This window comes from Leptopilina heterotoma, unplaced genomic scaffold (assembly GCF_015476425.1).
Source record: "Leptopilina heterotoma isolate Lh14 unplaced genomic scaffold, ASM1547642v1 Lhet_278, whole genome shotgun sequence".
In the NCBI taxonomy this organism is placed as follows: domain Eukaryota; kingdom Metazoa; phylum Arthropoda; class Insecta; order Hymenoptera; family Figitidae; genus Leptopilina; species Leptopilina heterotoma.
The window spans coordinates 267042-339130 of NW_025110986.1; the positions used below are offsets into that span (position 1 = coordinate 267042).

Consider the following 72089-nt stretch of genomic DNA (forward strand, 5'->3'; position numbering starts at 1 on the left):
ATGAAAAATTAATTCGAACTCTTTAAATATTTCTTCTAATACAAAGAATTAAATAAAAATTATGTCAATAAGCGAAAATTTTATTTTATATACCAAAAATAGGTTTATTTTTCAAGTCTATGAATGCTAGTTGAAATGAGGATTCGCACTCGTTAATTAATTTTTAAAAAAGTAGCTTTAAGACTATTTAATTGTTTAAGTAAAAAAAAATAAAATTCCTGAAAATATAAAATTTATTTCAACGTAATTAAACAAAATTTTTCAATTTTTCAATTGCTTAAAATTATTTATGGAATTCAACTATTTTTTAAATTTCCAATTTTTACATAAAATTATTTAAAACTTTATTTATTATAAATATTCCGGCTGTTTGCTTATAGTTTAAAGTTACTTGTATATTTGTTCTCTTTTTTGTTCACCTATTTTTTTTGATAATTTTTTATTTTTTGAAATTTAAAATTAATTAAATTATCCTGAAACAACGGATTTTATTAATTTTTATTTCTTGTTCTGTGCCGAATTAAAAAATTAATTTTTACAAATTTCATGACAGTTTTGTTTCTATTTTTGCTTCAAATTTGTTTTTAATGCAGATTTAGACAATAAATTTTGTGAGACTATTTTTGCAAGAAAAATTTACAAATTATTTTATTTTTCAGTCTTGCGTTAATAAATGAATTCAGTTTTTTATTTTAAAAAATAATATATTCATTAAAAAAATATTATGATTTTTGTAACATTTATCATTTTAAATCAGAAATAATTAAATTGTCCAAACAAAATTTCATCAAAATTTTATTAAAAATAATATTCAATTCACGCGAAGGATTGTAATATTTATGATAGTAATTTAAGTTTCATGTGATGAAATGATTTTAATGAAAAATAATTGAATTCTTCTATTCTTATTTTATTTTAAGAATTTTATTGTTTATGAAAATAATTAAATTCTTACGACGAATTTTGTTATTTATATATACAAATATTTGAAATCTTGTAAAGAATTTTATTATGGATAAAGATAATTGAATTCTTGGGAAAAAATGTGTTTTATTTGAAAATAATTGAATTTTTTCGAAGAATTTCATTAAAAGTTTAATATTGAAAATAATTATATTTCTGCGAATGCCTAATTTTGTCATTTATGAAAATAATTAAGTTCCTGCGAAGGATTTTATTATTTATAAAAATAATTTAAATCTTGAGAAGAATTTTATGCAAATTTTTTTAAATAATTAAAACCTTGCGAAGAATTTTATTATTTAAGAAAATAATTGAATTCTTGCCGAAAAGTTTATTATTTTTAAAAATAACTGAAATCCTAAGAAGAATTTTATTAAAATTTTTGAAAAATAATTGAATTTGATTATTTGTAAGAATAAATAAAATCTTGAGAAGAATTTTATAAAAAATTTTTAAAAACAATTACATTTTTTTGAGAAATTTAATTACAATTCTTGAAAATAATTAAAATCCGTTAACAATTGTTTGGTTTTTCAAAAAGCAAGCGAAAAAAAATGGCGAAAAATTTTGTTATTTATGAAAGTAATTTTATTCTTTCAAAGAATTTTACTAAATTTTTATTGAAAATAATTGAATTTTTGCAAAGAATTTTAATATTTATGTAAATAGTTAAATTTGTATGAGGAATTTAATAAAAATTACATTAAAAATAATCAAATCCCTGTAAAGAATTTTAATATTTATAAAAATAATTGAATTCCTGCGAAAAAAGTTGTTATTTATGAAATTATTTGAATTTCTATGGAGGATTTTACTATTTATGAAAATAATTAAATCCTTGTGAAGAATTTTCTTATTTGTAAAAATAATTAAATTGTAGCGAAACATTTTTTATTTTCGAAAATAATTGGAATCCTGCAAAGAATTTAATTAATTATAAAAAGAGTTGAATTCTTGCGAAAAATTTTATTTGTAAATTTAAAAAAAATGGTGAATTGTAGCTTTTAGTACCTAGATGAGTGCGAAACCTGTGAAACCAAAGGAAGAAGTTGTTTAATTTGAAGTAATTTAATAAACAAGATTGATTTATTTATAATTACTTTAATTATTTATAAACATTATTCTATAGACATTTTTTGTTTCTTATTGTAAAGATTGCAATAAATAAGAAATTGAAGAAAATAAATCTTAAATCTGAAGAAATAATTTAACAATTTTATTTACCTACGTACCTAGTTGAAGACATCCAATATCAAAGGAATCACCCTTAAATTTATTAATTTGCCTCAATAAATGTAATTTTGATTGTTTGCTGTGTGTCGTGTGTAATTCATATAATGTACAGAGATTTAAAATTATCGATTCCTGAAGACATTTTATGGGATTTCTTGTCATTGCATTTTCCATTAGAAGAACAGCCGCTTCCAATTTTCCGGTGTACAATAAACAAACGGCAATATTATTACGTAACATAACATTCGAAGGATCTAGTGCCGATGCACTTTGAAAGCAATTTAAGGCCTCTTGAAATGCATTTTGTGCCACTGCCATTAATCCTCGATCGACAAGTTCCCTGATATTCTTCGACGACGGCGGTGTGTCTCTTGTTATTAAAAATTGCTTCTCAGCTGCTGAGACATCACCCAATATAAGATGCACTCGTCCAATTGCTGATGTGAGTGTTTCACCTTCCGCTTTCTTCCATTCCATTGAACTGTACAAATTTTCTAAAATCTCACTCGCCAATATATAATTTTTCATTCCCATTGCGCAATTAATAATTGAAATTAAAGTTCGACATTTCCGTCCATTCCATAAGCGTAAAACATCCTCCTGTTTATTTGTTTCATTTTTTATTTGACTCCCATCGCCACTGAGACCGGCTGCTAAGTTCTTCACTATTTTCTTAATAATTGCTAGAATTTGATAAAGATTGTCTATTGCTTGTTTCGATTTTCCCAAATAGGTGGGTATTTCAGCTAGTAATAGACGAAAGGAGAATGATGCCATTGAGCCGGGTCGAGTGCCATAAAGTTCAGGATAATAAATAAAATACATATCGGGTTTATCGAGATTTCCAAAGGGTCGTGATTCAGTCTCGAGAATTTCGATTTGTCGTAATTTGGTTAATAGTGAGAGTCGTGTGAACCATAGTTGAAGAGAATGCGGCGTATGTTTACTGGGAAGATTTATTTTACCAAATCCTTGACCATAGACGGCGAGTAAACGGCCGGTGAGATTTATTGCCGCTCGATAACAACCGGCTTGAATTAAATTTCTCAAGCCACGTTCGTCTTGCGTTACATCGGATGCTGTTAATACATTTCTACTGGAAAATTCGTCCTCACCTAAAATATGCAAAACTGCACCTTTCGTCGGGTCAATCATATCGTCCTGCATTGCTAGTCCTGGCATTGTCAATAATTCCCTGTTGAAAATTAAGAAATTAACATTTTTACTGAAGAAGTAAACTTATTATTTAAAAACAAATAATAATTGAAATATCTCTTAGAAATCAAGAATAAACATCAATATTTGAATGATTACAAATTCAAAATTTAATGATTTCACTTATTAAGTACATAATAAGAAAAATTCTAGTTTATTATTATTCCAAAATTTTAATAACATTTTTCGCAAGAATTTCATTATTCTCATAAATAATAATATTTTTTAGAGCAATTCAATTATTTTCAATACAATTTTAATAAAATTTCTCGAAGAATTCAATTATTTCTAAAAATATATTAATTAAATTCAATTATTTTCATGAATTTCAATATAAATTCAATTATATTTGACAACTTTGATAAAAGTCTTTTAAAAACATCATTTTCAAAATTATTATTAAAATTCCTTCAAAAAATTCAATTATTTTTTCAAACATTCAGATAAAATTCTTCGAAACAATTATATTATTTTTATGAATTGTAAAATCCTCCGCAAGAATTCAATTAGTTTTCAAAATTGTAATAAAATTTTTCTAAGCAATTCAATTGCTATCAAAAGTTTTTAATAAAATTCTTTGTAAATTTAAATTATTTTCAAAATTTTCAATTAAAGTTATTTCAAAAAATTATATTATTTTTACGAAATTTAATGAAATTCTTTAAAAAAATGTAATTATTAACAAAAACTCTAATAAAATTGTTTTGAAGAATTTAATTTTCTATGAAAATTTTTAAAATTATTTTCGGGAATTCAATTATATTTAAAAAAAAATGCTTAATTACAATTTCTCAAAAGACTAATTAAATTTCTCTAAATTAAATTGTTCCAAACTTCAATAATTTTTGTTAAACAAATGGTCATTTCCATGAAAAACGTCCGTGCGTTACTATTCTTAAATAGGCTGTATCTTGTTTTTAATTATTATTAAAATAAATTTTTTTTAATTATGATGCATTAAGAAATATAGGAAATTATTAAAATTTCAAAAAATTCCAATGTAAAAACATTTGAAATTTAATTATTTCTAAAAATTAAAAATGCAATTTTTCTAAAAGTCAATTATCTTTTTAGAATCTTTTAAAAAACTATATTCAAAACTTTAATAATTTTTAAAGCCAAATAAAATATTAATAATTTGTTAAAATAAACATTTAAATATTTTTATACTTATACGGCGATTAAAATTCTAAAAAATTTCATTTAGAAAATCTTTTAAAATATAATTATTTCTTAAAATTACTGTTATAGCACTTCTGATATTCAATTATTTTCGAAATATTGAGTTACATTTCTTCAAAAAATACAATAATATTTAAAAATAATTGTTTAAATTTAAGAAAATAAAATTCTTTGAAATATAAAATTTATTTTAATGAAATTTTAATTTTCCTATTTTTTCAATTTTTAAGAATTATTTTTTAGAATAAAACTATTTTCAACAAATTTAAATTACAATTTTTTAAAAATTTCTTTTTTCACAATTTTTAAATAAAATGTTTCAAATTTCATTCATTTTTGTTTAATAAAATATTTGAATACTTATTGCTATTTACTTATCGACCGGGAATTAAAATTTCAAAATATTTTAAATGTAGGTAAAACCTGCTTTTGAAATTTAATTAAAATTAGAACTGCAATTTTTTTTAAATACAATTAAATAAGTGATAAAATAATTTATCACTTCTCATAAATTGTAACTACTTATGAATTTTTTTAATTTGATAAAGAAAGTTCTTTAGATTTTTGAATTAAACTTATTCAAAATTCAAATTTTCTACAATAATTCTTCTAATATTTAATTACTAGCCAAACTATCCGCGCGCAAGCGCGCGGGAATGTTGTATGGAAATGCTTATTTTAAACCATTTAAATTTTAAAGAAAAATAATTATTATTACGTAAGAAAAATATTTAACTAACTTAAATTCAAATAATTTCACTCAATGGTCTCAATTTAAATAGAATTTACATTACTAGACCTAAACTATAGCTAGAACAATTCCAATTAATATCTGGGTCATAAAAATTAATTTAATTTACAATTAATAAAAAATAGCCACCGTCAGTATTCAGCAGGAGGTGAAAAATTATTTTTTGAGCGAATTTTATCTTAATTTAAATACTTTTAAAAGAAATAATAATTATTACACACTGAAAAAAGTTTTACTTGAAATAGCGATTAGTTTCTCTAGAATAGCGAAAGTATTAATCAAAGCACTGCAAAATTTCGCTACTAAAGTGAAATATGTATATCCAGCTAAATATTTTTTGCCGTGCATAACGAAAAATGAATTAAATTAACATATCAGATTTTCTAAATTTAAAATAACGAATTCAAATAGAAATTAATCATTTTAAAACTTAACCAAATTCACCCCAGAAATCACTGAATTCGATAAATTAGAAGAAAGTCAGACAAAAGAAAGTTTTATTAATTTTGAATTTCTAAAATTTAATGTCAAATTTAACGCATTAGAAACGAATTACAAGTGAATCCGATAAATTTTTGTTAAAATGCTGTTACTGCTGTTAAACTTTCTTGTTGTACGAAGAAAATTAAATATTGCAAAAATTGTTACATATTTTATACTTTTATTTTCAAAACAATTTTAAAATTAAAAAAATAATTTTGATTACGAAAATTTTAATTATTCTAAAAATTAAAAAAATTATTCATTTAGCTTTTTAAACAAAGAATTCCGTATCATAACTGCAAAAAATTAAATTAATTAAAAATGATAAAGTTAAACAACTTTTAATTCTAATTTCTTGGGAAAACAAAAAATCTGTAGTAAAAAATTAAAAATACTAAATATAACTTGGATTAATTATTTAATTACAAGATGTAATATAATATAATAAAGCATCAAATTAAAAAAAATTATAAATGCGTTTTTAGAAATAAAGAAAAAAAATGTCAGGTAAATTTTAGGCGTACGATAGCCCCAAAATTTTATTTCTATACATTGGTTGTTTAATTGAATTTTTAACTTTATAATTATCATTTACTCGTCAGGTATGTGTCCATAATTTAATGTTAACATTATTTAAATAAATATAGAGAAAAGATATTTGATGTAATATATTTTAAATTGAAAAAATTTTCAACATATTTTCATTAATTAGTTGAATATTCCTCGGAATATTCTATGAATCACGTATTAATTTAAAACATAAAACAAAAAAATGTTAAAAGTTTATGAAATAAACATCATATTAAACAATATTTTAATGTAATAAAAATTATAAGAAATAAAAATTGTATTAAATTACTATTTTGTAAAATAGACTTTGATAATTTAAATTTATATAGTCTTTAATAATATTCAAATAATTATTTGTAATCAAATAACTTTTTTCAATAATATTGAAATAATGTCAACATTAAATTATGTACATTAAATTAAATTATAAAAAAGTATTTACCTTTAGAATGAATGCGATAGTTGAAGAGTTAAAAATTGAATTAAACACATGATAATATAGAACATAACCGTTGAAACGATTGAAACACATCAAAACACATTGCAAAATTTGACATTTAAAAATATAAAAAATGCCAATACTTAACCCACAAAAATTAATTTTCAAAACAAACAAATGAATGCAGCTAATTTGCTAACGGAAAGGAAACTTACGATTATTATAATAACTTTATAACTTAAAATATTCACTAAATTTTTATTAATTAGCGATAAATTTTACTTAAAAATAAAAAAAAAATTGAATTTTAAAAGATTTCAAATAGAAATTTTAGAAAATTTGAATTTTAAATCATTTTAATTAAAAATTAATGAAAAAACCGCTGCCAAGTTGTACATTTTTATAATTTTAATGTTCATTTCATGAACACTTTGCTTCCTCATAGAAATAATAATAATTGAAATATAAGAATTAATTTTTATAAAAAAGTTAAAAATCATTAAATCTTGGTCCAAAAAATATGTTTTTATATATTCTATAAGATGGTTATAATAGTTTAATAATTACACATAAGTTAATAAACAAGAATGTTGACAAAATTATATTTTCCACAATTTTTGATTTTTCAAATACCAATAATTTGATAATTTTTGACCGAATCAGGTTCAATATTAGGTCAATCGAAGCCTTTTTTAATGCTCTACAAGTTGGTAATGAAAGTTTGAAAGTTTCTTTTATATTTTTCAACAAAATTTTCAAAAAAGTGTTATTTTCGAAAAATTTAGATTTTTAAAACTTTAATATCTCTGGTTAATATAGACGAAAAATGTTCAATGAAGGCTCAAAAGATGCGTCTCAAAAAACTCTACAAAACTAAAGAAAAACATTTATAGGTGCCCTAACATTTTTTTTAAGTTATGGCCAAAAAACGTTTTTTTACAAAATGAAAAATGCAAAAAAAGAAAATAGTTAAACTTTATGAATCGGGCTGAAAATACTCTCATTTGAGGGGCTGGATCTTAAAACAACACATAAAATTTCTACAGCGGTATTCGTTAACCCCTGACACCTCGAAAAATAATTTTTTTAAATAAAGTTTTTCACTATCTTATAGGAAATTTCCTTGCGCATCTTTTTTCTTCTCGTGATTTTGTTGTATTTATAACAGTTTTTGAAAAAAAAACTGTTATAAATACCACTGTTAAAATGTTATGTGTTGTTTTAAGATCCAGCCCCTCATTTTATGTCCCCCGGGGAGACCTACAATTTAAAAAAAATTGAGGCCTTTAGCTCTTTCTCGTTCTGAGATATTGAGGTAAATGTAATGTTAGTACACACACATCGAAACAAATTTTTAAAATCCGTTTTTTGGACTTCGGAGGTCAAAATACGTCGAAATTTTTTTTATTTATTTAGAACATTTATACGGGCAGTGCCCATTCGTACATAAAGTACTAAAAGATTAGGTATAATGAAAAAAAATTTATAAATATGTCAAAAAATCACAATCGAAAATTTTGCTAATACAATCCTTCCTCTATAAGGAAGCAATAATAATTTTTTAATTTAAATGACAAATATAAGTATAGTCAAATCTTTCAAAACTTAATTTTGAATAATTTTCTTAAGATTTTAAAATGTTTTTAAATAATTACATAAAATTTTGTAAAAATTTTTCAAAATAATTGATTTTGCTTCCTCATGAGGAAGCTTTGCATTGGTGACGATTTTCAATTTTTCAAAAGAAGGTTATATGGACTCATTTTCATCTAAAACATATGTATATTCAATTATGAGCAAATGTCCAGATGTATGTGTGTGTGTGTGTGTGTATGTCACAAAAATTGTGTACAAATTATCTCAGACAAATTTTGATGGATTGTCCTGAAATTTTGCAGGTTTATTGCAGTCATTAATACCTAAAATCTGACACAAGGATTTTCGAAAATATCTACAAAAATTTTTTTTATACAATTTTTTTAAAATTCAGAAAAAATTTTTTTTTGTATTTTTTGAAATAATTTTTTTATTTGTTAATATTTTCATTAATTTTTCTCAAAATTACATTCCTGACAAGAAAACGAATCGATTGATGTATGCCAAGTATCTATATATTTTATCAAAATTTATCAAATTAATAAATATTTTTCTTTTTAAAAAAAAATTCAAATTTTGTATTTTTTTCATAATTTATTTAATATTAATATTATTATTTTGAAATGATTATTCTATCATAAAAAAGAAGCAATTGGCAAATGAAAGTGTAAATTTCACCAAATATTTATATAACAACTTATAAATTATAAATGATTTATATAATTTTATTTTTAACAAATCTTCTGGACGAACCCTTTTGTACATAGTTTTTCAAAAGTTTGCAAAACCGCAATTTTTATACATTGAGGAAGCTAAATGGTCATGAAATGAACAACTTGTTTTAAGGGTACCTATTTTATTAAAATTTTGAAATTAATTGAATTCTCAAAAATTTTAATGAAAATCAGTAAAATATCTTCTTCACAAAATTATATTAAAATATTTTTTAGAAAAATAATTCAAGTAATTCAACATTAATTAGATATTTCCAAAATTTTAAATATCTAAAAAAAATTACATTAGATTTTTTCAAAACATCCAACTTTTAATAATTAATAGGGAGAAACGAATTTTTTTTTAAATTAATTAAAATTCTTCAAAAAATTAATTAGTTTATTAAGCTGCTTATGAATTCTTTTTGGAAATTCAATTACTTTCGAAAATTCACATTACAATACTTAAAAAAATACAAATTTTTAGAATTATTTTCCCAAACTTTCGAACGTTCAAATGAACGAAATTTTAACTTGAGGAAATTAACAATTTACTTTATTTAAAACTAGCCAAATTATCCGCGCGCAAGCGCGCGGAAATGTTATATTACACTGTTTATTGTAAACAATTTCAAGTAATTTTAATTTAAGTAATAATTAAATAATTAATTTTCACTAATAATAAAATTTTTGATTAAATTCTAAACATGAATCTAATTATTTTCATAAATAATAAAACTTATCGAATGATTTCAATTATTTTTAATACTATTTTAAATTAATAATAATCGAAAAATTCAGTTATTTTCACAAATAAAGTTTTCCACTAGAATTCAATTATTTAAACTAATAAAATTTTCATAATATTTATTATATTTCGAAAAAATTAATTATTTAAAACAATGTTCATAAAATTCTTATGAAAAATTCAATTACTTTAAAAAATAATAAATTTTTTTTACAGAACTTCAATTCTTTTTAAACATTTTAATAAACTTTTCCGCAATAATTAAATTATTTTCAAAAATAATAAAATTCTTCTATGAAATTCAATTATTTTTAAGAATTATAATAAAATTCTTAGCAACTATTCAATTATTTTCATAAATAATAAAATTCATAGCAGGATTTCAATTATTTTTAATACAATTTTACAGTAATTATTTTTAAAAACTTAATTTCAATTCCACGAAAAAATCAATTATTTAAAAAAATGTTTTTTTAATATTTTTTGGAAGGATTGAATAATTATTTTCAAAAATTTAATAAAATTATTCGAAAGAAATTAATTGTTTTAAATACAATTTTAATTAAATAATTCAATTATTCTTAACAATTTTAACAATATTTTTTCTAAGAATTCAATTATGTCGATAAATAAGAACATTACTCCCGAAAATTCAATTATTTTGAGGTATTTTAATAAAATTCTTTTCAGAATTCAATTATTTTCATAAATAAGAATATTCATCACAATAATTCAATTATTTTTAAAAATAATAATTTTCTTCTTGGAATTACATTATTTTAAAAAAATTCTAATAAATCGTTCACAAGAATTCAATTATTTTCAAAAAAGTTTAATAAAATTTCCAAACATTCAATTATTGACAAATTTTTTAATATAATTCTTTGTAAAATTTAATTATCATTAAAAACTTTTCGCAATTCAATGATTTTCAATATCTACTATTATCATAAAATTTCCAAACAGAATTCAATTATTTAAAAAATGGTTTGTAAAAATTTTCGTAAGAATTCAATTCAATTTTTATAAATATTAAAATTCTTTGATGAATAATAAAATTCGTTGCAGGAATTCAATTTATTGAAAGGGTGAGAAAAAAGTAAATATTTTTGATGAAAATTAGGAAAAAGTCAGGAAAATAAAAAATATGGAATGGAATTTTTTTCAATTTTGTGAAGTGAATAAAACGAGTTTTTTTTTGACATTGAAAAAAAAATTAAAATAACCCACAAAATTAATTTTCAAAACAAACAAATGAATGCAGATAATTTGCTAACGAAAAGGAAACTTACGATTATTATAATGTGTAATGCGTATATATGTATTGTCTAAATTTTACCTGTTAATAGAATTTGTTCCATTAGTTGATGTAGCAATAGTTCGAAGAATTTTTGTTGTACTTTCTGAAGCAATCCAGACATCTCTTTGTAAATCATTTGCTAGTGAAGGTTCATTCAATGATTCTGTTTCATTATCAAAAAATCCACTTGGCGACGTTGTGGGAATTTCAAATACTGGATTTTTAACTGTTGCAAATGCATCAGGTTTTTCTGACGAGACTAATTCATCAAAAATAGTGTGTGTTGTGTTATTAAAATAACGACCTAAACTTGCATTATCAACAGTTTCAATAGACACCTCAGCGTCGGGATCATCTAAATTATTCCCTTGATCACTCATTTTTTTCAAAAATTTATTAATACATGGAAAATTTTCTATTGTACTGCACGATAATTATTTGTTTCTTCTGATTGAGAAGAGCTGTATTTTTGTCACTCAAGAAACAAAGTTTGACAGGTTTGACAGTTCACTGATAAGAGCGATGCGACCGATGAAAACCTTGAGTAACATAACCTATAAATTTAAAACTTGCTTACGTCGATAATTTTTTTACACAGCATGTATTTATATCATTTAAATATTTATAACTAAGTTGAATCTTGAATATTTAATCATTTCCAGATGATTTTACTCATTTTTTTACTAAAAAACTATTTAATTTTTCTCGGAAAGTGTCCAGGGATGGGTTTTGACGCGTCACTCGATGTTTTATACGTATAATACATTTTCGACGTATTATACGTATAAAACTAGGTGAAATACATAATCATGATAGCAGACATTTTGACATGTTACCCTCTTTACCATAACCTCAAATGTTTGTTATTTATTATCTTTATTATTCATATTCCCATTATTCCTATATTTAAATTTAAAACAAATTTTTATTTGATAAAAAAAGTTTTGCACAAATAAAAGAAATTAAATATGTAAAATTTTAATTAATAAACATTTTGTTTTACTATTAAAAAAAAGATAAAAATTTTGTTAATTTAAAAACTAAAGGTGCTTTTATACCTCCGGTGGATTGGTCAAGCAATCGGCTCGATGAATTTTCACGGTCGGAAAATGTACTTTCATGGCGGGTATTTTTGAATAAGTACATGTTGAAAAGGTTTTTACTTGAAAATTTATTTAAAAAAATGATTTTATCATAGAAATTCTTTTGAAATTTATGTTAAAAAAAATGTTTTATTTTAAAAGTTATCAAATTTTAATTCAAAATGTTTTAATTTTCCAAAGAAGTGTAAAAAGCCTAATGTTTTTGAAATGCTAGTACAGACGGTACAGACTGTTTGTTATGAATGTACATAACCTAGCGTTGTGTTGTCTGTTCATTATTATTTAATATAATAATAATAAAATCATTAAATTTAGAATATAATATCACAAGCACGACAACACAACGCTAGGTTATGTACATTCATAACAAACAGTCTGTACCGTCTGTACTAGCATTTCAAAAACATTAGGCTTTTTACACTTCTTTGGAAAATTAAAACATTTTGAATTAAAATTTGATAACTTTTAAAATAAAACATGTTTTTTAACATAAATTTCAAAAGAATTTCTATGATAAAATCATTTTTTTAAATAAATTTTCAAGTAAAAACCTTTTCAACATTTACTTATTCAAAAATACCCGCCATGAAAGTACATTTTCCGACCGTGAAAATTCATCGAGCCGATTGCTTGACCAATCCACCGGAGGTATAGAAGCACCTTAAGAAATTTCAAAATACTATCTTTCAGTTACCGAATTACGTCATCACATGTAATATACATAATGTAGAAAACCTAGGACGTAATAAACGTAGTATTATACATGTATACTGCAGGCTGCCTGCCTGCGCAGGCAGAAGCAACGAGAGTAAGGGAGAAGTTTGAAGTCACTGACTCTCTTACTCTTGTACGTTACCATGACAACCTGCAGGCAGGCAGGCTGCCTGCAGAGGTGTAACCGCAGCCTAAGCGTAAGAATGAGTTAGAGAAGGATAAACAATATACCTATCCTTCTTTAACTCATTCTTACGGTTACGATTGCGGTTCCGGTTACAGATCTATTCTGCGTTGGCCTTTATACATCATGTATTATACGCACTCATCCCTGCCCAGCCCTGGTCAGAGAAAACATACATTCATAACCTTAAAAAACAATTGAAAACGTCAAAAATATAGGATCATAATATCAATATATAATTTATTTAAACAATTTAACAATATATTGTAAATATGTCAAATGCATATGAAACTTATTACAACGATTATCATAAAAATGCAGAATTACAACAAAACTTGAAATACAAGAAGAAGTACAAAAGATTAAAAAGAATTGTAAAAGACACAGTTTTTGTAAGTAATCTTCAAATTAAATTTACAATTTTTAGTTTTTTTTAGTTTTATTTTTGTAATTATTAACCGAAAATAATTTCCAGTCGAATTTTGTTCTCTTCTTTGTTTTTTATTTAGTAAGTAGGTAATCAACGTTTTTTTGAAACATTCGAAATTTGAAAAATTTAGTATAAAAGTTAATATAAAATTAATATTTCTAAATACCTATAGAAAGCTAATGTAAATTAATTTTGATATTCGAATAGAGAAAAAAGTAAAAATAAAATTATTTTTCTTAAATTTTGTTTTAAGGAAAATGCAGCGTTATGCGATCAAGTCGCGCAAATGCAGGAAAATCTAATACTTGTCAAAGATGAAAGATTATTTTTGTTAAGAAAATTGTGTCAACAACAGGGTGAAGTTGATGCGAATTCAGTTTTATCGAAACAAAGTAATTTTAATTCATCGGCTGTGAATATTGACGGTGTAACTCCAAAAAAGAATTCTAAAAAAAGAAATTCAACTGATGTCTCAGGTAAAATATCAAAATTAATCTTTTTTTTTGCTTTTTCAATATATATATAAAATTCTCTCCTCAAGATTTTAATTATTATTTTTAAATAATAAAATCATTCACAGAAACTCAATTATATTCATAAATAACAAAATTATTCGCAGGAATATAATAGGGTCATTCCATTGACTTTCGTCTGGGGGTTGTTGCGGCTATATTTTGAAAAAATCTGGTTTCAAAATATGTAAAACTAGAAGACTTCCTGATTCCATTAACCACAATATTATTCCGAAAATTTTATTTTTTTAAATTTTATTATTAATCAAAAGTTGGCCTCTCAGAGTGTTATTTTGTAACCTTAAATTTTGCACTTTTTTAAAATCGTTTTTATTCAATAATTATTTTATGTCATATAACAGAACTTACCAAAAGCATAAATCATTTGATGGTGAATCAGGAATCGAAGCAATTACTTATATTATTTTTAATTAATACAGCGAAATCGAAAATTTTTTTCACAAAAAAATTTTTCGATTTTCTGAAGACTATAACTTTTTTCTCAGCAATGCTCCTAAAATTTCAATTTTCTCCGTGTAGCTTGAAAGTAATATAATTTACTCAATACTTAAATTTGACGTATGTGTTTTGCTTCCTTTTTGAAAAATTAATTTTTTAAATTATTCCCTTAAAAAAGTTAATTTTAGGACTTGAAGTTAACCGACCAATTTCACATCACTCTATTTACACGTTGAAATTCGATGAGAATTGTATGAAATTAACCTTTTTAAGAAAAAAAATTAAAAAATTAATTTTTCAAAAACGAAGCAAAACACATACGTCAAATTTTAGTATTGAGTAAATTATATTACTTTCAAGCTACACGGAGAAAATTGAAATTTTAGGAGCATTGCTGAGAAAAAAGTTATAGTCTTCAGAAAATCGAAAAATTTTTTTGTGAAAAAAATTTTCGATTTCGCTTTATTAATTAAAAATAATATATTTTCATAGTAATTGCTTCGATTCCTGATTCACCATCAAATAATTTATGCTTTTGGTAAGTTCTGTTATATGACATAAAATAATTATTGAATAAAAACGATTTTAAAAAAGTGCAAAATTTAAGGTTACAAAATAACACTCTGAGAGGCCAACTTTTGATTAATAATAAAATTTAAAAAATAAAATTTTCGGAATAATATTGTGGTTAATGGAATCAGGAAGTCTTCTAGTTTTACATATTTTGAAACCAGATTTTTTCAAAATATAGCCGCAACAACCCCCAGACGAAAGTCAGTGGAGTGACCCAATAATTATTTTCAATAAAAATTTAATAAAAGAAAGAATTAAATTATTTTTCAAACATCTTAATAAAATTCTTCCCAGGATTTTTGTTTTACTTTTTAAAATAATAAAATTTTTGACAAGAATACAATTCAATTATTTTCAATACAATTTTAATAAACTTCAATAATCAAATATTTAATTATAATTATTGACAGACACGATTATTTTAATAAGTTAAAAAAACATTCTTTGTTAAATCAATTATTTTTAAAATGTTCAATTAAAATTATTCAAAAAACTACATTATTTTCAAAGAAATTTACAGAAATTCTTCAAAAGAATTTAATTATTTACAAAAACTCTAATAAAATTGTTTAAAAGAGTTTAATTTTCTATCAATAATTTTAATAAAATTTTAATAGTAAAATTGTTACAATTATTAGGTAACAAAATCAATTATATTCTATAAATTAAAGAAATTTTTTGAAATAATTCAATTATTATCAAAACCTGTAATAATTCTTCGAAAGAATTAATTTATTTTTTATGTTTTAAATAATTCCTTGGCTGAAAAAAATAATATCCAGAATGTGCGTTTTACTCAGGCAATTTTTGCCTAAGGCAAAAATTGCCTGAGTAAAAAGCACATTCTGTCCAATTTTCTTTGTCAGTGTTGAATGAATTAAATTATTTTCTAAATTTTAATAAAATTCCTTGTATGACTAAATTGTTTTAGAAAATTGTAATAAAATTCTGAGAATAATTTAATTATTTTCTAAAAATTTTAATAAAATTCAATAATTAAATTTTTAGTTTCAATAATTAAGAAACACGATTATTATTTTAAAAACTTGAAAGAAATTGTTCATAAAATTAAATTAATTTCAAAATTTTCAATTAAAATTATTAAAGAAACTCCATTATTTAAAATAAAATTCAAAGAAATTCTTCAAAAAGAATTTTCGAAAATTTTAAGAAAATTCTTTGCGAGAATTAGAATTCAATTATTTTCCCTAAATAATAAAATTCATCGAAGGAATTCTATTATTATCAAATTGTTTGATAAAATTCTTTGCAACAATTCGATAATTTTCAATACATTAATTTTTAAATTGAAAATATGTAAATATTTAAAAAGAAATATTATTAAAAAGTTAGGAAACAAAAAAGCAAATAAGAACTAACTTCAAACTGCGAACAGATTACCGGAATACAACAATTATTAATATCAAAGATTTTTAAAAATTAAAAGAAATTATAAAAAAAATGAATTGTTGTTTCTTTTTTCGATAATTAATATTTACTAGTGATAATAGTTGTCAAGATAAATGTATGCAGTTTAAAAAAATGTAAATTAAGTTTTTATTTTAAAAGAATAAAATACATTTATATTTTATTTTTTTCTATATGAAAATTGCTAATTCTTTAAATTTAAAAAACATGACGTATCTAAATAAATAATTAAAATATAAAAAAATTTGAAAACACGAGGTTTTGGTTACTGAAACGTCAATTGTTATATTTTATATACTTATATTATTGCCGTTAATAATTTAATGTCTATTATACTTTTGTAATAAAGCTGTTTATACAGTTGTTTTCGTCTTTACACTAATAATCATTTTTATTTTTTTTTTAAATATTTTTATTTTATTTCTTTAAAAGATAAATAAAGATATTATAATACATCTGATTATCTATTATTTATATTAAATTAATTTAAATTTTAATAATAAATAAATATAGGTATTTGTATGAAAAATTAATTCGAACTCTTTAAATATTTCTTCTAATAAAAAGAATTAAATAAAAATTATGTCAAGCGAAAATTTTAATTTATTTACCAAAAATAGGTTTGTTTTTCAAGTCTATGAATGCTAGTTGAAACCAGAATTCGCACTCGTTAATTAATTTTTTAAAAAAGTAGCATTAAGACTATTTAATTGTTTAAAAGTAAAAAAAATAAAATTCCTGAAAATATAAAATTTTTTTTATTTTTGAAAATAATTTTAATCTTTCAAAGAATTTTACTAAATTTTTATTGAAAATAATTGAATTTTTGCAAAGAATTCTAATATTTATGTAAATAGTTAAATTCTTATAAGGAATTTAAAAAAAATAACATTAAAAATAACGAAATCCCTGTGAAGAATTTTAATATTTATGAAAATTGTTGAATTCTTGAAAATACAGTTTGTTAAAACTGTATTTAAAATAATTGATTTCTTGAAAAGAATTTTATTTATTAAAATAATTGAATTCCTGCGAGGATAGTTGTTATTTACGAAATTATTTGAATTTCCATGGAGGATTTTATTATTTATATTTATATATAATGTATATAATTTTATCTAATTTATTTAAAATTGAAAATATTTAAAAAGAAAAATTATTAAAAAAAAATAAGGAAACAAAAAAGCAAACAATAGATAGTGAATTTTAATTTATATTTAATTTTTATCAAACTTAAAGTAAGAAATTGAATAAACAGATACTTTAAGAAAAAAGCTTTTTAGTAATATTTGGATATCATTCGTTCTTTTAGAATCGAAACCAAAACCGAAACGCACTAGTAAAGCAACAAGAAAGGTCGTTCAAATAATTCCATTGGACGTCCATGGACGACCTATATTTCCAATAAGTTTGGGAGATCTCACCGTATACTCTTTAGGCGAAGTTATTTCCGATCGATTAACTTATCATACGGAAGATCTTATTTATCCAGTTGGTTATTGCAGCACTCGAGCTTATGCCAGTTTGAGAGATGCACGAATCAAGAGTTTATATACTTGTAAAATTTTAGACGGTGGTCCAAAACCAAGGTAAAGATATTTCTTTCAAGAAAAATACATCAATTTCTATGTGAATTATTAAAGAAAATTGTTCTTCTTTTTTCCCCTAGATTTGAAATAGTTGCTGACAATGATCTCGATCAACCGTTAGTTGGCTCAAGTCCAGACGAATGTCATTCTTTATTATTATCAGCAATTTCTTCCGCATTGTGCGCAATTCCACCGAAAGGCGCTGATTTCTTTGGAATTTCACATCCGACAATTCAAAATCTCATTCAGAGCTCGCCGGGAACGCGAAAACTCGCCATGTACAAATCACAACGTTTCGAGGTATTTTTAATTTTATTTCTTTTTTCATAAAAATATAATTCTTTTCTCTATATAAACGAAGTTTAAAAGGAAAATATAAATTTTTACTTTTTACTAAGTGAAATAAAAGAATATGAAGAGAAATAAAGTTTTTCACAAAATTACAGGTGAGCAAAAATCAAACCAATGAAATGGGATCAAATTCGATGATGGAAGAGGAAACAGATCCAAGTCTTGGATTCGCAGCTCTACATAGACATTTTGCTCTCACTAGTGGCTATAGAATCAAGGAAGAGCCCAATGAACAAGATTTATTATCATTACAAAAACTTATCGCCTGATCTAGTCACTATTTTGTATGTTGAATCGTAAATAAATTTTTTATCATACTTCTTTCCTCTGATATTTTTGAAAAAGAAAGAATGAGAAATTTTATATTATTTAATTCATTTATTCAGTAATAGACTGAATTATAGTATAAAAGTTCACAAAAAGCAACAGTTTTCAAAAGTAAGAACTTTATTTTAGATTAAGATGAAATATTTATACTGCGCTAAAAAATATTTCGTTTTCCAAAGACAGATCTTCGCATATCAATCAGGCAAAAAACATCTTTTAAGACACTAAAATATTTACTTGTCTTAAAGTTTAACTTTAAGGATTACATTCTCATCAAATATTTCTTGCTATGCAGTTTAGCGTGATATTAATTTCACTTATACCATAAGAAAATAATTATATTTAAGAAATCATCAAATTCAAAATCCGCTTAGAGAGAAAAATGAAGCATTTATAATAAGAAACTGAATTCTCCATTTATATAGAATGAACATTCTCCTATAAATATCAGCGATTTAGAAACGATTAGTGACTGCAAATGAGTACAAAATATTTGCTCAAGGTAAATCGATATTTTTTAAATAAAAAAAAAATTACTCTCAAAACTTTTTCAATAATGTAAATGTTAAAAAACATCATTATTCAGTAATGTTAAATAAAAAGTAAAAAAAAAAACTTACAGAAAAATAAATTGTAAATTGTTGCCATTGTTACTTAACAGTTTTTCTTTAAATTTAATTATTTGAATAACTCGTATAGAAATCGCAAAGATATTTTTAACATGAACTTGAATGTAAGATATTTTTTATTAAATAATTCAATTTTCCAGTGGTACTCGAGTATTATATTTCAAAATAATTTTTAAAAGTAAACAAATAAAATTCATAAAAATATTAAATTTTTATTTCAATGAAATTTTGCCAAAATTATCAATTGTTTCAATTTTTAAAAATTATTTTCGGAAATACATTTATTTTTAAAAGATTTTAATTATTTTTTTTTTCAAGAAACAATTTTTCGGAATTTCTTATTCATAATTTCAATACTTTTTGTTAATCAAAAATTTATTCTTATTTATTTTTTCACAGGAATTAAAATTTCAAATAATTTTAATGAAAAAACTCATGAAATTTAGTTATTTCTAAAACATGACACTTTTAATTTTTCTAAAATTCAATTACTTTTTTAGAATTTTTGAATAAAATTATTCAAAAACTTTAAGAATTTTGAAAGAAAAATAATGAAGTTAATAATTTTTTAAAACTTAAATTTAAATATTTTTATACTTTTGCTTACCTTAAATTTTCAAAGAATTTATTTTAAAAATCTTTTAAAATTTAATTAATTTCTAAAATCTCCATTATAACGCTTTAAATATTCAATTATTTTTTAAAATCAATTCCTATCAAAATTCAACGACGAGAATTGAATTATTTAAATAGAATAATTTTTGTAAATTCATAAAATGTTTTTTAAAAAAAAACAATAATTATATTTACAGATAATTTTTAAAGATGAAAATAAATATTTAAAAACTTAATGTTCTTTATTTGCTTAAAATTTCGAAATACTTTTAATGAAAAACCATTGGAAAAATTTTTTATGGAAATTTGAACTGAAAGTTTTCCAAAATTTAATTATTTGTTTAGAATTTTTGAATATATAATATTATTGAAAACTTAATTTTTAAGAAAGCTATAACAAATTAATAATTTTTTATATTTAAATATTATTTGACTTTTGCAGCAATTAGTATTTCAAAGATTGAAATTTAATTATTTCTAAAGAATCCTACTTTAACACTTTTAATTATTTTCTAAAGTTTTAACTAAAATTCTTTTTTAAATCAATTCTTAACAGAATTCAATTATTTAAATACCTACAAAAATAAATAATTTATAGAATAATTAATTATTTTTAAAAATTGGAATTTTACCTCTTTATTGAGTTTTTGTAATTTTTGGGTTAAATTTTCTTACTGCACTTATTTTATTATTTTTTGCAAATTAACTGTCAAACTTTTGAGATATAACAATTCGAACTATAAATAAACAAAAAATTGGAGTAAAACAACACTAACTTCAGGTGAGGACAGATTATTATTATTATTATTATTATATAATAATAATAATAATAATAATAATAATATAATAACAATTTACAAAAAGATAAACTTACCGGTTTTAATAATAGCAGGAGAAGCAGGATAGCTCGAATATAAGTAGAAAAGTAGTCAAAATTTTCTTATGATGAATAATAAATCAATATTTTAGTTCGTTTGCAAAATAACTATGCGTTATGCCGGTTATGCCCTAAAAACATTGTGTACTTCTGAATAATAACCATGACAACATTTTACTTGTTGAATTTTAACTTTTTTCTGCAATGTCTTCGACCATTTTAACAAAAGATATACATATAGAAATTCCGAAAAGTTTATTACACTCGAATACTATATGAACACTCCCGTTGAAAATGACATTACACAAATAAATCAGAATAAAGAAATAAAATGACTGCTTTCATAGAGTACTTGTGACAGTGGTAACTTGGAGGGGTTAATGAAAGGCAGGGTTGGGTAAGTAACTACTTCATGAAAGTCGTTTACTACAATCGCCCTCTGTTGAAAATTGCCGGTAACTATCGAAAGTCGGTAATTTGTCCTATTTGTACCAATCAGAGTAGCTTTTAAATAGCAGTGGTGAAAAATGGTACTATTCAAAGTAGAATTCAAGTTGCGTCTACATAACTACAACTACACAACTGTGAACTGTCTTCAGTTTTCTCATTTTCTCATTTTTGCAAAGTCGCAAACAAAGGAAACAAAACAAACAAATTGTTGACTCCGTGTTTTCTTATTTACTGTCTTACACTCTCTTATTTATTTTATACAGCTGGCTAGAATAGAAAATGTTTAATTAACGCAGGCAAATAATAGTAGGTATTTATCTATAAGTAAATCTTTATGTTAAAGTCGTTAAAGTCGTACAAAATTGAGGTTATGTTTACATTACATTTTGTCTATATTTTGTCAATTGCTAAATTTGAAACTTCTAACTATACATGAAAGAATATTTTTTTCATAATTATATAATATTTTATTATTAATTTTCATGTTATAATTAACCCTAGAACGGAAATATGATTTTTTATACGCTGCGGACAACTGGGGTGGTTTGGGAACCCCATATTTATTAAAACATTTGTAAAGGGTTTCCGTTTTATGGAAAAACAATGTGAATTTTTTTTCGTTTTTCAATAGGGTAAGTGTGTCAATTGTGGCGGGTGCTCCAATTATGGCGACTTTGTAAAAAATAGAATTATTTACTATTTTAGAATAATATAGTTATTTGAAAATGATAGAAAAAGTTATTTTCGACCTTACTCGATATAATTGTACGAAAAAAAAAACACATTTGAACTATTATTGGTTTAATTATTTAAGTACAAAAATTGTGCCCCGCCATAATTGGCACATTTTCATTGAATGTGCGTGCTCCAGTTATGGCGCGCAACACAACCTCTAAATACACGTTATTTTCCCCGCCGTAATTGGCGCGCCGAAATTGACTCAACCGCGCCATAATTGACGTTTTTAATCCTAATTCTTATTGCTTTAATTTTGTTTAAATAATTAATTTTTATAAAGTTTTTATAAAAGTTTTATTATCTATATGACACGGGCTTTTAGTTTAATAAGACATAAATTTACTTCTTTCATTATAATTTTTGAATTTTCTATTTCAAAGACGGCTAAACCAGAACCGCGCCATAATTGGCACACTTACCCTACGGAAATATTTTTAATATAGGGTAAGTGTGCCAATTATGGCGCGGTTCTGGTTTAGCCGTCTTTGAAATAGAAAATTCAAAAATTATAATGAAAGAAGTAAATTTATGCCTTATTAAACTAAAAGCCCGTGTCATATAGATAATAAAACTTTTATAAAAACTTTATAAAAATTAATTATTTAAACAAAATTAAAGCAATAAGAATTAGGATTAAAAACGTCAATTATGGCGCGGTTGAGTCAATTTCGGCGCGCCAATTACGGCGGGGAAAATAACGTGTATTTAGAGGTTGTGTTGCGCGCCATAACTGGAGCACGCACATTCAATGAAAATGTGCCAATTATGGCGGGGCACAATTTTTGTACTTAAATAATTAAACCAATAATAGTTCAAATGTGTTTTTTTTTCGTACAATTATATCGAGTAAGGTCGAAAATAACTTTTTCTATCATTTTCAAATAACTATATTATTCTAAAATAGTAAATAATTCTATTTTTTACAAAGTCGCCATAATTGGAGCACCCGCCACAATTGACACACTTACCCTAATCAATTTTTATTCGTTTACAACCAAAAAGTATTGACTGCAATAAATATTTTTTTTATCAATTTATAATTAGAATTATCATTATAATAAAACATTTTTTGATATAATATATAAATATTTATTTTACTTTACGAAAAATATTATAGCAGGCTTCACACTCACCTGCTAAAACCTACTATTTACTACATTTTTTTACGATTTGCTACTATTTGGATACTTTTTTAGATTTGTGACATGAAAGCTGCTTTTTTCTTTTTCTTTTTTTTGAGAATTTGCACAACTTTAAATTCGCTAACAGTTGAAATAAACAAATTATTCCCAAAAATTTTAATAAAACTCTTAGAAACGATTCAATTATTTTCAAAATTTTGAAATTCAATAATTTTCTATTTCAATATACTTTCATAAAACTATTTTAATATGATTTTTAAATAGAATTTAATTATTTTCATAAATAATGAAATTTTTACGGCAATTTAATTATTTAAAATACAATTTTTATTACATTTTTTCGAAAAAAATCAATTATTAATAGAATTTGAATAAAATTCTTAACAAAAATTCGATTATTTCCAAAAATTGTAATGCAATTCTTCGCAGAAATTCAATTATATTCAAAAATTTTAATAAAATTTTATGTAAAAATTATAAATAACCTTCTATAAAATTTTAATTAAAATCATCGAAAAAAATTATAAAAATTCAATTATTCTCATAAATATTAAAATTTTTTGCTGTAATTTAATTATTTTTATAAATAATAAAATACTTTATAAATTTAATTATTTTGAATATAATTTTTTCAAATTCTTCGCAGAAATTTAATTATTTTCATAAATAAAAAAATTTTGATAGGAATTCAATCATTCAAAATACAATTTTCATAAATTTTTTCGAAAAAAATCAATTATTTAAAAGAATTTTAATAACATTCCTAGAAAAAATTTAATTATTTTCAAACATTTTTCAAAGTCTACTATTTTAATAAAATTTTCCAAAAGAATTCAATTATTTAAAAAAAATTGATAAAATTCTACGCAAAACATTCAATTATTTTCATAAATAATTAAAATTCAACTTTTTAAAATAGAATTTGCATAAATTTTCTGGAGAAATTCAATTATTTAAAAAATTTTAATATACATAATTAAATTAAATTAAAAATTAAAATTATCAAATTAAAATTAAATTAAATTATTAAAAAATAAAAAAGAAAATTAAATTTTTTTTTATATAAAATTTTTCTCACGGATTCAATATTACTTTCATAAATAATAAATCTCATTAGCAGAGATTTAATTATTTTCAAAAATTTTAATAAAATTCTTAGAAACGATTAAATTATTTTTAAAAAACTTTTTCGAAATTCAATTATTTTCAATATCTACTATTTTAATGAAATTTCTCAATAGAATTTAATTATCTTCATAAATAATAAAATTTTTACAATAATTTAATTACATATTTAAAATACAATATTCATTACATTTTTTTGAAAAATATCAATTATTTAAATGAATTTCAATAAAATTTTTTACGGGAATTCATAAATAATAAAATTTGCGTTAGAATTTAATTATTTTCATAAATAATAAAAAAAAATTTCACAGAAATTCAATGATTTAAAATACAATTTTATTTTCATTAAATTTTTCGAAACAAAATCAATTATTTAAACAAATTTTAAAAAAAATTCTTCATGAGAATTCAATTATTTAAAAAAATGTAATGTAATTCTTTGCTAAAATTCAATTATTTTCATAAATTTTAATAAAATTCTATATAAGAATTGAATTGTAATTATTCTTAAAAATTTTATTAAAATTCTTCGATAGAATTGAAGTTTAAGAAATGTTAATGAAATTTCTATAATGAGAATTTAATTTTAAGAAAAAAAAACATTAATATTTTTGATGAAAATTAGAGAAAAATCAGGTTAATAAAATGCAGAATAAAATTTTTGTTATTTTTCTAAATCAATTAAAACGAGTTTCTTAGTCGTCAAATTTGATTCTTCGATAGCTACTTTTTTACTACTTTTCTCGGTCTTAAAGCTACTTTTTGAAAATTATTTATCGATTGCGAAGTCTGTTATAGTAAAAAATGAACAAATTTTGAAAAAAAAATTAATTTGTTATAAAGAAATGATGATCTGAAAGTTTTATCGGTTTTTTTCTCTTTTTATTTTCAGTAAATAATTACAGGAGAATTTTCCATGGAACGGAAACACGAATCAGACTTTCCTTCTTGTTACTGATCGTCTGTCAAGCTTTACACGAGGGCTGGCACAAGCAGAAGCGCTAATGAGCTGGGCATCTCTTGCTCTAGAGCACATTGACGAGAGTGTCCTGTTGAATTCGAGCTTCTATAGATGAAGGCTCAACCCGCACCAACGTTGCATTCATGTCTTCTCTCTATGCCTAGAATATATATTATATGCAAATATGAAAAGTATTTCGTCCCGCAAAGAATTTCAGTCTACTCAACAAATTCAAATTCATTAATCACAAAGAACGAAATTATATAGATTTCATAACTTGGTAATATTTTTACATTACTAATTTTATTTTATTAAATAATTAATTTAATGCTTTTTAAATAATTCAGCTCTAAATAAGTATATAAGATAATAATTAAAAATAAAATAGTATTAAAAATATCAATTTACTAATTATTATTTTCATTATATGAACAAAATAAAAAAAAACTAGCAAATGTTACGAGCGTAGTATTCCATTTATAATAATTATTACACAATGTACAACATTTTTTATTTAAAAATATCAACTTAATTAACTAATTCATTATTATTATTTATTGTTTTCAAAAATTTTAATAAAATTCTTCCCAGAAATTCAATTATCAATATAATTTTAATTAAATTCCTCAAAAAAAAATTCAATTACTTTCGAAACAATTTTAATAAAATTTTTGAAAAGATTTTAATTATTTAAAAATTTTTTATTAAAATTCTTGACAAAATTTCGATTATTTTAATAAAATTTTAATTTTTTTTTATATAACGAATTAAATTGTTAGAATTTTTAATAAAATTCTGAGTAAAAATTCAATTATTAGTTTCAATATAATTTGAATCAAATTTCTGGAAAGAATTTAATTATTTTCAGCACAATTTTAATAAAATTTCTGAAAATATTTTAATTATTTAAAAAAGATTTATTGAAATTCTTGGCAAGATTTTCATTATTTTTAATTGAAATCAATTTTAATTTTTTTTTTTGCAAAGAATCCAATTATCAGAATTTTTAATAAAATTCTGTGAAGAAATTCAATTGGGGGCGCATGATTATTGCCCAAAATTCAATTTCATAATATTCAAAACATCGAAATTCTTATTATCGAAACGTCATTTCACATAATTTTCATATTTCTAAATACCATTCAACATAATTTTCATTTTGTCGAATAATCATTGATTCTAATTTTTAAATAATCGAATTGTTTTTTAACATAATTTTTATTCTGACTAATGTCTATTGGTTAGAAGTATTAAATGTTCGAATTATTAATTCGTCGAATGCTCAAATCATCGAATTTTCAATTCGTCGAATGTTTAAAACGTCGAATTGTATATTCGTCGAATGCTGAAAACATCGAATTGTCAAATCGTCGAATGCTCAGAACCAAGATTCGACGAATTAATAATTCGAACATTTAATACTTCTAACCAATAGACATTAGTCAGAATAAAAATTATGTTAAAAAGCAATTCGATTATTTAAAAATTAGAATCAATGATTATTCGACAAAATGAAAATTATGTTGAATGGTATTTAGAAATATGAAAATTATGTGAATTGCCGTTTCGATAATAAGAATTTCGATGTTTTGAATATTATGAAATTGAATTTTGGGCAATAATCATGCGCCCCCTGGAAAGAATTTAATTATTTTTAAAATTTGAATAAAATTTCTCGAAACAATTCAATGGATTTATACAAATTTTTAAAAAAAATTAGGAAAGAAAACAACTAACTTCATAACGATTATTAATAGATAGTGGCGAATTTTGTATGGAGATAACTTCAAAATAATCAGTGAAGAAAAATTTTATTAACCTTATATTTATTTGCATTTTACCTAGAGGATAATGAATAAGAATTTTCATTAAATATTTTTGCAATGCCATTTTTCGAAAATATTGTAGGTGACTCGTTTATGAGATATGGCGGTTTATCAATAAGACAGGTAGAAAATAAGTCATATTCGTTTTATTTTTAAACTATTGACACTTGAGTGTAATCATAAAAATTGAGCAAATAATTTTTGTTTTAAAAAATAATTAACTTAAATATTCATTACAAAAGATTAAGAAATCGTTAATAATTTAATTAACAGTTATTTTAGGTAAATTGAATTTTAATTAATAATATTAATTTATACTTAATTAATTAAATAAATCACATTAATAAAAAAATGTAAACAAATATTTTTGATGATATTACTTACTATTATCAACAATAATAATAATAATTAGGTATTTAATTTTAATAATATTAATAACAAATTAATTATTAAAATATTAGTTACTAACAAGTGTTGTCAGTATTAATTATAGATTTATCAGGGAAATGTCAGGGATTTTTAGTAAAAGTGCTGTAAAAAATTGAATTTTTAAAATTCATGAGAAAACTCTGAATTTTTATGTTTTTTTTTGTTTGTCTCGTAAACTACCTATGAAATTACAACGAATTTTAATACAAAACCTTCAATTTTTTCTATAACTTACAAATAATTTATTTTCAAATAACTTAATTTTTCAAGAACTACTTATCATAAAATTATGACTTATAAATTATTTAATGAATAATTTTTACAATTTTCATAAATACTAGATTGATAGAAGAATTTCAGTTAAAAGTAATAAAAAAATTGAATTTTGAAAAGGTTACAAATGATTCCAGAAATTCAATTATTTTCAAAAGTTATAGAAATTCTTCGCAAAATTTCAATTATGTTCTAAAATTTAAAAATAAATCTCGTCAAATTTTCAATTATCTTTATAAATAATAAAATTCTTCTACGAAATTCTATTATTTTTAAAAAATTTAATAAAATTCTTGTCAAAATTTCACAGGAATTCAATTATTTACAAAATTTTTAATAAACTTCTTCGAAATAATTCAATTATTTTCATAAGTAATAAAATTTTCACAGGAATTTAATTATTTAAACAAAGTTCTTTTTAAGAATTCAATTATTTTTATAAATAATAAAATCCTGCACAGAAATTCAGTAATTTTTATAAACTTGAATAAAATTCGTTGGAAGAATTAAATTATTTTCAAAACTAATAAAATTCTTCGCAGAAATTCAATTACCTATGTTTAAAAATTTTTTTAAAATTCTTATCAAAATTTCAAGTATTTTTATAAATAATAAAATTTTTCTTCGAAATTTAATTATTTTAGAAAAATATTAATAAAAATCTTGGGAAAATTTGAATTATTTTCATAAATAATAAAACTCATATCAGGATTTTAATTATTTTTGATTCAATTATTTAAAAATTTGTTGATAAAATTCTTTATGAGAATTCAATTTTAACAAACATTCAATTATTTTTTAATTTAAATAATTGAATTCTTCTAGAGTTTTCTAATAAAAGTTGATTTAAAAATGAATTACCGAATAATCAATTTATTATTTATGAAAATAATTGAATTCTTGCAACGAATTTTATTACATTTTTTTTTAAATAATTGAATTTTTTTGAGAAATTTTACTACTTGTAAAAATAATTGTATTCTGGCGAAGGATTTTTGTAAATAATTAGTTATCTTTTTTGAAAAATTTTATGGTAATTTAAATTTTTTTGCCTTTTTCATGTTTTATAATAATATTCTTATAAATTGTTGAATTTCAAAAAGGTTTGAATTTGAATGTTTTGAAGAATTTCAATTCCTACGGAAAAATAATAATGATTAAATGTGACGCGATCTGAAGAAAGGGACCTTAAAAGCAAAAAATTATAGGTTATGTTTGCAATTTTTTAAATAAAAATACAAAAAAAGGATCAACTGTCAATATAAATCATTGAAGTTTAAGTCTTCATTAAAACTAAAATATTTAATAAACACTGATTTTAATTCGAAATAAGTAAAAAGAAACTTTCAAACAAGAAAAAAGTAACTCTAACCCAACCTCAAAATGATTTGCTTCTAAGGTCCCTTTCTTCAGATCGCGTCACAAATACTTTTAAAAAAAGAAGTTATTGATGTTTTTGAATAATTTTACAATTAAAGAAATTTGTAAATAAATGTAATAGAACATTTTTTTGAGTATCTAATTTTTAGAGTGAATCAGAGTATTCTTTGGGGTCAGGGAAAAAGTGAAAATGTTGTTTGGAAATCAGGGAAAAGTCAGGGAAAAATAAACTAAAAATTTTTGTGGCAACCCTGTTTATATTAAACTAGGTATTGATTATTATTTTTTCGGCTTTTTAATTAATTCTTATAAATTATGCATTAGCTTTTGTTAAAAATATTTTGATGCATAAAAATTGAAAGATAAATCGTAAATTACAGGACGATTGTTCGTACGTCTGGCAAATACCAGCAAAAGAACGCTGCGAATGGGTGAAGAAGACTCCTGATTGTGATGCTAATTACGGACTTTCTTATACGCAAATACTGTTTTGCACATTCACCACCGAAAATCCACCTTTATTTATTCTGGGCTGCATTTTACTGATACTCTGGCTACTTTACCTTTTTCTAATTCTCGCAACAACTTCTGATAATTTGTAAGTAAAATTATTCAAACATTATATACAAATATTTTATTATTAGGTATTATATATTAGCCTGAAGTCCGTAACGTTTTTAAAAAATAATGCAACGATTTTTTTTTTGATTTTTTATTCTAAATCATGATATTTTTTAACAATTCTTCCAAAGTTGAATTATTTTTTAGAATTTTTGAATAATGTACAAAAGTTTTAATTTTTAAGGGCACTAACAAATTAATAATTTTTTGTACCTATTTAAATATTATTACTTACACTTTCATAATTTTTGAAATTTCAAAGATTTTAATTTAAAAACATTTTGAAAATGAATTATTTCGATAAAAAATTCTGATTTAACACTTATTCTAATTATTTTCTGAAACTTTAACTAAAATTCATTTTTAAATCAATTCTTATCATAATTCAACGATTAGAATTCAAGTATTTAAGTACAAAAATAAATAATTAAGATATAATTAAGGATAGGAAAATAAAAGACAATTTAAGGTTTTCAATAATTTGAACTTCACGCGAGGACAGAATATCTCGATACTATTATATTATACATAATATAATAATTTATCAAATTTTTGATTTATTTTTATTTTTTTTTAAAGTTGAACAATAGAATGTATGTAGCTTCTGAAATAGCCATACAAATCAGTCCTCTGCTGCAACCCAGCGTACACGAAAGTCAAAGTAAAACTACAGATAAGGGCATTGCCCCTGTTAGAGGGTTTTATCTCAACTTTAGTGTGCAGCAGGTGTTTGTGTGTAATAAAGTTTAATTATAAAATATCAACAAAAACGAATTAAACCATAATCAACAAATGGCATAGAATTTGAAATTTAATCATTTCTAAAAAATCCTAATTTAACGCTTTTAATTGTTGCTTACAATTTTCAATTAGATGAACTTCAAAAGATTTCAATTTAAAATTTTAGGAAATTTCAATTTTTAATTAATTTAATTAGAAATTTTTAACAACTTATTTTTTTAATTTTAATAATTCAAATTCTCCTGAAATTAGTTAAATTTTTTAAATATATTTAATTAATTCAATTATCTTGATAAATATCAAAATTCAAAAATTTCAAAAAAATTTTTCGCAAGAATTTCATTATTTTTATAAATAATATTTTTTAAATCAATTCAATAAATTATTTTCAATACAATTTTGATGAAATTCTTTTAAATAACATTATTTTCACAATTTTAAATAAAATTCCTTCAAAAAATTCAAATAAAGTTCTTCGACACAATTCAATTATTTTATGAATTGTAAAATCCTCATCAAGAATTCAATTATTTTCATAAATAAGAAAATTCTTCGCAAGATTAAAGTATTTTCATAAATAATAAAATTCTTTAAAGGAATTCTATTATTTTTATAAATTGTAAAATACTTGGCAAGAATTCAATTATTTTTGTAAATAATAAAATTCTTTTGAGAAATTCAATTATTTTCAATACAATTTCAATTAAATTTCTACGGAAAAATTCAAAATTCAACATAATTTTAATTAAATTTCTCTAACAAGTTCAATTAATTTTAAAAATTAAAAAAAATTTTTCTAAACAATTCAATTGCCCTCAAAAGTTTTTAATAAAATTCTTTGTAAATTTCAATTATTTTTAAAATTTTCAATTAAAAATTATTTTTAAAAATTACCATATTTTTACGAAATTTAATGAAATTCTTCAAAAAAATGTGATTATTTACAAAAACTCTAATAAAATTGTTTAAAAGAAATTAATTTTCTATGAATAATTTTAATATAATTTAGTAGGAAAATTATTAATTACAATAATTAATAATAAACACGATAATTTATAGACTTGAAAGAAAATCTTCATAAAATTTAATTAGTTTCAAAATTTTCAGTAAAAATTATTAAAAAAACTCCATTATTTTCAAGAAAATTAATATCAATTTTTCAAATCAATTCAATTATTTTAAAGTATTTTAATAAAAATCATGCCAAGAATAAAATTATTTTCAATACAATAGTAATTACAGTTTCTCGAAAGAATTCAATTATTGAAAAAAATGTGCATAAAATTCTTGAAATGAATTCAATTATTTTCAAATTTTTTGATAAATATTAATAAATTATCAAGTGAATAGTTATAGTACAAGTGAAAAATAATAATAATAATAATAATAATAATAGCTAAATTTAATCACCCGTTTATAGTTTTAAATGAATGAATTATTTCTTTATTTAAATTTAAATAAAGAATGAAAAAATAAAAATTGATATTTTAATTTATTTTCAGTTTTTGTCCATCTTTGGGAGTAATTTCCACGGTATTCCGACTTTCTGATAATATTGCTGGAGTGACAATTTTAGCTTTTGGAAATGGAGCACCTGACATATTTACTTCTTTGGCTTCCAGCCCAGATGACAGTATGATCATGTTCACAGAATTAATAGGAGCTGGAGTTTTCGTCACTGCTCTCATTGCTGGCTCTGTGGCTGCATTTTCGCCATTTCAAGTGCATTGGAAGTCCTTCGTGAGAGATTGCACTTTTTATATCTTAGCTACCGCCTGGATATGCTATCTTGTCAACGATCAAATTATTCATTTATGGGAAGCTCTAAGTTAGTTGGAAACATTTTCTTTTTTAATTATTGTCATTTTTGCAAAAAGTTTTATAACTTTATTATTAAACAAGGTTGTCACGAGTCAGGGAATTCAGGAAAAAATCAAGGAAAATTAGGGAAATACCAGGGAATTTTATCAAAAATACTGTAAAAACATCTAGAATTACTAATAAAATTATGACTTTTAGTTAATTAATTAAATATTCTTTTTGAAATAAAAATAAGGTTAAAGGGAAATTCAATTCAACGAAATTGAAAACAATGGGGATTCGAATTAATTATTTTTATAGAATTTTCATGCCTCAAAGATTTCTATCGTCTGATCAGAGTTTCCATGAGATTTTTTTGGTTTTATAGAAAGAAACTTTTTTTGACGCTTAGCGTCGACGCTAAAGTCAGAGACCTTATATTGTTTCTTAATAATAATGATAATAGTAATAATGATATTAATAATAATAGATATTTCAATTTATTTATTTATATATAAAGTTTTATTCTTTTGATTTTTTTCAGGTTGTATTGGGCTTTATGCTCTGTTCATTACAACTGTCGTACTAATGCAAATTTACGATTCAAGAGAGGAAAACAGAAAAAGTTAGTTTTTTAATGACTTGTTTACTTTAATTTACTTTCTTAATTTATCGATATTTATGGAGGTCAATTTTTTTCTTTAACTGAGTGAATTCTTTATATACGCTTTTTTTATGTAACAACTGTTCAACAAAAGTTCATTGAACAAATTTTGAAAATTTAGCATAAAAATCAAACAAATCAAATCACTCATTTTTTTATTAAGGGTGGAGTCCCATAACAGCGTTTTGCGTTGCGTCGTAATGGGAGAGAAAAAGACGCAAATATACGTTTGCTGCATTCTCTCTCATTACAACGCAACGCAAAACGCTGCCATGGGACTGCGGCCTAAGTTACAAATTTTGCATATTCCGTATAAGAAAAGGAATATGTCTAAAAATATATATTAATAATCATTGTATTCCGGTAATCTGTTCGCAGCTTAAAGTTAATTGTTGTTTGCTTTTTTGTTTCCTAATTTTTTAAATAATTTTTCTTTTTAAATATTTTTAATTTTAAAATTAATATATCGAAAATCATTGAATTCTTGCAAAGAATTTATAAAAAAAATTTGAGAATAATTTAATTCCTTTAAAGAATATTATTATTTAGGAAAATAATTGAATTCTCGCGAAGAATTTTGTTAAAATTTTTGAAAATTCTAATCAAATTCTTTTTTAAGAATTTCTTTGAATTCTTTTTAAAATAATAAAGTTTCTTTAATAATTTTAAATGAAAATTTTGAAAGTAATTGAATTTGATGAACAATTACTTTCAAGTTTTTAAAATAATCGTATTTCTTAATTATTGAAATTAAAAATTTAATTATTGAATATTGTATTAAAATTTTTGGAAAATAATTAAATTCTTCTCAGAATTTTATTACAATTTTCTAAAATAATTTACGCATTCAAGGAATTTTATTAAAATATAGAAAATAATTTAATTCATTAAAGGAATTTTATTAAAACATAAAAAAATAATTTAACTCTTTCGAAGAATAGATATTATTACAGGTTTTGATAATAATTGAAATCTTTCAAAAAATTTTTTTAATTTATTGAATTAATAATCTATTCTGTTAATAATTGTAATTAATAATTTTACTATTGAAATTTTATTAAAATTATTGATAAAAAATTAAACTCTTTTAAACAATTTTATTAGAGTTTTTGTACATAATTAAATTTTTTTGAAGAATTTCTTTACATTTTTTTTGAAAATAATGTAGTTTTTTGAATAAGTTTAATTGAACATTTTGAAGACAATTGAATTAAACTAAGAATTTTTTTCAAATTTTTAAATTATGCGTGTCTGTCGATAATTAGAATTAAATATTTGATTATTGAAGTTTATTAAAATTGAATTTAAATTGTAATTAAATTCTTGCAAAGATTTAAAAAAATTTAAATATTTAAAAAATAATTGAATTATTTCGAAGGATTTATTAAAATTTTAGAAAATAATTGAATTCTTTCGTGAAATTTAATTAAAATTTTGATTATGAAATTATTCAAAAATTTATATTTGAAAATAAAAAATTTTTAATTTGCATAATAATAAATAAATTGAATGTCACATTTCGCGCGCGTAACATTTGCTAGTTTAGTAAATAAAGTTGAAAAGAAAAACATCATTTTAATATAAATTTATAGAAATCATGTAATACATTTTTGAAAGGAAAGAAATGTTAAGATTATTTATTAGAATTTAAAAAAAAGAAGAGTAAAATTTGGTGTAAAAAGTAAATTTTCGAGAAAAAGGGGCTCTTTTCATTTATTTATAATAATTCTCTTTGATTTACAGACCGCTTTCCAAAAATGGTAGATGTGGAAATTTTGAGAATGTTTCTAGCGAACAGAGACATAACTTATCAACCCCATCGTCGTTCTCGTGCAGTTAATCTTCAAACTAAACTTGGTTGGTTTATTTATTCAAAAATGACATATTTTATCGTATATACACGTTATATATATATTATATTTTCAATATTTTATCATATAAACAAAGCAGGAAATCCTAAGTAAAGGGCTTTCATTCATAATAATGGAGAATCCTACTTGCCTTTCAGTGAATTTTCGAGTTAAAGCCTTCTTACGGTAGTACGCAATGTTTTTGTTATAATATGTATATAACGGGGTTTTGCATGTAAAATAAGCAAAGCGCAATTTCTCTTCTCGACAAAAGCAACAGTCAGAACATAATTAAAAAAAATTTTCATTTTAATAAGTTCTACGAAATGAAATTACTCTAACTGTTGACAATATTTATCATTTTTATAAAATTAAATTTTGCAATTAAAACATCAGTTGTATTTAATTATCAATATTTTTTAAATACTAAAATTAAATTAATGGAAAAATAATTGCAATTATTTTAAAAATATTTGATTAATTATATTGTTATATTTAATTAATTATTTATTTAGTAGGGGAGAATGGTCCTAAGTTGTCCGCCTAAGCAAATTGGTCGAAAATAGTAACAAAATGAAATTTAATCACTTCGGCAATTATATATTAGTGTTTAGAGATCGTTTTGCTATAATTTTGTGGCATTTAGAACGTTTTAGAATGGCTTTTGTAGTCTTAATATAATAAATAGTGAAAAGCTGCATTTTGGACATTTCGGAAATAGCGGTCCTAAGTTGGTCACCACTTTTTTTCGCTTGTGTATAAGGAAGAAATGCATATTCTTTTCAATTACGCAGAAATTTTACAAATTTGATACATTTAGGAGAATAAAAACGCATTATTTAACTATTTTTGTTTAGAAAATGAAGTAATATTTTATTTCATTTATTTACAGTGGTGGATGGCTGTAGAGACAGGCGTTTTTGTACTATGTCTTTTCTAATGTTTTTTAAACATTTTTTTTTGCTTTTTGTCTTTGTTTAATTCCTACGTTACACTTTTACGGTCTTCCTCGTGATGAAAAACACAAAAAAGAAATAAAACATAAATATAAACAAACAAAAACAATAGGTGGCCAACTTAGGACAGAATAAAGGAACTAGCGCACACACTCATTTAGAAATTTTTAATTATTTATCTCTTGTAGCTGCTCTCGAAAAAACAAGAAAAATTAAATTTTTTTGGTCGTAAACAATATTATTGTCCTCACAATGCGTAGAAGAATCTTAGATTATAATTAGGTCCATAAATTATATCATGGTTTATCAATATATCATACCACAAAATTATAGATTCGTCCAGTATACCATCTCTGAGAAATGCAGGGTGGCCAACTTAGGCCCACGGCCAACTTAGGACCACTCATCTCCCCTATTATAATAGTTTATATTCTGCAAAATTATCGTAAGAAAGTTTTTCTTCACCTTGAAAAAAAAATTTCTTTTACCTTTCATGAGCTCTTTTAAAAGTCAAGTCTGGAAAATTTTGTTTATGTTTTAATTTCAACTAATTACTCAAAGTATGATTAACATAATAATAAAATATATAATGTCTATAACTGTATTCTGTTTACGTAAATTAGATGTTGCCATCGCAAAGGAAATGGAAAGAAATAAATTGGATCAAGAGCCATTGGAACAAAAAGTATTTGAAGAGAAAGAAAAATCCTCACGACCTAAGGGTCTTTTTCGTGAGTTTCTTTTCGACGTATCGCCAATAAACATTGACGACTGGAGATCTGGAAACGCATTTCTCAAGACTGTTCTTTTAATTCGTACTCCTTTTATGTTTTTTCTTCAGTTATGTGTTCCAGTGGTAAATGAAACTGCTGAAAAAAGAGGATGGTCCAAATTGTTAAATTGTTTGCAATTATTTTTGACGCCAATTGTTGTTCTTTCATTCTTTAAAGGTGATAATCTTCAAATTGGTTATTAAAATTACAACCTTAAATTTATCAATTTTAATTTATTAGGATCAATTCATTTATTATAGAAAAATATCGATGGCTGCTAAATATTTTTCGTCAGTTTAAATATTATTTAAATTTTATCGTATTTTTTAAATTGTTCTCATGAATAATGTTTTCATTTAGATAAGCCATCGATTATCAATTTAAATGAAAACAAATTTTTATTTTGCACATTTTTTCATTTATTTACAGAATATTGACATTTATGGACTTGATTTAAACAAATTTTAATAACTAATTAATAGTTTAATTAATTTAATTGTTAATTATTAACTAATTAATTTTAGTTGGAATAATTTTCCAAAATTACGAACTAATTAATTTCATTCATTAGTGAATTAATTAATTTTTTTATTAACATTATCTTTTATTAATTAAATATAAAGTCAAATGTCATTTAGAAGTTTCTTAATTGTTATATAATTTAATTATTGAATAACCGTGAATCTACCTATTAAAAATTACTTAGTCATTATTTTCTTTTATGCGTTAATTAAACTCTGATTACCAACGTTTCAGCGTGGAATTCGAAGATTTATACGGTGCCTTCAATTGCACTGGGGGTGCCAATTTTTGCTGGAATTGCCATAATTGTGTTTTTATTGACTTCTGCGGACAAAATTCCATACTTTCATAATGTAAGTTATTTTTTACTTCAAAAATTATTTCATCTATTCTTGAAATCAAATAATTTTCTTTCATTAATAATAATATTTTATAAATTTTTATAAATTTTAATAGTTTGTTTTTACTACTTTGTAATAAAATGGCCTAGATTTTTGTATTTAAATAATTGAATTCTCGAAGAAGTTTCTAAAAATTATTCAAAATAATCGATTTTGAGAAAAATTTTAATTGATAATTTTGGAAAATAACTAAATTTTAGAAGAGTTGTAGTAAAAATTTTTTAAAACAATCAAATTTCAAAATTCTGAACAATTCTGTATATCCAAAAATTTCAATTGAATTTTATTCTTTTTAATTAGTTGAATTTTTCAAAATTAATTGAAAAATCTTTGAATAATCGAAATTTCGTAAAATTTTATTAAAAGCAAATTAATTTTAAATTGTATTTTAAATCGATTTCCTTTTGTGAATAATTCAATTCTCAAAATGTCTAATCGAAATTATAAAAAAATAGCAAATGTTACGCGCGGAACGTGATATTTAATATATTATTATTAGGTATGCAAAATACAAATATTTTTATTTTCAAATATAAATATGTGAATAATTTCATAACTAAGGTTAAAAAAATTCACTTATTAAGTACAACATAATTAATTATTATTGTTTTTTTAATATACCTAATTCTTCGCAAGAATTCAATTGTTTTCATAAATAATAACATTTTTCGGAAGAATTCAATTGTTCTCAACAATTGTGATAAAATTCTTTATAACAATCCAATTAGTTTCAATATAATTTTAATTAAATTTCACGAAAGAATTCAATTATTTTTGAAAATTTTAATAAATCCTTCGAATCAATTCAATTATTATTTTAAAATAGTAAAATCTTTTCAAAAAATTCAATTATTTTCAATAAAATTTAACAAAATAATCCAATTTTTTTCTTTATTCGTTATAAAATTTATCCAAAAAATTAAACTATTTTTAAAAATTTTGATAAATCCTTCAAATCAATTCAATTTTTCTTTTGAATTTTTAATTAAATTTTTCTAAAGAATCCAATTATTTTCTAAAATTTTTATAAATTCTTTAAAACAGTTTAATTATTTTTATAAATTAATTATAATAAAATTCTGAGAAGAATTTAATTATTTTCTAAAATAATTTAATTCGTTCAATAGTTAAATGTTTCATTGAAATTATTAAGAAACACTATTATTTGAAAAACTTAAAAGAAATTGTTCTTAAAAGTCAATTACTTTCGATTAAAATTATTAAAAAAACTCCATTATTTCAAAAAAATTCTTAAAACGAATTTACGTAATTACGATTTTTAAAAATTTTAATATAACTCTTCACGAGAATTCAATTATTTTCATAAATAATAAAATTCTTCGAAATGTTTCAGTTATCCTCAAACTTTTTGATAAAATTCTTTGCAAAAATTCAATGATTTTCATGACATTAATTTTAAAATTGAAAATTAATTCTGGAAAATTACTAATTTTTAGAAAAGTCGTATAGTCAAAAATTTTTAAAAACAAACAAATTTCAAAATTCTTAACAATTCTGTTTATCGAGAAATTTTAATTGAATTTCATTCTTTTTAATTAGTTGAATTTTTCAAAATTAATTGAAAAATCTTTGAATAATTCAAATTTTGTAAAATTCTATTCAAAGAGACAATGAATTTTAAATTGTATTTTAAGTCGAGTTCCTTTTGTTAATAATTCAATTCTCAAAAAGTCTAATGAAAATTATAAAAAATAATCGAATTAGAAAAGAAAATGAGTTAAAAATTTTGTAAATTAATTTAATACTAGCAGAGTTGCAGTAAAACTTTTTATAAATAATTAAATTTCACAAGGTTTCACTTAAAAATCTTTGAAAATTTCAATAATGTTGTAGAAGTACAATTATATTAGGTAATATTTCTTTTTCAAAATTATTGAAGTTTTAAACAGTTTTATTAAAAACTTAAAGATAATAATTGAATTTTTAAATGATTGAATTTAGAAATTTTGAAAAATTTAGAACAAAAATATAAATTCTTTCTTTAATTCCTGTAAGTAATTAATTCAATGCTTTTAAAGAAAAATGTGAAAAAATATGAAAAAACGTTTTTTATAAAGATAAACATATTTGAATCATGATTCGATCATCGATTCGAAATAAAATTTTTATAATAAATAAATAAATAGTACATTTAATATATTTTTTTTGTTTTGTGATTTTTTTAAAAATAGTGAAATAATAATCTGTTTACAATGTTACATTTATGTATTAAAGGGCTTTGCTTTTCTGGGATTTGGAGCAGCGATGTTCGTTGTTTATTTCGTCGCAGGAGAGGTGATGTTAGTTCTCCAATGTATTGGATACGTTAGTGGAATATCGGATGCAATGTTGGGAATAACATTTCTTGCATGGGGCAATAGTATCGGAGGTGATTTTAAATTTTAAATTATTACTATTATTATTATTGAAAATGCAAATTTGCAATTGCAATTGTTAAACAGAAATTACCTTTCCCATATAGTGGAGAAAAAATCGAATTTCACATAATGACGAAAGTATAAAAGAAATATCAAATGAACAGATAAAACTTTTATTTTCAACCTTAAGTTTTGATTTAGAAATAAAAGAAGTATTTTAATTTTATAGGAAAAAAAGCAATTTGATTTGTAATTTTAAATGAAATTTTATTTTGTTTTTTTTTAAAAAAAGATAAAAGAATTTGAAATAAAGAAATTGATTTTTTCTTCTTGCAGATTTAATATCTAACGTCACAATAGCGAAGAAAGGTTTTCCTCGAATGGGTTACGCTGCCTGCTTCGGTGGACCAATGTTTAATACTTTATTGGGGTTAGGCTTGACTTATGGCATCGCTGCAGCCAGAGCCGAGGGGAACTTAATTCAAATTCGAATCAGTGATATGGCCCCTGGATGTTTAGCATTTCTCTTTTGTTCATTATTGGCATCTATGATTTATTTAACTGCCACTGGTTTCCTTGCCAGGCGCTCCTACGGTTTCTTACTTTATACAATTTATTTTTCCTTTATTTTAATTTGCTTTCTCAGCGAATTTCACGTGATACATCCCCTCGGCACTGATCATCGTCCTGATTAAATTAAACACCTAACACGTAAGTTTCTTTTTCCTTTTTTATAAAAAAACATTAATTTAATTTTTATTTTCTTCAATTTTTAAATTAGACTTCAAATTATAATCAGAAGAAAGACATCTTCGAAGCAAAAAGTTCCGCTAAGTAACAATTTTTGCAAATTAGTCAATTGGTCAGGGAAAAGTCAGGGTATTTTATTAAAAGTACTGGAATAAATTAAATTTTTAGAATTCATAAGAAAATTAAATGAATATGAATTTCAATTTTTGTCGCAGGAGGTTTCGCTAATACAAAATAAAAACAATACAATTTAAAGAGTTATTCGTTTAGTATAAATGCATGTAATAATAGGCAATAAAAATAAAATGACAAATATTTTTTATACTCCTTTCATCGGACACATTACATAGTTGGGATGAACTTCAAAAGCTTTTAATTTAAAATTTTAGAAAATTTCAATTTTGAACGAATTTAATTAGAAATTTTAAAGAACCTAAATTTTTGAAAAATTTTAATAATTCAAATTTTTCTAAAATTAATTAAATCCTTATTAATAAAATCAGACGTCTGTCTGTACATTGCTTAAAACTTCAAAATGTTAGCATGATTAGTTATTCAAAAATTTTAATAACATTCTTGGCAAAATTACAATTATTTTCAAAAATATTCCTCTATTCTATGATTTTCAATATCTGCTATTTTAATAAAATTTTTCAAAAGAATTCAATTATTATTTAAAAAATCTGTCCGCGCAAGCGCGGACACATTCTCATCCGCGCTTCGCGCGGGGGCTCACTTCGCTCGCAAGTTTCAGCGCGCCTCGGGGCGCGCGAATATTGATCGTCGCGCTTCGCGCTCCGGCGATTATTCCACACGTCGCGCTTCGCGCTCCGTGTGTTGTTACGCGCTTCGCGCGCAAATGGCTCGCTTCGCTTGCGGCGGTCTGCAATTGTTGTGCATTATTTGTGTTCTTGTTCTTGTTTCCTATTATATGTTTCGTAAAACATTTTTTTTCTTAAAGTTACTACGACTTTAAGGATTACATTCTCATCACATGTTTTTGTTTGCTGATGATTGCGAGATAAAGTGGATTTAAATGTATATTTTTGGTCTTGATGATTTAAATTGTGAAGTTATTTTTAATTATACTAACTCTTAGTAGAAATATTATTTGCAGAAGCAGATAAAATATTCTTAAAGTATTAGTATCAAGGTTTTTGTGTAGTGTAGACCGGAGCGTAATGGCTAACTTTTCACTCTTTGTTGATTTACACGGACATTTTTGTTTTAATTAAGTGTTTATCTCCTAGAAAAGTTACTCTAGTACCTCAGCTTTCTTTTAAAAAGTCGAACGTCCCTATATTACGCTTACTTTTTTTCTACAATGAACGTACACTTCGTCGGTATCGTAGGTATTGCTCTTTCCCGTGTAGAAATTTGTCGTGGCCTTCCTAGAAATAGACTACAGCTAGATAGCATTTGTCGTGGAAAATTATTCTGAATAAACTGTCCTGGCCCCGAAATGTTAATGTACAGTTTTCCCCTTTATTTTCTTCGCTATGAAGACAGTCTAGAATCTGGCTAAAATTTGTCTAGGATACTGAATTGAAAATTCAGTACAAGTTTGTATAGCAGGTTGTCTAAGAATTAGCTGGGCACTGTCTAGGACGCTGACTTAAGAATTTAGTACAAGTTCGTGGAGAAGGTGGCTCTGAGAGTCTACTAAGCTAGCAGACGAAATCAGTTCTTGACGTAGTGCTTGATGAAAAGAAACCAAGAGTCTACACTTGTAACTTATCTTGTTGTGAAGATAAAATCAAATTTATAAATCTAGTGAAAAGTTTTCAGTTTTCCATTTTTGAACAGGGACAGTGTAGAAGTTTAAATATATTACAGCGAAAAAAAGATTTATTAGAAAAAGGACATGTGATGTCATCATTAATAGTCTAGATTGTTTTTCATATTATAATGTTCATAATAAGTAATAAAACTTTGGTAATTTTAAGTAAATTTTTTGTGATTGCAACAATATAATATACAATTAATTTTATTATCGGTATACAAGTACGAATCTTTATAGTGAATGTGTTTGTGTTTTAAAGAAAAAATCCAATGTAGCAAAATATGTTACAATTAATTTCAAAAATAATTGTAAGAGGAATTGTGATAATAACAAATACTTTTGTATTACTGTTTTGTTTGTTTAAAAGTTAAACAAACAAAAGAGTAAAGTTGAAAAATATTGTTCTATTATTTATAAACCTAACAATTATTCCCAGTATGTAGAAACTGCTTATTTTAATATCCAGGAACTGGCTAGGAATGATTTATTTTACTAGACAAGGACTAGACAAAATAACTGTACAAAATCTTGACGTTGCTAGTGTTACATCCCTCGTTCAAGCCTGTCCATTTTTAGGGTTCCGTACACCTACGGTGTATCGGCGGAACCCTATTGGTGAGACTCTGTTGTCCGTAGCCAAATCGTGTCCCCCCCCTAGCGGCTAAACTATTTGACCTAAAGAGCTCAAATTTGGTACAGATATGTATTTTCACACGTAGATTACAGGAAAAATATAGAGAATGTGTTTGGAGATGATGGTCATAGCGTTGTCAAGGAAATAACAAGATTTTTGGCCAAAAATGCATAAAAAGTGACCATTCCCCCCCCCTTAACTTCTAAACTATTCGACATGGAGAGCTGAAATTTTGCATGCTGGTGTATTTTTACTCGAATATTACAGGAAAAATATAGAGAACTTGATATGTAATGATGGCCATAGCGTTGTCAAGGAAAAACTAAAAAATTTAAAAAAAAAAATTTTTTTCCCCTAACTTTTACATTATTTGACCTAATGAGCTGAAAATTGGTATCCTAGTGTATTATTACAGTCTGACGACAAAAAATTTATTTAAGAAACTTTTTGAAGAAAAATAAAAAAAAAAATTTTTTTAATTTTTTTTTTCAAAAAAAAAAAATTTTTTTTAATTTTTTTTAGTTTAAACACGTGGCATTAAATATTTTAAGGAAGAGAGTTAAATTTTAAGAGAATAAATGAGAGGTTGTTTTCTGACTTTAATTTCTTAACTAAAAATAAAAAAAAATTGGACAAGTGCGAGTTGTACTCGCACTGCAATGGCGGGTTCCGCACACAAATATTAAAACAATACTTGTAACATTGATCGGTAATTGGTAGAATTAAAATAAACAATTATAAAAATATATTAAAATCATTTGATAAAAAAAAATAACTAAAAAAAATTAAAGTATTGTATATATGGGGCATTCCACGCCAAGTCGGACACCTTTTGACTTTTGCATCTCCGATTTTTTTCAAATATTTTTTTTCTTTTAGTGCTGGTTGAAAGGAACTTCCATGATTTTTTTCAAATTTTTTCATGAAGTAATTTAAGAGATCTGGGTTTTTGAAAAATCACGTTTTTTACATAAATTTTTTTTTTAAATGCTTATAACTCGGACAAAAATTGATAAAATTGGACGTTCGATATATGAAAATTTTTGTTTTTACACGTAGTTTTTGATAAAAATATTAAAAAAAAATTTTTTTTTAATTTACCAAAAAAATTTTAAATTTTAAAAATAAAATTTAATTTTTAAGAATGTATGTATCGATCGATTTTTTTCAAAATTTTTTGTAAGAAACTGGTACTAAATTAAGAATTTTTAATCCTTGTCTGATTGTGGGCAAACGATGGGATCTATTTATTTTGTAATTTTTAATTTTTGTATACGCAGTGAAAACGGTAGGTAGCCAAATGCGTAACTTGACATTTGACCAAATCACGCAAATTTTTCAAACCAAAACTGTTTTCAGACTGAGTCTCTCCGAACTTAACCTTCTTACTGTTTAAAAAAGTGATTTGATCAAATTGCAAGTTAGGCATTTGGCTACCTACCGTTTTACAAAAATTAAAAATTTCAAAATAAATAGATCCCATCGTTTGCCCACAATCAGACAAGGATTAAAAATTCTTAATTTAGTACCAGTTTCTTACAAAAAATTTTGAAAAAAATCGATCGATACATACATTCTTAAAAATTAAATTTTATTTTTAAAATTTAAAATTTTTTTGGTAAATTAAAAAAAAATTTTTTTTAAATATTTTTATCAAAAACTACGTGTAAAAACAAAAATTTTCATATATCGAACGTCCAATTTGATCAATTTTTGTCCGAGTTATAAGCATTTAAAAAAAAAATTTATGTAAAAAACGTGATTTTTCAAAAACCCAGATCTCTTAAATTACTTCATGAAAAAATTTGAAAAAAATCATGGAAGTTCCTTTCAACCAGCACTAAAAGAAAAAAAATATTTGAAAAAAATCGGAGATGCAAAAGTCAAAAGGTGTCCGACTTGGCGTGGAATGCCCCATATCTAATATTGTAAACAATAATAAGCAGAGGAACAAAATTTTCAAAATTTATTATAGTTCCTCTGCTTATTATTGTTTACAATATTAGATATACAATACTTTAACTTTTTTTAGTTATTTTTTTTTATCAAATGATTTTAATATATTTTTATAATTGTTTATTTTAATTCTACCAATTACCGATCAATGTTACAAGTATTGTTTTAATATTTGTGTGCGGAACCCGCCATTGCAGTGCGAGTACAACTCGCACTTGTCCAATTTTTTTCCCATCTAGTTGCTAGATTGAATCTAGCGCAACTGGACAGTTTCTCATACACTTCCACGGTAAATTTCTACACGGGTTATACATAGCGTGTTGCATTAGCCAACACGCCCTAGGGGTACTTAGGAAATATTTTGTAATTTTTATCAATACAGTAAGTGTGAATCAAAAATCTAAAATTGACCCTCAAAAAATGTTTCAAGCTTAAAACGCGATTTTAGTTTCTTTTTTAAAGTTATTTTAAAAAAATTAGAATGAAAAAATGAAAATTTTGAAAAGTTACTTTCATATATGTGAAATACAGATTTTCTACTATATTTCTTACAATAGTTATTGAATAATAAATAATCAACCTTTGTAGAAACTTGCAGTACATCAAGTTGTCTTAGGAGTGAAATCATTTCGATTTACGATTTTTAAATAAATTACAATTATTCATTACGCCCCTTAGCCATTATGTCCCGTTTTCCCTATATACGTGATTTGTAAATATATATCAAGTGTATGATTAAAAACATGTAAATTTGGATACAGTGAATGTGATATTTACCCATCGTTTTAACAAGCAAAACTAAAACACCTCCACTAAGCTGAGACAAAAAGTCAAAAATTCGAAAAAAGTTTTTGAAAAAATTAAGTTTTTCAAAAGTTATCGTCGGACAGACAGACAGACAGACGTAATCGACAGACCATGTTTCTTGGATTCAGGGCACCTCAAAACGCAAAGATTTCATAAAATTAACAAATAGTATATTAAGCAACAAGGTACCGTAAAGGCAGCCTTTAAGTCCCGTGTAACTTACGATATTTTTTATTCCAAAGGCACAAAAGTGGCGATTTAAGATAGCAGACGACAGGGAGTAAAACTCATTCACTTGTTCGACTTCTATGAAAATGGAGGCATTTTTTTTCCATGAGCAAAAATAACGCATGGGACTAGCTGTTTTTTTTGTCCATGGGAAAAAAAGGTCGCCATTTTCATTCAACCTGAGGTATAAAAAGTCAATTTTTCATCAAATCTAATACCTCCTCATGTGATTAGAATGTAAAAAACCATTTCCAACAAGATAGGACCAAAAATTAAAATGTAAAAAAGGGTCAGACCAGCCAAACTGCATTAAAAAAATTTCATTGATTTTCTAAAATGTTAAAACTTTTATGAATATATTTTAGTTATAACATTTTAGAAAATCAATAAAACTTTTTTAACCCAGTTAAGCTAGCCTGACCCAAAAACTTAAAAAAAAAAAATTAATTTTCTATGAAAAAATGTTGTAGAGGAAAGTTGTTTGTATTTGTCTAATCTAAAGTAATATAAAGTTAAAAATAATGAAATTTGAAAAAATTGAATTTTCAAAATTTTGAAACTACTGTAGTTTGCGTAGTTTTCGACGAAAATGGCTGGCTAACGAACTCGATCTGTATTTTAACACTAACTTTGTGCATACAAAGTTGCAAGTTGATGCAATAAGTTTTTCAAGAGTTATCGTAGGGACACCATTGTGTCTACAGACAGACACGAAGACAGACATACGGACAGACACTTTTTTTAGACCATGTTTTTCGGACTCAGGGGACCTTAAAACGTCGAGATTTCATGAAATTAGCGAAAGTCAATTTTCGACCAAAACTAATACTTTCTCATATGATGAGAATGTAAAAATTTAATAAAATTTTTAACAAACTTTTCACAATTCAATGATTTTCAATATCTACTATTTTCTTAAAATTTTCATACAGAATTCAGTTATTTTAAAAAAAATTTTCATGAATAATAAAAATTTTTCAGGAATTCAATTACTTAAATTAGAATTTGCGTAAAACTAGTCAAAAGAAATCAATTATTTAAAAATTTTTATAAAATTCTTCTCAAGAATGACATTACTTTTATAAATATTAAAATTAATTGGTGGAATTCAATTTATTGACAGGATAAGAAAAAAGTAAATATTTTTGATGAAAATTAGGAAAAGTCAGGATAAAAAATACAAATTATAAAAATAATTATTTAAAATTAATAACTGATAATAATATAATAATAATTTTATACTTGGGGAATCTAGAAGTAACAATAAAAATGAATTAAAATAAATTTGATCAAATATCTTTTAACAATATTATATTAAAATAATATATAATATTAAATTATGGACACCAACCTTTAGACTAAATTATAAAATTATTTATTTAAATAAAAATTTAATTCAATATAATAAATTGTATATAGAATTAAATATTGAGAACAGGAAAAAAATAAAAAATGCCAATAACCCACAAAAATTAAATTTCAAAACAAACAAATGAATGCAGAAAATTTGCTAACGGAAAGGAAACTTACGATTATTATAATGTATTTATATTTATAAATATTATTTTTAACTGAAATGTTTTGACATTTTTTTAAATAACTGAACTTCTCATAAAAATTAGTTAAAAATTATCTCAAATATGCTATGAGTAGTTTTTCCAGGGTTGTGGGAGAAGGAAAAATTCTGTAAGCAAGGGTCAAGCAGTATTTAATAAATTCAGGGTTGCCACGCAACCTGGAAACCTGGAAATGTCAGGGAATTTTATAAACCTTGAAAAAACCTGGAAAAGTCAGGGAACTTTGATTGGAATTCTGGAAAATTATTGTTTTCGAAAGTTATTGTGCTTATTCTTGAAATCTAATTTTTCTTTAACTCAATTTTTTTAATTAAAATTTCTTAATTCAATTTTAAAAGAGTTGCCTTTATAATTTTTCTTCGCAATAATTCAATTATTTTCACAAATAATAAAAAAATTTATATATTTACAATTATTTTCATAAATAATAAAATTCATCGCAAAATTTCAATTATTTTTTATACACTTTTACAGGAATTGCTCGCGAAATGTAGGTATAATTATTCTTAAACAATTTATTAAAATTCATCAAAGAAATTCAATTATTTTCAAAAGTAATTAAATTCTTTGCAGAAATTCAATTATAGTCGAAAGTTTAAAAAATTTATCGTCAAAATTTCAATTATCTTTATAAATATTAAAATTTTTCTCCAAAATTCAATTATTTTCAAAAATTTTAATGAAAAATTCTTTTTTAACAAATTCAATTCTTTTTCAAAAATTCTCCCCCAGGCAATGATTTTTAATATCTACTATTTTAATAAAATTTTCCAAAAGAAATGAATTATTTTAAAATTTTTTTATAAATTTTTTCGCAATAATTCTATTATTTTCAAAAATATTCAATTTATGTTTACAGAGATTCAATTATTTTTATTAATATGTAATACAATTTTTTACAGGGATTCAATTATTGTTTTCATAGATAATAAAACTCATGAAAGAATTTCAATTATTTTTGAAAGAATTTTAATCGAATTCCTCGAAAAATGTAATTATTCTTAAAATTTTATTAAAATTCGTCAAAAGAATTCAATTGTTTAAAAATTTGTTAATAAAATTCTTTATGAGAATTCAATATTGAGAAACATTCAATTATTCAATAAATTATTTATTTTTGTAAAAAGAATTAGGTATTTAAAAAGAAATATTATTAAAAAATTCGTCTCAAAAATTCAATTATATTCAAAAATAATAAAATTTTTAGCAGAAATTCAGTTATGGTAAAAAATTTAAAAAAAGTTATAGCAATATTTCAATTGTTTATAAAAAAATTTTAATAAAATTCTTGCCAAAATTTCAATTATTTTCAAGAACTTTTCTCAATTCAATCAAATTCTTAATCAAATTCAATTATTTTTAATAAATTTGTAATCTAATTTCTCGAAAAATAAAATTATTCTTAAAAATTTTTAATTTTTGTTACATTTTTGCATTAACAAAATATTACAAAATTTATTAAAAAAATTAACAGTTCAAAAGCAGCATGCAAAAAAGTAATATCATTTACAATAATTACACAAAATTGTTCACTTTTTTAAATAAAAACATGATTGTAAATTTAAAAGTTCAATATTTTTAATAACAATAAATTATAAAAAATGTTTTTTTAAAATGTTTGTTTAATTGTAAACTACATGTTTTTACAATATTTAGAACATTTTAGAAAATCAATAAAATTTTTTTAACCCAGTTAATATGGCCTGGCCCAAAAACTTAAAAAAAAAAAAAAAAAAAAATTTCTATGAAAAAATGTTGTAGAGAAAAGTTGTTTGTATTTGTCTAATCTAAAGTAATATAAAGTTAAAAATAATGAAATTTGAAAAAATTGAATTTTCAAAATTTTGAAACTACTGTAGTTTGCGTAGTTTTCGACGAAAATTGCTGGCTAACGAACTCGATCTGTATTTTAACACTAACTTTGTGCATACAAAGTTGCAAGTTGATGCAATAAGTTTTTCAAGAGTTATCGTAGGGACACCATTGTGTCTACAGACAGACACGAAGACAGACATACGGACAGACACTTTTTTTAGACCATGTTTTTCGGACTCAGGGGACCCCAAAACGTCGAGATTTCATGAAATTAGCGAAAGTCAATTTTCGACCAAAACTAATACTTTCTCATATGATGAGAATGTAAAAATTTTAATAAAATTCTACGCAAACATTTAATTATTTTCATAAATAATAAAAATGAAAATAATAAGAAATTAAATCACAGGAATTCAATTATTTACAAATTTTTTTTTAAATTTCTTCGCAATAATTAAATTATTTCCATAAAATTCTTTTTAGGAATTCAATTATTTTCATGAATAATAAAACTCACCGCAGAATTTCAATTACTTTTAGCACAATTTTAATCGAATTCCTCGAAAAATGTGATTATTCTTAAAAATTTTATTAAAATTCGTCGAAAGAATTCAATTATTTAAGTTGATATAATTCTTTATGAGAAATTGATTTTAAGAAGCATTCAATTATTCAATAACATATTATTTTTGTATTTAAATCATTGAATTCTCATAGAATTTTCTAATAAAAATTGATTAAAAAATGAATTTTAGTTAAAATTTTAGATAATAATTGAATTTTGGAAAGGTTTTAAAATCTGAATTTTTCATAGTTTTAAGGCACTTTTCCTATGTGACGGCCGAAATTTCAGGCTTTTTTCAGGAATTTTTTTTTCACTCAAAATAAAATAGAATTCTATAACTTATTTTACATGTTATAATTGGTGTCTAAAAGTATACAAAAAAATTTTTTTTAGTGATTTTTCAAATCATTTAATAATTATTTTTGTGAGTCAAAGGTGACTTCTTTGAAAATGCACGGGTGAACGGTGACAACGATAACTTTTTTCAGTATTGTCTGAAATAAAAAAATCAATAGTAGTTTTACTCAGTAGGATTACTGTTATCTTGTGAACCTAAATAAACAATTTATCTTAATAAATAACAAAATGGCGAACTAAAAAAAAAATTTCAAAAATCGATTTTTTTTTTAGTTCGCCATTTTGTTATTTATTAAGATAAATTGTTTATTTAGGTTCACAAGATAACAGTAATCCTCACAAAAATAATTATTAAATGATTTGAAAAATCACTAAAAAAAATTTTTTTGTATACTTTTAGACACCAATTATAACATGTAAAATAAGTTATAGAATTCTATTTTATTTTAAGTGAAAAAAAAAATTCCTGAAAAAAGCCTGAAATTTCGGCCGTCACATAGGAAAAGTGCCTTAACTAAGAATTTTTTTTCAAGTATTTTATTACAATTTTAGAAAAGCAACTTTAAAAGATTTCTAATTGCAAATTTTGAAAATAATGTTGTATTTTCGAAAACTTTAATGAAAAATCTTCAAGTGTAAATTTAAAAATGAAAATTAGCTTTTAAAAATTATAATAAAATATTTTTGAAAAAGTAGATAATTCATCGAATTTTCTTTATTTTAATTTTTTAAAATTCAATTATTTTTAATTATTTCAATTAACTTGAAATTTTTTTTTAAATTCTCGTCAAAATTTATAATTATTTATAAATAATAATATTCTTCTCCAAAATTCAATTATTTTAAAAAATTTTTATAAAATTCATCGTAAAATTTCAATTATTTTTAAAAAAATTCCACAATTCAATGATTTTCAATCTCTATACTATTTTAATAAAATTTTCCAAAAAAATTCAAATGCTAAGAAAAAATTTTTTTTTTAAATTCTACGCAAACTTTTTATTATTTTCAAAAATCATAAAAATTTTACAGGAATTCAATTATTTACAAATGTTTTATATATTTCTTCGCAAGAATTAAATTATTTTCATAAATAATAGATTTTGTTTTAAGAATTTAATTATTTTCATGAATAATAAAATTCATGACACAATTTCAATTATTTTAAATACAATTTTAATCAAATTATTCGAAAAATAAAATTATTCTTAAAAATGTTATTGAAATTTGTTAAGACAATTCAATTATTTAACAATTTGTTGATAAAATTCTTCATAAAAATTCAATTTTAAGAAACATTCAATTGTTTAATAAAATATTTATTTTTGCAGTTAAATGTAATTGAATTCTCGTAGAATTTTCTAAGAAATATTGATTTAAAAATGAATTTCAGTTCAAATTTTAAATTATAATTGAATATTGAAAGCATTATAGCGTGAATTTTGAGAAATAATTGAATTTTACAAAGGTTTCAAATTAAAATCTTTGAAAATCTGAATTTTTCATTCTTTTATTTAACAATTCTGTAGAATTAATTTTTTTGAAAAAGTTTAATTGCTGATTTTTTTAATATTATTCGAAGTTTTTATTTTCTAATATATAGATTAGATGGAATATTATCCGAATAATCGAAATTTCGTAAAATTGAATTGTAAATAAATAAATTTGAAAATTTTCAAAGAACTTTTTGAAAAATTATTAAAAATAATTGATTTTGAAGTTGTTGAATTTCAAAAAGGTTTGAATTTGAAAACTTTAAAAATCTTAATTCATATAGAAAAATAATAATGATTTAATATTTATTAAGAAAAGAAGTTGTTGATGTTTTCGAATAATTTTACAGTTAAAGAAATTCGTTAATAAATGTAATAGAACATTTTTTTGAGTATCTATAATAATTTTGAGAGTGAATCAGAATATTCTTTAGGGTCAGGGAAAAAGTTATATTTTTGTCTGGAAATCAGGGAAAAGTCAGGGAAAAACAAAATTACATTTTTGTGGGTGTTGATGTTTCATATTATGTTTTAAATTGTGACAAATATGAAATAAATTTTAATGATTAACATCAACAATTAATTAAATTCAATTTTTTATCCGAATAAAGAATTCCCATTTTAGTCAATTTAAAAACCTTAGCGTCAATACTTCAATTAATTACAAGTTATAAATGACTAAAATGGGAAATTTTTATTTAGACAAAAAGTTGAATTTCATTTATAATTGCTTAAGTTAATTGTTAAAATTTATTTCATATTTGTCACAATTCAGAATATAATGGAAAACATCAATTTCTGTCGGAAATCTAATTTTTTATATTTAATAAAATGAAACAATATTTAGTTATATAAATTTTACTTGGTGAACTTTTATTTTACAAATTATTTGGATATTTGCAAACATTTTTACTTGGTGAAATTTTTTGCATCAAAGACGTGTTTGTTGGGATTGCAAAATTTTTTGCGTTATTTTAACATTTACATAAATTCTTAAAATAATAGTAAAAAAATCGAGAAATTGTTTCAATCATTGTTAAAAAACCTAATACGGGAATTATTTTGATAGAATATGAAATGAAATGTTTGAATTTAAAAAATTAATTAAATGAATTTTTTTGGAAACCATATGCGGATATATATAGGAATTGGCATTTTAGCGACGAACATTATCTACCCTCATTTAGACAGTTCTAAATTCGCTCTGATAACTCTAATTGTGGTTTGTGAACACTACACTGACTTTCGAAGGGTAGATCGACCAATTTTAGGGGAAAGTCTAATTCTATTTAAATTAAGGCTTGCGTTAATTAATCCACATTATATGCAGCTGCGTTTCATCCATGCCTGCTAAACTTAGTATACTTATTAATACTAGGCGCTAATGATTTAAACCGTTTGTTTTAATATAATTATTCTATGCCATTCGCTTCATAAAACATAAATATTCAGATTCATTTACATCTAATTAATCATATATTTTTCAATTTCTCTCAATAATTCTAAAATTTTTTATTTACCATTCTAATTCTCAAAATTATTCAAAAAATAATAGATTTAGAGGAAAATTTTAATTCAAAATTCTGGAAATTTTATTTTGCAACAGTTGAAGTAGAAATTTATTGAATCAACAAAATTTCATTTCATCAATTTTCTGAATTCTGTAGAATTCAGTTTTTTCAAAAAATTTCATTTGTATTTTTTATTAGTTGAAATTCAGTACCTAATAAACAATAAATTAAAAATTTTTAAATAATCGAAATTTTGTAAAATTGAATTGAAAATAATTGCGAATTTTTTTAATAATTCGAAAAATAAAAAAAAGTTCCATTGTTTGAAAATTATTAAAAATAATTGATTTAGAAAAGACTTTGGGTTAAAAATAATAGAAATTTTTAAAAACACTTAAATTTCAAAAGGTTTTAAATCGAAATTTTTGATACAATTTTAATAACACTGAAAAAAAATTATTTGATTAAAATAACCGATTAATTGACTATTATCAATTAAATATTTACTTGAATCAAATAATATTTATTCGAGTCAATTAAATTGTATTTGAACCAATAATTTCAGTATTTGAAGCAAATACCATTTAATTGACTCCAATAAATACTAGGTATTTGATTCAATTAAATATTTAATTTATATTAGTCAATTAATCGGTTATTTGAATCAAATAAATTTTTTTTTTTCAGTGTAAAAATTCTAATCAACTTATAGTTCTTTGAAAAATTTTGATTCAAATTTTTTTAAAATTATTTATTTATTATTAATTTTTTCTATATTTTGAACAAAAGATATAATTGATAAATTTTAGAATAATCAAAATTTCGTTAAATTCAATTGAAAACAATTGAATGTCAGACGTATATATTTTTAGTGAAAATTCTAATTTTTTTTCGAATGATTGAATTCTCAAAAAACTTTCTAAAAATTATTAAAAATACTTACTTGATTTAGAAAAGAATTAAAAAAATTTTATTTGAAAATGTTTTATTTAGTTTAGAATTTATTATTTATGTTTTGAAACTATTAACTTTTATTTTCTGGCATTTAATTTAATTATTATTATTTATTTATTGTTTACACTGGTAGTACTTTTTCATACAAAAATACAAAGAATAATAAATAATAAAAACAAAATATAGGTACTAAAAGTATTTTAATTATTATTATTTACAATTTACTTTAACAATTAAATAATATCTACTCTTTAAGAATTTTTCAAACTAAGAATAATTTTACCATTTTATTAATAACAATAGGAATAATAAAAATAATAATAATAATAATAATAATAATAATAATAATAATAATAATAATAATAATAATAATGTTAATAATAATATATAAAAGGTAAATGAAAAATAAATATAAAAATGAAAATTACAAAAATCATTTGTCAATGTAATTGAAATTAAAATTATTTTCCCGCTGCATAATTCATTGGTTATAATTTTCGTCCAATAGAAATAATGGGTTTAGAAAAGTAATTCAATATGGCGGCTAATAATTTTGCGCGCCTTTTTCATTCTGCCTGTCGTGACTTGTTGCTTGCTTGCATGTAAACATGCGTAAACATAATACAACACGTGTTGGTCTTCTTTGTTCGTTGTTTAGTTTTCCTTTTTATTTTTGAGGGCAATAAGTTATGTTGTACGTTTTAATTCAGCGTGTGTTTTATTTTGAGAATATATAGTGTAATAGCGGTAACGTTGTCAGTGAAAAATGTGCAACGACTTTGCTGTTGCGTAAATCATTTGGTATGTTTATCACTGTTAAATTTTTTCTTTTTGACAAATTTTAACTATATAAAGATCATTGAGACACATTATTTGGTTAACATTTTTAATAATTTGCGAATTTTTGTTTCCTAAATCAAGGTTTATATTTTCGTTTAATCTTCGTAATTACTGCGGTGAATAATTTCTCTTGTACCGGTGACATAACCTTAAAAAACATACAATTTTTGTAAACTGTCAAATCGGTTTAGATGTTTCGATTATTTAATTATTTGTTTTTATAAAAGTAGTTGTTTATTTATAAACATCTGCGGAATTTACATAGATTGACTTAATAATGCGAAAGTCATTATTTAATGACGAATGACCTCCGTTATTTAATTCAATGGACGTTATTTATTGTACGTATATTTATCTTTGGTATTTATTTTTTATTTTAGAGGTAGAATTTTCTAATTTTAGTTGTTAATCAATTTCGATTAATAATGTAAATGAAAATGTCTCTCAAAGTAAAATAGATCTGAATATTTTAAAAATATTTTTACTGCTTTTTTTTAATTGTTTTAGTGAAACAATTTTTATCAATATTACATTTGTTCGTTTATTGTGGTTCATACATTCTAAGCATTCAAGTTAATAAAGTCAATACAATTTTCAAACGATTTTTTACAATTAAATAAAAATATACATTAAAAATTTAGAAAATAATTCTTTTTTGGTAAATTATATTCGAAATTAAAGGAAACATATTTGTAGGTGAATTTCATGTTTATATCATTGGTTAAAGAGACAAAATTTCTTTTGTTTAACATTTTTTTTCTTTTAGATAGTAGATCAAGAAACTATTTAAAAAAATGTCAAACAAAGATTTATAAAAATTTGCTTAGAGAAATTACAAATAATTGCAGAAATTCAATTATTAAAAAAAAAAATAAAATTCTTATAAAATTCAACCATGTTCAAAATTTTTAAAAAATCCTCGTAAAAATCCCAATTATATTTATAAATAACAAAATTCTTCTCCAAAGTACAATTATTTTCATAAACGTCAAAAAAATTATTGTCCTAATTTTAATAATTTTCAAAAAATTTTCTAATTTCAATGATTTTCAATATCTACTATTTTATTAAAATTTCCCAAAAAGAATTCAAATTTTAATTACTATTTTACTAAAATTTCACAAAACAATTCTATTATCCTTCGGGCTACCGGCTGGCCACACAATGTGGCCAGTAATACATAATGTTGTATATCTGCTCGACTTTTGCATCAATAGAATCGCCATTTTAACTCAATGAACAAAATTTTTTTTCAGTTAAATTGTATTAACACATAATTATATACAAAAAGTTTGATGAATTTTAATCGTTTTGGGAACATAATAAGTAAAATAGCGTATGGCCACACCGCGTGGCCAGCCGGTAGTCCGCGTATACAAAAATCTTTGTTAGCGCGAAGGTTATTAAAAAAAAAAAAAAAATGTTCAAAATTTCCTCTCAATCATTTAATTTATATACAAAATGTTAAAATTTTTCAGAAGAATTTAATTATTTCTAAAAATAATAAAATTCTTTGCAACATTCGAATTATTTCAAAGATTTAAATCAAAATTCTTGTAAAGAATTCAATTATTTTTATAAATAAGTAGATTTTTTAAGGGATTTCAATTATTTTTTATAAATAATTAAATTTTTCAGTAAAATTCAATTATTTTTGAAAATGTTAACAAAATTCTTCATAAAAATTCAATTATTTTCATAAGTAAGAAAATTCTTGTGAGGAATTCAATTATTTCAAAGATTTTAATCAATTTTTTGGAAAGAATTCAATTAATTTCATAAATAATAAAATTCTTCTGAGAAATTCAATTATTTTCAAAAATAATAAATTTTTTTGCAAAATTTGAATGATTTTAAAGATTGTAATCAATTTTTTGGGCAAGAATTGAATTAATTTTCTAAATAATAACATTTTTCTTAAGAATTAAAATATTTTTTCAGTTAAAATCGATGCAAAAATTCAATTATTTCTATAAATAATAAAACTCATTGTAGAATTTCAATTATTTTTTCATACAATTTTAAATGAATTCCGCGAAAAGTGCGAAAAGTGTTTTTTAAAAAAATTTTATTAAAATATATTTATGAAATAAAAAATCTGATTTAAAAACAAAACTGATTTTTTCGAAAATATTTTTGAATAAAATAATAGAATTTTCAAATAATTGCAGATATTCAATTATTTGACGAAAAAATAAAATTCTTCTTATAAAATTCAACTATGTTCAAAATTTGAAAAAAATTCTCTGAAAAATCCCAATTATCTTTATAAATAAATAACAAAATTCTTCTCCAAATTTCAATTATTTTCATAAATGTCAAAAAAAATTTTGTCCTAATTTCAATTATTTTCAAAAAATTTTCTAATTTTAATTGAGGGGCTGGATGCTATAATGTGTTACGCGCCATTCACTTAACATGGCGCGTAACACATTATAGCATCCAGCCCCTCAATTATTTTCAATATCTACCATTTTAATAAAATTTCCCAAAAAGAATTCAATTATATTTAAGAAAAATTTTAATAAAATTGTATGAAAACATTTAATTATTTTCATAAATAATAAAAATTTCACAGGAATTCAATTATTTTCATAAATAATAATTTAAAATTCTAGAAAATAATAATTGAATTAAAATGATGAAAATAATTTTTAAGAAGTTACAGTAACAATATTCTTATAATATGTATGAAATAATGATTTTATCTCTCGGTCATCTTTAATTATTAGAAAACATGAAGAAATCGATCACTCCGAGTCTTCGACTCGGAGCAATCGATATCTTCATATTTTATAACAATACTTTTATAAGTTGTTTAATTTAACAATTTTCTAATTTTGTTTAGAAGTAAAGAACAAAAATCCGCATAATTTCAATTTGACAAAACATAATATTTAACAAAATTTTAGTCTTTTAATGAAAAGAAGTGAAAAAAATTCTGATGATTTCTATTTGGCATTACAATTTTTAATTAATTATAAAATAAAAATAATTATAACATAATAATATAATAATATACAATCTATCTAAAGTTAACAAAAAACAAAAGTATGAACAAAAGACAACTTCAGAGTGTGAGGGGCAGAAAAGTGAATGAATGAATGAAAGAACATTCAAATTATTATAGTTAATTAATTTGATTATCGAAGTTTATTAAAATTGTATTGAAAATAATTGAAATCCTGAGAAGAATTTTATTATTTATAACAAATAATTTAATTCTTCTGGTGAATTTTCTTTACTACTTATAAAAATAATTGCATTGTTTCGAAGGATTTATTAAAATTTTAGAAAATAATTGGATTCTTTCAAAAAATTTTGTTAAAAATTAAAAAAATAATTGAATTGTTTTGAAAGATTTATTAAAATTTATGGAATAATTGAATTTTTTCGAAAAATATTGTTCAAATTGTATTAAAAATAATTAAATTTTTGCGACAAATTAATAAGTAAATTTTTTGATTATGAAATTATTAAAAAAAATTTAATTTGAAAATAAAAAAATTTTGTATTTTGCATAGTAATAATAAATGGAAAATCACGTTCCATGCGCTAGCGCGCGTAACATTTGCTAGTTTTTAATAAAATTTTTAAATATATATAGACTAAAATATTTTTCAGAAACTCTAGTTAAGCATCAGATTAACCGGAAAACACTTAGAATAATCCAGGAGTAATATATCATGACGGAATTTACTCCATATATTTCTGCTGAATTGGCAGCCACTTGCGATGCGCTTGGTTATTACGATGGCTATAAGTATCATTTGGACAAAAACTGCCTTGGTAAGTTTCTCAAAATTTTTTTTCATTTCTATGAAATTAAAATTTTCTATTTTACTTTAATTCTATTCTTTTTTTTTGCAGAGGTCATAAAAGATTTAATAAAATATCTACGAAGAGATGACTCTACTCATGTTGTTCGTCGCTATCTCGGACACTCGAAAATCGTTCAAACCGATCTTATTAAAATTTTTGTCGAACATACCGACAAACAAGAACTTTGGGATGTTCTCTTACGGTAAGAAAATTTAAATTTTCCTTTTATTTATTGTAATTATTTATTATTTTATTTATCAAAAGAAAAAAAATGTATTTTCAATATGTATAGTTTTTGATATTGTGAAATATCTGTAATATTCGAACCATGAATGGTTCGATATATTTTAAATTGAATTAATCCCTAAAGAAGATTTAAATGAAATTAATTTGCAAAGCAACTAATTGCATTTTACAATTTCCAGTCGGAATATTTGCTAACAATATTGAGGTTTATGAGTTGCGAATATCAATCAATAAATAGGGAGAAAAAGTATTTTCAATCGCATGTCTTGAAAATTCAATATCGATTCTCAATTTACAATGAAATGAAGAAACAATTACCCTATAATTGATATATTTCCATTTAGGTTGATGATCAATTTAACGAGTTCGGCTTTGATGTTTTATAATGACGAATTGCCGACGGAGAAAGTCACTCGAACCCTTTATCAAGAAATCGTTTCTCATTTGCAAGGCTACAAAATTGCTCTTACCGAAGAGGGAGTTTGGAATACGGTTAGAGATCATCTTAGCAAATTGTTGAGTATTGTAAGTAATCTTACTGTATTTAAGTAGTTTACTGAATTTTATTTTGTTTTTTGAATTCTATTTTCTTCCTACTATTTTTTATATAACATTCAGTAATTCAGACTTCGTACTCATTTACTAAATCCTACTATTTACTACTTTTTTACGATTTGCTATTATTTGGATACTTTTTCTAGATTTGAGAATTTGTACTACATTAAATTCGCCAATAATTGGAACAAAAAAATTCTTTTCAAAATTTTTAATAAAATTCTTAGAAACAATTCAACAAATTTAAAAAAAATTCTTTTTCTAAAATTCTTCTCAGGAATTTAATTATTTTTTAAAATTTTAATAAAATTCATTCCAAGAATTCAATTATTTTCATAAATAATAAAACTTATCGCGGGATTTCAATTATTTTTAATACAATGTTCAATTAATGCATACAAAAATACAATTGTTCTTAAAAACTTTATATTAAAATTCTTCAAAAGAATTTAATTATTTGAAAATTTGTTAATAAAATAAATTATGTTTAAGATTTCAATTATTCAATAAATTATCTATTTTCATATATTTGAATAATTGAATTCTCGTACAACTTTTTAATTAGAATTGATTTAAAAATGATTTTCAGATAAAATTATAGATGATAATTGAATATTAGAAGCGTTATATGTAATATGAATTTTTAGAAATAATTAAATTTCAAAGGATTTTTTAATTGACTGTCTTTAAAAATTTTAATCGTTGTAAAACGATTTTGAATTACACTTGTAATTTTTATACAGAATAAAATTTCATAAAGATTTTACATTGAAATTAATTAAAATATTCATTATCGTGGAAAAATAAATATTTAAATTTAACAAAAAATTGTAACTAAAATTTTTTAATGTCAGTTAAACTCCTTAATTTAAAAAGATTAAATTAAATTTTCAATTAATTGAAGATTTTGTCAAATTAAATTGAATTAAATTTGTATATTTTGTAAAGAATTTTATTTTCTTACTTTTAGAAATTATTTTTAAGTATAATCGTATTTTTAATGAATTTTAACTGAAAATTTAGAAAATAATTAAACTTTAAAAACATTTAGAATTGAATTTATTACCCCGTTAAAAAGAAAAGTAAATATTTTTAATGAAAAACAGGAAAAAGTTAGGGAAATAATGAATCAAATTTTTGTGAATCGAGTAAAACGATTTTCTTTTTGTCGTTAAATTAAATTTTTCGATACCTACTTTTTACTCCTTTTTTCAGTCTTAAAACTACTTTTTGCTACTTTTTAAAAAATAATTATCGAGTGCGAAGTCTGCTAATATATTAAAGAATTTTAAAATGTTTAAAAAGAAATTTTTAAATAAAAATTTGCCTCCACGGAAGTGATTCGATTAATTTGTGGATGTAATATTTCAAAAAATAATTGAATTCACAATGTTAAAATATTGATTTTCGCTCGGGAATGTAGAAACAAAATTTATTGGTTTTAGAAGAATTTTTTTGAAACATTCCTGAGTTTCAATTAATTTGGGAAATTTAGGATGCACAGGATTCTCACATTTGTTTAAAAAGGAAAAAAACAGGAATCAATTGATTTAAGTTTTAATTTATTTGTAGTTTAAAAAGAAAGAAATTCTTCAATTGATCGAAGTTTTAATTTAATAAAATTTACTTATTTCAAATTTGAATCGGTTAACATTAATTTAAATGAGTTGAATATTTTATTATTGATTAAAATTGTGATTTATCTAAATTAAAAATTAATTATAATTATTTTTTAATTTTATCAATTAAAAATTTATTTAGTTTTTGTTAAATTTAGAAATTAGTGAAAGGCTAGTGAAATACAAAATTTAATTTTTTTGGACAAAATTGAATAGAGTAAACGACTTTTTCTACTATTTTTGTATTTTTAATCGACTAAAGCAACATTTTTGCGCCTTAAAGTTGATTCAAGGCTTGTTGATCCAAATTATAATCGATTTTAAACTTAACCCATCTTAATTTGAAGTTATTCAAGTTTTTATTTATTTTTATTTTAATCAAATGCAAATTCAATCGATGGAAAAATTAAAATTGTCGAAAAATGAAACATTTATCTTGATAATAATTTGTTTCTTTCTTTAAATAAATATCTAAAGAATAAATAAATGATGACGATATAATATTCACACGAACGAAATAAATTAAGAAACGTAAATAGAAATAGAAATAGTTTATTAGGAAACACGTCCGTTAGACATAACAGTTTTAAAAGAACTGATTGACTTTTTATAAAATAACAAAAATAGACAAAAGAATATTAATTCCTTAGCAACGATTCGAGTTTGTATTGTTTAAGATTATTATATTATTAACACTACCCCTCAATATAAACTCAGTATTTTTAAAAATATTCTTTCAATAGTCCCAAAGAATTAATGCATTGATTGTGTTTAGTTTTTGATAGTGATTTTGTCAACACATCAGCGGGCATATTTTCTGAAGCGATGTGTTCCAAAATGATCTGTCCTGATTCCACAGTTTCACGAACGAAATGATGTCGAATGTCGATGTGTTTCGTCCTGGCGTGATGAATGGGATTCATGGCTAATTTTTGTGCGCTGTTGTTGTCGACGTGTAATTTTATGTATTCTAGATTCTTCCCTTCAAGTTCCGAGAGGAAACGTTTGAGATGTATCGCTTCTTTTGCTGCCTCGCTCATCGCCATGTATTCGGCCTCCGTACTTGAAAGGGCAACCGTGCGTTGTTTTCGAGAGTCCCATGTGATTGCACCACCGCCCATGATAAAAGCATATCCGGTAAAGGACCGTCGATCATCTAAGGATCCACCCCAGTCTGCATCTACGTATCCGGCTAATGGCATCTTTTCTCGATGATAGAATATTCCATGATTGTCAGTTCCTTTTAGATATCGAAGTACTCTTTTCGCTGAGTTCCAATGGTCTTTGTTGAAACAGTCATTAAATTGGCTCAAAACACTTGCTGCATGAGCCACATCAGGTCTCGTTGCAATTGATAAGTAGAGCAAAGATCCAACGAGTTCTCGATAGGGAGGTTTCTCACCGTCGGAGTTCTTCCATTCTCCTCCTTTTACGAGTTTTGTTCCTGTGTCAAGTGGTGTTGAAACTGGATTACTATTTTCCATTCCAAAACGAAGTAAAATTTCTCTTATATAGGTTTTCTGATTTATGAAGATTCCATTTTCGTTTCTGTGGAAATCCATACCAAGGCATCGTTTGACTTCACCAATGTCTTTGACTCCAAAAATATTTCCAAATTTAGTTCCAAAATTGGTAATTTTGTTGAGGTTTTTGCACATTACTAAAATGTCATCGACGTATACGACAAGAGTGATTAAGTCTGTTTCATTTCGATTAAGGTATACGCATGGATCAGATTTTGACGGTTCGAATCCTAAGCTTTGTAGTTTGGAATTTAAAAGTTGGTGCCAAGCTCGTCCTGCTTGTTTTAGACCGTAAATTGCTTTCTTCATTTTGCACACTTTGTCGCCTTCATTTATGCTTTTCAACATGAATTCGGCTTGTTGATTAAATTCGTCGTTACTTGGTCCTTTGTTTATGACGTATTTTAGGACGTCCACCATCCGATCTGGTAGTTCCATGTAGACTTCTTCATTTAGTTTTCCGTTTAGGTATGCCGTAGTTACGTCAAATTGTTGAATATACATGTTGTTTTGTACTGCGTGGGCTATTGTTGTCCGAATAGAACTTAGGCGTGCAACAGGAGCGTAAGTTTCGTTAAAATCTCGTCCATATTGTTGAGAATATCCTTTTGCAATAATTCTTGCCTTTTTCTTTTCCAGGTTGCCGTTCGTACCGTATTTGTTTCGAAGAATAAATCTACTTCCGATTACATTTGATGATTTGTTTCTATCGACTAGTTCCCAAGTTTTCTTTTCCAGGATGGACTTCGTCTCATCAGCCATTGCTTCCATCCATTCGTCTGCATTTTGACCGGTTAATGCCATTTTGATAGGAATTTCGATGTTTATGAAAGAAGATTCATTTTGGTTCTCGTTGGTAGATGGTGTTGTACAAGTTGTTCCATATTCTATTCTTGGTCTTCCTCGTTTTCCAGTGTGTATGGTTCGAGGTCTTCCTCGTCTTCTTCGATCGAAAGAAATTATATTAGGGAATCCAAGAAAATCTTCGTCGCTTGATTCTACTCCTCCTTGTTCTGGTTGTGCGTTTTGATCTATACCATTAATGTTGTTTTCTTCGTAGGGTTCTTCTACGTTTATATTATTTCCATTGACAACTTTCTTTTCGTTTTTGCAAAGATCAATTTCGATTTCCAGTCTGCGGTGTTCTGATTCTTCCATGTCGGTTTTCGATTCTGGTTCTTTGTTTTTGAGATAGAATTCTTCAAAGATTTGTGTTGGTTGATTGGTAGTTTGATTTAGGAATTTGACATCTCTTGAGGTTATTGTTTTCTTTTCTTTTGGCAACCAAATCCTGTAAGCTTTTGATGTCGAACTGTAGCCTATGAATATACCTTCTCTTGATCGTGGTTCTAGCTTTCCTCGACCAGGAGTCCTGTCCATCACGAATACCTCGCATCCAAAAGGTTTAAAATCGGTCACATCTGGAGCTTCTCCAAACCAGCACTCGTATGGAGTTTTTCCATTAAGCTTGCTTGATGGTGATCGATTTCGGATAAAATTTGCCGTAGAGACTGCTTCTGCCCAGAAGGTTGATGGTAAGCCGGATTGAATCAGAAGACATCTTGCAGTATCCATTAGGGTCCTGTTCTTTCTTTCTGAGACTCCGTTTTGTTCTGGGTTGTAGGGAGCTGTTAATCGCCTGGATATTCCATGTTGTTTGAGTAGATTGTCGAATTTGATGTTATCGTATTCTTTTCCGTTGTCTGTTTGCAAACATTTTACTTTCTTTCCTTGCTGAGTTTCCACATACTTTATATAGTTTTCGAATTCGTCTACAGCTTGGCTTTTTTGTTTCAGAAATTTTATTTCGCACCATCGTGAGGAGTCGTCTATAAAGGTTATATAGTATTTACTACCTCCATACGAAATCGTCCGCATTGGACCACAAATATCAGAATGTACAATGTCGCTTATATTCGATTTTCTTTCAGATACCTTTGGAAAAGGAGGTCGAGACATTTTTCCCTGGATACATGTTCTGCAGTCAAAATCTTCTTTGGATCCCTCGATCTTGATTCCTCGTATTGCTCCTGTTCGTGTGGCTTCTCGAAGGGATTTAAGGTTTAAGTGACCCATTTTGATGTGCCAATCTTCCAGAGAATTTTTCTTTGGTGTTCTCATTGTAGTGTTTGTTTCGAAAATCTTCTTGCACTCGGGATTGACAATTTCTTGAAAATAATACAGATCTCGTTCACGCTTCGCTGTAAGTAACACGTTTCCACTATTGTCAATTACTTGGGCTTTATTTTTATCGAAAATTACGTTGTGTCCTTTGTCGGTAATTTTTGACACAGAAATTAGGTTGGTCCGAAGGTCGGGAACATAAAGTGTATCGTCAAGTTTTATTGATTTTGACGCATTACCTGTCATGATGATCGTATTAACTGTTCCTCTACCTGCGATGTTCGTGCTCCCGTTGTTTGCTAGATTTAGTTTGCTCGGATTGTTATTTTGGCGTATTTCGGTGAATGATTCGATGTCTTTGCACATATGAGAAGTACATCCACTGTCGAAGCACCAAAATCCAGAATTTTCGTTGCTTCCGATTTGAAGAGATTTATGCTCCGTTTCGTTTACGTATAAACTGAGATCTTCAATACCACTAGCCGACAGTTCGTTCACCTTTTTCGCGTTTTTACAAAATTTCGCTCTGTGACCGATCGAGCCACATTTAAAACACTTCATTTTTGAGTCCTTTTTCATGGTGTTTTCGTTTTTCGAATGCGGTTGAAAGTTTTCGCGTTGTTTGTTCCATGGTCGTTTTGCAAATAATGCGCCTTGCGATGTTGATCCTCGATTCAGTTCCTTTCGTGCATCGGATTCTTCTTCGATCTTGATCCGTAAGGTTTCGAGAGACGGTAGCTCATCTCGGGAAGACATAGCACAACGAAAATTTTCGTAGGATTCCGGTAAACTCCGGAGGAGCATGACTGACAATAAATCTTTGTTGATGACTATTTCGAGTTCCTCTAGTTTATCTATTGTATCGAAGAAAGAACGAGAAAATTCGCGAACATCATCACCTTCATTCATTTTCAGTGACATTAAATGATTCAGCAGAGCAGCTTTCCTTGCAGGTCCTTTGGATTGATATATACTTTCCAGTTTGATCCAGATTTCTGATGCGGTAGAGATATTTTTGATCTGCTTGATTTCAGAGGGATTCATCGCGAGGATGATGTCTGACTGCGCTTTTAGATCCGCTTCTACCCAAGCATCCGCTGCTCCTTGTGATTCTGCATTTCCTGCCGTGATCGTCGGTTTGACGATGGTTCCATTTGCATAATTCCACGAATTATTTTTTATTAGAATCGCGCGCATTTGAATTTTCCAAGTATCATAATTTTCCTTGGATAGTAGTTCAAATCTCACTCCGGTCGTGTTCATTTTATTTGACGTTTTCGATAAAATGACGTTAGACTCAAAACAAAAAATATTCGATGAATTTAAAAAATTTCTCCGTACGTTTTTATTTTAATTCAAAATTTCGCGACACGTCCTGGGCCCATAACCTGATGACGATATAATATTCACACGAACGAAATAAATTAAGAAACGTAAATAGAAATAGAAATAGTTTATTAGGAAACACGTCCGTTAGACATAACAGTTTTAAAAGAACTGATTGACTTTTTATAAAATAACAAAAATAGACAAAAGAATATTAATTCCTTAGCAACGATTCGAGTTTGTATTGTTTAAGATTATTATATTATTAACAATAAATCCACTAAAGAATTAAACAATGCAAATTTAAAATTATTAGTTATTTTGAACTTTTATTTCTTTGTTCGCGCTTTTTTTTGCGTATTTTCGTAAAATAATTCACATTTTTACGTATTTAAAATAAAATACTTTGATTCCTGTTCTATATAATTATAGAATGATGTGAATTTGATTGCAATGAAAAATATAATTATTTTTTAACCTACGTTGTTAAATTATATTAAAACAGGATACATCAGAAAGGGGAGAGGAAAATGAAATAATAATCGAACGTATCCTCACATTTATCAGGAATGTTTTACAAATTCCACCACCTGATAATGATTTACGTATCGATAATGATGCTACTGTACACGACGAGGTAATAAATATTGGTTTCATTTTATGAATTTTTAGGATAAAAAAGAAATTAATTTTTTATATTTTTATAAAAAGTCAATTTCGAAACAGAATAATTATAATTATTTTATTTCGATTTATTTTTTCTATACTTTATTTACTTTCAATTTATTATTTGGAATATTTTTAATTAAATTCATTTAATTTTTCCAATTATATCTCTATTTTAATATCCTTAAAGTTTTTAATGTTCAAATGAACGAAATTTATTTGTTTCTTTTTCAAATGCAAATTATTATTCCTTTAAAATTGCGTCACGTATAAAATATAAATATTTAGAAAATAGTTTGCAAAATTTCAAACTTTTTGACTTACTTTGATGATTTTTACGAAACTCGGTAATTTCTAAAAATATATCAACACAGAAAAACTCTTTCGTTTTTTATATTTTATATTTAATATTTTAATTTATGCGTTTTGAACGTTCAAATGAACGAAATTTATTTGTTTCTTTTTCAAATGCAAATATTTTTCTTATAAAATTGCGTCACGCTTAAAATATAAATATTTAGAAAATAATTTGTTTGATTTACTTTCATGATTTTTACAAAACTCGGCAATTTTTAAAAATATCTTACATGGAACAAATATTTCGTTCATTTGAACGTTTAGAATTTTTTGAACATTTATTTTATATTTTATTGAATATTTAATTATAATTTATTTCAAAAAATTCTTTTTGTCAGACATAAAAATAATTAATTATAAGTTTCTAAATGTGAAATTTAATTGTTTCGTTTTTTATTACAATTAGTAATTTATGGAAATGTGAATATTTATTAATTAATAATATTAAATAATTTTTTTTTACATTTAATTTTTATAACTTTGTTTTTTTCAAACTACAGTTACTATTTGCCCTGCATTCGTCCGGAACTGTCGATCTTTTACTTTTTATTGCCAGTAACAGAAGCGAGCAACATTATCATTTGCAAATTTTAGAGGTAATAAATGTGTTTATTATTTATTTTGTAGAAGTTTTAATGACATATAACTAGTGCTTTATTAAAGGTAAATAAACGTATGCAATTTTCACCTGTGTGTATTTTTTTCAGATAATATCATTGATGTTGCGTGAGCAGAATCCAAGTAAATTGGCCACTGTTGGAACACAGCGAAGTACAATGGAAAAAGAAAAGGATGAAGAGAGATTATTGGCAATTAAAGAAAAGGAGAAATATGAGAAGAAGGAGAAAATACGAAAATTCGCTGGTTCAAGGTAAATCATATTCTTTTTCCAAATAATTAGAATAAAAAAATTATTTTCAAAATTTTTAATAAAATTCTTAGAAACAATTCAACAAATTTTAATAAAATTCTTTCAAACGATTCAATTATTTTCAAAAATGTTTCGAAATTCAATTATTTACAATATCTACTATTTTAATAAAAAAAATTCCCTGAAAGAATTCAATTATTTTTATAAATAATAAAATTCTTCTCAGGAATTTTATTATTATTTAAAAATTTTAATAAAATTCGTTGCAAGAATTCAATTATTTTCATAAGAAATAAAACTCATCGCAGGATTTCAATTATTTTTATAAATAATAAAATTTATTATTCTCTGGAAATCAATTATTTTTTTAGATTTTAATAAAATTCGTTTTTTTTAGTCTTGTATTACTCTTATTGTAATATTTTTGTTATTCTTTTCTAACAATTTTTGATTTTATCATTTAATTTTAAATTTTGAAGAAAAAATTATTTTTATAATTTTCAATTCATACAAGTTGTGGAAAAAAATTTATTTCGTTGATAAATTAATTGTTATACCGAAGTTATTTTTTGAAATGAAAATGAAAATTACAGGAGGAGAGAAAATATTTTCCTACCGTTCTTAATTTAAAAAGAAGTTGTTTGATAAAAGAAAAAAATGGAGAAGAAATGAAAGAAAGTATACATAAAAGTGTTTGAATTTCTTTTCTTTGTCATTTTGCAGTAAGTTTCTTTTTTTTTTAGTTAAAAAAAAGAAAATAAAAAGAAAGACATGTGGAAAGTGTTTAAATTCAAATGGAATGTTTCCATTAACATGAGTCGAGCATTTGTTCGTTTAATGAAACAAGCGTTACCAGATCGTGAGAGGGGAAATTTTGAGGCAAAAGTAATTCTGGATTTAGAAGAAAGAAAGTGGATGGAAAGGTGTTGGGTAAAAAGCATGACAGAAAGATGGGTTGTGTGGTTATGTGAAAGTAACCCTTAGGGATACGGGTGTTCTTTCGACCGCGTGAAATATAATGAATATGACCCAGTTTTTAAAACAGAGCTTCACATGAGTAGGGAGCTTTTTTTATCTTCTAAAAGAGAACATAAGTCTCTCGCTTCCATTACTGTCGACGTCATAAATTCATTTCTGATTGCAATCTATTGTTCCTTGTTTTTTCTAACGAAGGAATTTCATTTTGTTTTTAAAGTACTCGAAAAGAAACTTTTGATACATCAATCTTCGCACTCATTTACAAAAACCTACTATTTGGGTACTTTTTTAGATTTCAGCGACTAAAAGTTACTATTTCTGTTTTTTTTGAGAATTTACACTACTTTAAATTCACCAATACTAGAAATCAAAAAACTATTCTCAAAAATTATAATCAAATTCTTTAAAACGATTCAATTATTTTAAAAAAAATATTCGATATTCAATTATTTTCTATATCTAGTATTTTCATAAAATTTCACAAGAGAATTCAATTATTTAACAAAAAATTGATAAAATTCATCCAAAGTGCAATTATTTTCATAAATAATAAAATTTTCACAGTAATTCAATTAATTTAGAGTAGCATTTTCAAAAAAATTTTGAAAAATTAAATTATTTAACAAAATTTTTGTACAATTGTTTACAATAATTCAATTACATTTACTAATAATAACATTTTTCATGGAAATTCAATTTTTTAAAAAAATTTTTGATAAAATTCTAAGCAAGAATTAAATTATTTTCATCATCATCATCGAAAAATCATCAAAAAAAAAACTCATCGAAGAATTTCAATTATTTTTAATACTATTTTAATTTAATTAATCGAAAAATTCAATTATTTTCACAAATAAAATTTTCATAATATTTATTATATTTCGAAAACATTAATTATTTAAAACAATGTTTATAAAATTCTTATGAAGAATTCAATTATTTTCAAAAATAATAAAATTTTTCACAGAAATTCAATTCTTTTTAAACATATATGAATAAAATTTTTCGCAATAATTCAATTATTTTCATAAATAATAAGATTCTTCTTAGGAATTCAATTATTTTCATAAATAATAAAATTCATCGTAGGATTTCAATTATTTTTAATACAATTTTACATGAATTGCTCAAAAATGTAATTATTCTTAAAAATTTAATTTCAATTCCTCAAAAAAATAAATTATTTAAAAAAAATGTTTTTTTAAATTAAATTTTTAAATTAAATTTTGTTGAAATAATTCAATTATTTTTTTAATAAAATTCTTCCCAACAATTCAATTATTTCGATAAATAACAAAATTATTCCCGAAAATTCAATTATTTTGAGCCATTTTAATAAAATTCTTTGTGAAATTCATTTATTTTCATAACTAACAATATTCATCAGAAGAATTCAATTATTATTAAAAGTAATATATTTTGTCTTGGAAATTCAACTATTTTAAAAAAATTTAATAAAATTGTTCGCAAAAATTCAATTATTTTCATAAATAATAAAATGCTTTTTAGGAATTCGATTATTTCCAAAAAAATTAAATAATATACCACACAGTAGTCATTCAATCTCTCAAAAATTTTAATAGAATTCTTTGTAAAATTTAATTGTTTTTAAAAACTTTTCGCAATTCAATGATTTTCAATATCTACTATTTTCATAAAAATTTCAAACAGAATTTAATTATTTAAATTAGAAATTGCATTAAAATAAGTCGAATAAATCAATATTTAAAATTTTTTTATAAAATTCTTCGCAAGAATTAAATTATTTTTATAAATATTGAAATTTTTTCGTGAATAATAAAATTCGTTGCAGGAATTCAATTTATTAGCAGGATAAGAAAAAAGTAAATATTTTTGATGAAAATTAGGAAAAAGTCAGGAAAATAAAAAATATGTAATGGGATTTTTGTCAGTTTTGTGAAGTGTCTAAAACGAGTTTTTTGGTTGTCAAGTTTGAAAGCTACTTTTTTAAAATTAATTATCGAGTTCGGAGTTTGGATACTGAAAGAAAATTGATAAAAATAATTTTTGATTTTCTTATTTTTTCATATTTGAGATTGTGTAAAGTAATTTTTTAATTTCCCCGTCGCTCTTCTTTTTCTTTAGAAATACTTGAGATTCTGCCCCTTTTATTAAAATTCATCTTCATTCATTAAGCTTTTTCCCAACTGAAAATAAATTCAAGGGAGGTAAAAAGAAAAATTGGTCAAGGATATATGAATTAATTCTGGAGAAAAATGATTTTTCATTTTTTCATTCTATTCTTTTTTTGCAGTACACTTGTTGAATAATAAATTGCGAGAAATAAAGGTCGTATATTTCGTTAGAGGAAGGCCTTTGGAAAAGCCTTTAATCCTGAATTTGCTATAAGGTTCCTTCAATTCTTCGTAGTTGTTTTAACACGACGAAGCTTAACCGATCAAGCTTGGATAGAAACACCAAGCTATCTTCCTGCCGTTAAATTTTAATCGGATTATGTCTTAATCCACGACTGTGGTGTCGATTCACGAACTTGATTTTTAATTAGCGAATAACTGAAATGTAATTTTCCAATGGATCATATTTTCATATTTCCCTTTGCTTATTAAAAAATTCTCGTTAAAAAGTAGATTTCGCGAAAGTAATCAAAAAAGGTGACTTTTTTTGACAATTCTAACAAATGCTGAAAGAACACTTTTTAGTATAAAATGCAATTTATTTCGAATTTGTACTCTA

The 72089-nt window shown here is 23.6% G+C and overlaps 4 protein-coding genes across 4 annotated transcripts in view; 3 read left to right on the forward strand and 1 right to left on the reverse strand.

Moving 5' to 3' along the window:
• Window positions 1-2158: 2158 nt before the first annotated feature.
• LOC122504086 (trafficking protein particle complex subunit 12) lies at window positions 2159-11955 on the reverse strand. The gene is made up of 2 exons (XM_043614983.1): window positions 11233-11955; window positions 2159-3391 (listed from the first exon to the last, which is right to left on the reverse strand). Exons 1-2 carry the CDS (start codon window positions 11571-11573, stop codon window positions 2188-2190), a joined length of 1545 nt encoding a protein of 514 aa, XP_043470918.1. The 5' UTR covers window positions 11574-11955; the 3' UTR covers window positions 2159-2187.
• Window positions 11956-13355: 1400 nt separating this feature from the next.
• On the forward strand, window positions 13356-18853 carry LOC122504087 (transforming growth factor beta regulator 1). The gene is made up of 5 exons (XM_043614984.1): window positions 13356-13586; window positions 13878-14100; window positions 17909-18185; window positions 18266-18485; window positions 18632-18853. Exons 1-5 carry the CDS (start codon window positions 13467-13469, stop codon window positions 18803-18805), a joined length of 1014 nt encoding a protein of 337 aa, XP_043470919.1. The 5' UTR covers window positions 13356-13466; the 3' UTR covers window positions 18806-18853.
• Window positions 18854-27322: 8469 nt separating this feature from the next.
• LOC122504093 (mitochondrial sodium/calcium exchanger protein-like) lies at window positions 27323-40712 on the forward strand. Its single transcript, XM_043614991.1, has 9 exons — window positions 27323-27352; window positions 29692-29909; window positions 32176-32501; window positions 33018-33098; window positions 34881-34994; window positions 36567-36893; window positions 37473-37591; window positions 39875-40028; window positions 40354-40712. The coding sequence occupies exons 1-9, from the start codon at window positions 27323-27325 to the stop codon at window positions 40710-40712; spliced, it is 1728 nt and encodes a 575-aa protein (XP_043470926.1).
• Window positions 40713-55016: 14304 nt separating this feature from the next.
• Window positions 55017-72089, forward strand: part of LOC122504090 (protein timeless homolog) — a 710704-nt gene continuing 693631 nt past the window's right edge. Inside the window, exons 1-7 of the mRNA XM_043614987.1 lie at window positions 55017-55248; window positions 58912-59076; window positions 59158-59311; window positions 59700-59880; window positions 67008-67139; window positions 68026-68121; window positions 68233-68396. Coding sequence (XP_043470922.1) covers window positions 58974-59076; window positions 59158-59311; window positions 59700-59880; window positions 67008-67139; window positions 68026-68121; window positions 68233-68396 — 830 coding nt within the window. The 5' untranslated portion in view covers window positions 55017-55248; window positions 58912-58973. The remainder of the gene's footprint in view (window positions 55249-58911; window positions 59077-59157; window positions 59312-59699; window positions 59881-67007; window positions 67140-68025; window positions 68122-68232; window positions 68397-72089) is intronic.

Coding starts and splice junctions, on each gene's coding strand:
- LOC122504086 (XM_043614983.1), bottom strand. CDS start 11,573: ATGAGTGATCAAGGGAATAATTTAGATGATCCCGACGCTGAGGTGTCT. Junction 3,392..11,232: donor GGAACAAATTCTATTAACAG/GTAAAATTTAGA, acceptor AATTTTCAACAG/GGAATTATTGACAATGCCAG.
- LOC122504087 (XM_043614984.1), top strand. CDS start 13,467: ATGTCAAATGCATATGAAACTTATTACAACGATTATCATAAAAATGCA. Junction 13,587..13,877: donor TTGTAAAAGACACAGTTTTT/GTAAGTAATCTT, acceptor TTTTGTTTTAAG/GAAAATGCAGCGTTATGCGA. Junction 14,101..17,908: donor AAATTCAACTGATGTCTCAG/GTAAAATATCAA, acceptor TCGTTCTTTTAG/AATCGAAACCAAAACCGAAA.
- LOC122504093 (XM_043614991.1), top strand. CDS start 27,323: ATGAGATATGGCGGTTTATCAATAAGACAG. Junction 27,353..29,691: donor GCGGTTTATCAATAAGACAG/GTAGAAAATAAG, acceptor CGTAAATTACAG/GACGATTGTTCGTACGTCTG. Junction 37,592..39,874: donor AAATTCCATACTTTCATAAT/GTAAGTTATTTT, acceptor TATGTATTAAAG/GGCTTTGCTTTTCTGGGATT.